Source organism: Eublepharis macularius, chromosome 12 (assembly GCF_028583425.1).
Source record: "Eublepharis macularius isolate TG4126 chromosome 12, MPM_Emac_v1.0, whole genome shotgun sequence".
Lineage (NCBI taxonomy): Eukaryota > Metazoa > Chordata > Lepidosauria > Squamata > Eublepharidae > Eublepharis > Eublepharis macularius.
In genome coordinates this window covers 49,856,116-49,927,530 of record NC_072801.1, presented here as the reverse complement: position 1 = coordinate 49,927,530, position 71,415 = coordinate 49,856,116, and the positions used below count along the sequence as shown (strand labels likewise).

General features: G+C 42.4%; 6 protein-coding genes across 6 annotated transcripts in view; 2 read left to right on the top strand and 4 right to left on the bottom strand.

Moving 5' to 3' along the window:
- Window positions 1–7,532, bottom strand: part of LOC129339161 (vomeronasal type-2 receptor 26-like) — a 12,101-nt gene extending 4,569 nt beyond the window's left edge. Inside the window, exons 1-4 of the mRNA XM_054993764.1 lie at window positions 7,321–7,532; window positions 5,771–6,062; window positions 3,900–4,751; window positions 906–1,133 (exon numbers count right to left, since the gene is read on the bottom strand). Coding sequence (XP_054849739.1) covers window positions 906–1,133; window positions 3,900–4,751; window positions 5,771–6,062; window positions 7,321–7,532 — 1,584 coding nt within the window. The remainder of the gene's footprint in view (window positions 1–905; window positions 1,134–3,899; window positions 4,752–5,770; window positions 6,063–7,320) is intronic.
- Window positions 7,533–10,978: 3,446 nt separating this feature from the next.
- On the bottom strand, window positions 10,979–32,063 carry LOC129339159 (vomeronasal type-2 receptor 26-like). The gene is made up of 7 exons (XM_054993763.1): window positions 31,902–32,063; window positions 29,804–30,024; window positions 23,088–23,141; window positions 22,203–22,494; window positions 18,913–19,785; window positions 13,520–13,646; window positions 10,979–11,880 (listed from the first exon to the last, which is right to left on the bottom strand). Exons 1-7 carry the CDS (start codon window positions 32,061–32,063, stop codon window positions 10,979–10,981), a joined length of 2,631 nt encoding a protein of 876 aa, XP_054849738.1.
- Window positions 32,064–34,225: 2,162 nt separating this feature from the next.
- LOC129340299 (olfactory receptor 10C1-like) lies at window positions 34,226–35,164 on the bottom strand. The gene has a single exon (XM_054995018.1). The coding sequence runs from the start codon at window positions 35,159–35,161 to the stop codon at window positions 34,226–34,228; it is 936 nt and encodes a 311-aa protein (XP_054850993.1). The 5' UTR covers window positions 35,162–35,164.
- Window positions 35,165–38,635: 3,471 nt separating this feature from the next.
- On the bottom strand, window positions 38,636–39,571 carry LOC129339158 (olfactory receptor 10A7-like). The gene has a single exon (XM_054993762.1). The coding sequence runs from the start codon at window positions 39,569–39,571 to the stop codon at window positions 38,636–38,638; it is 936 nt and encodes a 311-aa protein (XP_054849737.1).
- Window positions 39,572–44,456: 4,885 nt separating this feature from the next.
- Window positions 44,457–49,863, top strand: LOC129338623 (olfactory receptor 10C1-like). Its single transcript, XM_054993002.1, has 2 exons — window positions 44,457–44,469; window positions 48,917–49,863. Exon 2 carries the CDS (start codon window positions 48,925–48,927, stop codon window positions 49,861–49,863), a length of 939 nt encoding a protein of 312 aa, XP_054848977.1. The 5' UTR covers window positions 44,457–44,469; window positions 48,917–48,924.
- A 16,815-nt stretch (window positions 49,864–66,678) lies between these two features.
- Window positions 66,679–67,617, top strand: LOC129338620 (olfactory receptor 10C1-like). Its single transcript, XM_054993000.1, has one exon. The coding sequence runs from the start codon at window positions 66,679–66,681 to the stop codon at window positions 67,615–67,617; it is 939 nt and encodes a 312-aa protein (XP_054848975.1).
- Window positions 67,618–71,415: the final 3,798 nt, after the last annotated feature.

Genomic DNA, 71,415 nt, shown 5'->3' with positions numbered 1-71,415 from the left:
GTGAGGATTGTGCTTCAGTTCATTAGCCCACATCCCCTCCAAAACTTCCTCCAGACACCATTTCATGGTCTCTAGAGCCTCCCCGTGATCAGCTTGGGCACAAGATAGAGCTAAGTGTACTCTGCATATTGGTGAAAAAACCCAGTCCAGATCTCTGGATGACTTCACTCAGAGGTTTCATGTAGATATTACAAAGCACAGGGGAAACTATGGAACCCTGCAGAACCCCACAGACCAAAGACCAAGAAGATGAGAAGCAGTTGCCCCCCTTCCCATATCTTCTGAAACCTACCCTCCAGGTAGGACCAGAACCACAGCAGAATGGTGCTTCCCAATCACAGCTCAGAAATGCAGTCCAGAAGAAGACCATGATCAATGGTATACAAAGCCACTGAGAGGTACAGGAGAAACAACAGAGTTGTATTACCCTTACAAATTCTTCTGTTGGCATCTAAATATGGAACAATCACAGAAAGCAGTGTATACTATGCCTCAATATTTTACAGACTGTAGATATTAGATGTGCAAAGATCCAGGGCTGTGAGGACAAATGTACCCTGTAACCCAAAAAAACTTGTTTGCTTTGTTTTCTACAAGTGTCCTTCTGTTGTTGCGACTGAATTGTGGGGAGGAAAGGAGAATGGCATGGGCTGTTTTGCTGATCTTAACTGCATATTGTCAAAGAATGAGCTCAGTGTATGGAAGCACAATCTGAAACAATATATAGTTGGTTTTTATGTTTATTTTTCAGCTTACTGTTGCTGGATCTCTCTGATCTAATAATGTTCAATGGACACTAGCCCCCAATAGCAATAACCAAACTATCTTGAAATAAAAAAATGATAGGACCCAACGCATGGATGGTTGTAAAAGAAGCAAAAGTTTAAATATTCTGGGGAACCCACCTGGTTGAATTTGCTGGGCCATATGACAGCATCACTGTTGATGGTAAACCTGTGGTCAGATGAAGCCCAAGGATTCACCATTCCGACTTTCACTGGCATGAAAGACTTATTGGGGAAATTGACCCAGTTTACAATGTCACATCCAATAGACCATTCCTGATTTTCATTGAAGTCTACCTCCTCCCCAATACTGTTGTTGAAACGGAGTTTTTGCAAAAATGGGTGTAGCTAGATGGGAAGACAAAACCTCAGAATCTACAAAACAAGGCTAACAGTTGCAAGCATGTAAGGACAGTCACACAGCAGTACAGATTTACAAAGTTTAACTTAGGGATATTCTTGAAATTTCATTGTCTCAAATGTAGTGATCAAATCTTCACTCCCTATAATTGAGCCTAATCAATGGAAAACCATGCCAGAGAATCTGTAAACATTCTCTGATGTGACTGTTGTAGAGAACCTCTCTAAATCCTTCTGTGGGCTTTACATACACAATTGTTTGAACAGTGGGAAAATGCATCCAAGAATCCTTTTTGAAATCCCTAGAACCCTGATTGTTGAAACACAAGGAAACAAATCCATCTCTGGCTGTGCTTTTCTATCTATCCATGAATCAATAAGTCTATGCCCTTAGCTTTCACTTTTCTCACACAGCTGGCCTTCTACCTGTAAATGACTGCTGCCTTCAGCAGCTGCAACAACAGCAACTGAGTTGAGTTGAAAAATGGAGCCCTGTGAACCCCAGGGTATTCCACAAGATATAATCTGGAATTCCACTCATTTCCATTCTTGAAATAGTCTGTCTTCAGTTCATACTAAAAGTACAGGTTTTTAAAGAGTTGGGTTTCCCGCAGCCACACAGCAGCTGTGGGGAATGGCTGTTAAAATAATAAAGGAGAGCCCAAACAGCCTCAAAACACCACCATTGGGAGAGGAGGAACTCCTGTTCCCCCCAAGCCATTTTGCATAATAGTGAATGGGAGGGGTCTCTGTGTTAGCTGCTCCATGTGGAGTAATCTGTGCACATGGAGCAGTAAAAATGAGAATATCTTCCCCCAGTGCTATTTGACATGGAAAAACAGTTTGAGGGGGAGGGAGGAACTCTTCCTTCCCCTGTGGTGGCATTCCAAGGACATTTTGGGCTCTCCTTTACTTTTAAAAGCCATTCCCCACAGTTGCTGAGTGGCTGTGGGGAACACAAGTTAGGTCTAAGTAACCCTGACACTAAAAACTGCCTAATTAGTTGACCCTTATTTATATATTTAACAGTATTAGAATGGTGTAGTGGTTAGAGTGCTGAAATAGGATCCGGAAAACCCTAGTCTGATTCCCACTCTGCCAGGAAAGTTTGCTTGGTGACCTTGGGCCAGTTGTTGACTCTTCGTCTAACTACCTCATAAAGTTTCTGTAACAATAAAGTAGCAGAGAGGAGAATCTTGTAAACCAGCTTAGTTCTCTCCTGTGGAAAAGTGAGGTATAAAAGTAAATAAAATAAACAAATAAATAGCTTGGTTTTTCTGAACCTCAGATAAGTCAAGGGGAAGAGGGCTAAACCTTCTTTAGTTGAATTGTTTTACCTTTCTAGTTGAATTTATTTTCTAGTTACTGCTTGTTTTTTAACTTGATACTGAAATTCAAGTGTGTTACCATCCTGTTTAGTTCTACATATTTAGTACATTTTATTCTGCCTTCGGACAATGCCCTTAGTTTTACCCTCCTCCATTACAATGGGGGATTCCGCATGATCAATTTTGATCGGACCTTCTGAGCAGTCATGCCGCGGTGGAGTCCTACGAATCCACTTCTCCCCGATTCCACATTAGGCTTTTGTTTCACACATTTCATTGGCTCAAAGTCCATCATGCGGAATTTTTGACAGGATAAAAATCGAGTCCTCATCGCTTTTTCCCGGGGAAGTGTCGAATGATGCACATCTTCATTTAAAAAAAAAAAATCCCCAAAAAAACGTTGCTACACATAAACGTTGCATCAAATAAACATATTGGATAGGCCAGAGCACTTCCCGCCGATATTGTGGAAGACATTTGGAGGGAAAATTGTTACCAATGACCCCGCGTCTATCTTTCCTGCTTTCTTCATGAGCGGTGTGGTTTAGTGATAGGTGTTGTGTTGAGGACGGTCTCTTTCTCCCTCCATGAAATGCCTAGACCACTAGTTGAACGCTGAAGTCCCTCCATCACACTTTCACTCTACCTCAGAAGCTGTCAGCTGTCAGCGAGCAACAAGTAACAAATTTGGCGTGTTGTAAAATGGTCCCATTATTGGTCAGCTGTTGTCATGTGACACAGGATATGTTTCTGCATAGATTTGTAGAAACGTTGCAACGTTTTTTTACATTTATTTTTTTTTAAAGAGGGGAAGGGAAAGCGTAGTGGGTGTAGCTTAGAAAACATGATTGGCCAATCAAATTAAGTTGATTTGAAGGGCGAGAGAAAAGAGCAAGGGTGGGGAGAACATCGGATAAAGAATTCTGCATGATTAAAATCCCTAATCTGCTGCTCATGGACAAATAAGTCGGGGGAAAGCAGGATGGAAACAAAACAGACAAAACGTGCAGTGACTTCGAATCTGCTGCTAGGATTGCCTTCCCACATGTGGAAACACAAGAAAAAATCGAGGTCATTTAGAAGCTGAAGCAGGGAAAACCATTCGTGCGGAATCACCCAATGTTTATCTTCACAAATGCCTCTGATTATGACTACTTGCTTTCCTCTACATACTTAGCACTATATAAATGGAGCGCACATTTTATTTTCTGAAACTCCGAAAGGATCTTTAAAAAACTCTAAAAATATTAGAGGAATTAATGTTAGTGTGTGCCAGAAAGAGACTCTCTGTTGGATGATAGCATGAAGTAAATAAATAAAAGTTAAAGTAAGCTATATAAAATATTCAGTAATTTCTTATCCTTTGCCAGCAGAGCTGTGACCCCTCTCATTGGTATAGTGCAGAGAAAAAAAAGTTTAACATTACCTTCCATGGCTGCTTTGTGTGAAGGTCCAGCTTGGGTTTTTTTACCATTGTTTGGTATCTGAACAAATAAATAGCATGCAGAGCATGTGCAAAGGTATAGACTGCATTGTAGATGCTGTAGCTCTGGCCAGACATGCGCATTTCAAATACCTCCCCTGCAAGACTCTCCAGCGTTTCCTCTCCTGTACATTTTTTAAAATTTAGTGTAGAATTATCAGAATTTGGGCTTCTACAAGGAAATACAGTATTCCAAAATTGACGCATTAAAATACTCGGGTGCTGATAAAGCTTAAACATCTGGAGGAAGCTTTGAAACCCTGGTACATCATTTCTGTAGTATGCTATAGCCAAGGAACCATGGAAAAACTTGACATTCCAATCTCCTTGAACAATTCGTGAAGATAAGTCCCACTGGGCTGTTGTGATCCAAATCTTCTTCTCTATATGTTGTTTTGTCATTACTTCATGAGTGTATAGCATCATCTGTAAACCATGCATGGAGTAAGTATTTCCATATGCAACAATCACATTGGCTTTTGTTGCAAGATATGTTGGTATAATGTCTGCCTTTAAAAGTATATTTTTCACATATTCATTAAAGGATTCAAGCAAGACTGTTGCGGCCTTCTCTGTGAAGGCAACACAGATGCCATACTGACTGAGCAATGGGATAAAGGTTTGCACAAACTTTTCTCCGCTATCATCATCTGAAACAACAAGGCCAATCCATGTCCATTTAAAATATCTTATCAGCTGTACCATTCCGTCAAACTGAACAGCTTCATTTGGAACCATTTGGTAAAAAAAAGGGAACTGAATTTTATCACTCAGTGATGGGTGAGCGTAACTGAACTGTGAGTGAGAAACAACATTGTGATATTTACTTACAAGCACAAAATTATTTCACAAACTCATGGTTATATGGGGGGAAAGTTTACAATTCCCTGAATTTATATGTGCCGAACCTTCGGCTATACAGAATCTTCAGACAGAGCAATTTAATTGCATTAGTGAAAGGTATCACAGCAAACTCCTGATATCAGACATATTTAATGATAGTGGCAATTTACTAGTAGTAGTAGTTCTACTACTATTACTACTACTTGTAAGGGGAAGAGTATAATAATTACTACTAATGCTGCTGCTTCTACTGCTGCTGAAAATGAATAATCTTTATAACAACAATGTAATCTTCAGCAATATTATTATTCCAATATTATTGATTGGGAAATATGACTATGCAGTAGTGGTTAAATTCATAGCAAACCTTGGCTTCATAAGTGGTTACAGTAGTTCCTAAACCATCAAGTGGGGCCTTTCTTTTACCATTAAACAACAGAAACATAAGAAAACCATTAGAAGTTAAGCAAGGCATTGCTTAGACCAGAGCTCTCCAGTGTGGTGCTCAAGATTGCCATAATGTTTGTCTCTGTCTTCCCTTGTACCTCCATGCCTTCACAGCAAAGCTTGGAAATGAAATCCAAATAGTCTTGAACAGGACAGATAAAAAAGCAAGTTTTGGTTTTCTACTTACTTGCTGAATGACCAGCAATGCACTGAACTTATCCCAGACAGGAGCATCTCAGTGACACCCCGCACCCCAAATTCTCATGCTAGTTATAAGAAAGAATGGAAGGTCTGAGAATTCCTACACCCCTCCCCCAATTCTTATATATAATGAATCCATATCATACTAGACCACTCAGTAAAGCTGAAAGTCTTCCTCCAGTCTAAGCCTTGATTCATGGCAATATGTTATAGTTCATTTACTACATCCCTGAAAAAATGAGATAATGTAACAAAGCTTCAGTGTGATACATAAGAGAGCAATTGTCCTTTTATGTAGGGAATGTGTACGTGTATATCCCTACCTGGGGGATCTTGTAGAGGTCTAAGATGGTAGCTATCTGGATGGAAGCTTCAGAACTGAGTCCTCCAACAACTCCTGACATCTTGTATTGCTTTCCACAATTGAAATTAGGGACATTTCCTTTTCGTGTGGACAGCAGGGACAGAGCGATATCATAATTTGATCTTCCTTGTAAGAGGCTGTCATAAATGCGGAAGCCCAGTGTGATATTAGGTAAGAGGTTTGGATCCTTGTTAATCTCATCAACAGTAAAAATGAAGGCTAGGGCATGCTGGTAGTTCTTCCTCACCAATCTATAATGGAAGTAATATTTTTATTCCTTTGTTTAAATTTACAGCCTCCACCCTACCCCCTTGTTCCATTCCCAGAACTTTGAATTATTAAAAAAAAAACGGTTAAAGATCAAACCCAAGAGCCAATTAGATAATTTGATGACAGGGTTGGATCCATCCAGCTTTTCTGCTGATGAATTAGGAACGAAGGATCCCCTTTGACCATCCAAAAAGTCTATACTGGGGATTATGGGACCTGCATGGACAAAAAAAAAATTGGAATGGGGACTGGAGGTAAGAGCAAAACTGGACGAGATTGAGTGAAAAAGCTGGCTGGATACAACCCTATGTTCCAAACATGTGTTGAGTTGCAAGCTGAGCATGTGGCAAAGCATTTATTCCATACCACGTCTGTGGTTGTATGAACCTTGCCCTAAAGTTACATCTGTTATGGGTGTAGCTCAGTCCAGCATCAACAACATTAATACTTACACTGAGCTATTCATGGCAATGAAGCTCAAAATCAGGATGTACTTTACTTAAGCTGCATACATCAAGTGCCGTCAAGTCATAGTTGACTTATGGCAACCCCTGCTGGGGTTTTCAAGGCAAGAAACTAACAGAAGTGGTTTGCCATCGCCTGTCTCTACAACTCTGGTCTTCCCTGGAGGTCTCCCATCCAATTATTAACCACAACCAGCCCTGCTTAGCTTCCAAGATCTGAAGAGATTGGGCTTGCCTGGGCTATCCAAGGTGGTTAGGGTTGTTATGGGGTGGTGGGATGGTGGCGGTGGATTGTCTTTTTCCAAAACTTTTCTTTTTTTAGTTATAGCAATTGGTTCCTCTTATTCCCTTTTCCTCTTTCAAAAGAGGAATTCTCTTCGATTTCTCATAAATTTATCTTTGGGTTTTTTATAACCATGTGATGATATAGATTTCCTCACCTGTGGATTTCTGCCTGTTGTTGCAACACTGTGATATGATACAAAGAGAAAAAACAGTCTGATGCATCCAACACAGGTTCAGACAAGCCCTGGTTTGTGTTATTTATTGGCTCACTGCGTTCATAATTTTTCAACTATGCTTGTAGTATATTAGTAATACATGCATTACTTCTTAAACATCTAAATCGAATCTTCCTCTTCATGAAAGAGGAATTGATTTGAAACTGACTCAAATTCCTAAAAAGAGAAGTAGAAATGGATTTCAGGAAGAAACTCTACAAAGAGGAATTAAGACGATTCTATTCAACTACCCTACCAGGCGGATCCATACTTACTGGTATATATATTCATTGATACTATAGGGGAAGGACTTGAAAGTCTCTTCTGGACTGATTGCAATACGCAGAGATAAAATTGCACCGATAACATGATTTCCTGGCTTTAAATAATCATCTTTATATCGTTGTGCGGTTCCTCTACAAAGTCCCTTCGAATTCTTGCCAGCAGCTTGAGGCAAGTACAGAAGCAAGAGCAGCAGGAGCAGCATCTCAGGACAACAAAATCTATTTAATCACTTGAGCCCTTCATTCGTGTCTGACAATTCTTGTAGTTCACAATATGTAACATATTCTGTTTCAGAAAACCAAGGAAAGATGCACATTCCAGACCCAGTCTTTGATTGGATTCATCGCCGTTCATCTAAACAGATCCCAATCACATTCTGACTCAGCACAGTATTTATAACAGACCTGATGGATTATGTGAGTCTTTGTCAATTTTTGCAAATTACTTGTTTTGCTTTGTATCATTATTGTGCAAATTGCTTCTGAATATCCCCAAGGTTTCTCTGTGGAGAAGCCTCTATCATAACTATGTTTGATAATTACAGGACACATAATGACCACTCTAAAGTCTTTGCCTCTTGATTTTCTCTGCCTTGTAAAAACTTGATAACACTTAGTGTGTAGAAAGACCCTTTATACTCCTTGGTGGGTCAATAGGCAACTACAAGTGACCCTTATCTGACATTTTGTAATACACTGAAACTATCTACCTCTTTCTTTTACAGTTCATATTCAGGCTTTTATTTGGTCAATTCACTCTTGCCATTATAACACTGAAAAAAGTCCCACACTCACAGCCTCCATGACAAAAACTCTGGTTCATGCTCTGGCCATCTTTTACTTCAATTATTAATAAATCTTCCTCTTGGGTCTTGCGTTGCCTTCAAGCCCCTTCACCCCTATCGAGCACTCAACTTTCTCATTATTCTTCCCCACAATACCCCTTCTTAAGTATCAAATTGATTTCCTGTCCACTCTTGCTTCCTGCACCTTTCTACTGGGACCTCTCTTGACCTGCCCTGCTTTGCCTGTTGATGTGGGCAACCTGTCGTGCTGCACCCTATGGAAATTGAATGACTAAGTATACTATCTGAGGAATTGTGTGACGTCTTTTGGGATGACTTGACTTTAAATAGTGTTATTGCAACTGCTTACATTTTATCTATATTTATTGTATGTTTTTAAGCTTTTATTTGTTTATTGCACTATAAACTTGTGTTGTTGTGACCCGCCTTGAGTCCACTTGCAGGAAGAGCAGGCTATAAGTCCAATAATCTCAACTCAACTCAATACCTTGCCCTTATTTTCAAAGCTATCCTTGGTCGTGCCTCTTCCCTTGTATCTTAATATGTCAGAATACATCCCTGACTGTGACATTCACTACTCTGGGTTCACCATACCTTTTGCTTAGAACTATTCTGAGAACATCTGCATGATGGCACTTCCCTTAATTTCTCAACAAATGTCTGTACAACTCATTCTTTAGTAAGCCTTATTATATGTTACATTTAATCTTACTTCCACATTCATCTCTTTCATAAATGGAAGGAAGACACCACAAAAAGAGCAACTGTGTGGAGCTAACTTGTTCTTTATTTCCTAACTAAAATAGGCCACTCATTGATTCCTTTCTTCACAGGAAGGGCATTCTAGATTATTTGTGCTCTTCCATAGCTTCTACCATGCAGTTTTACAATGTGCTTTTGAATAGAGAGAGCAACCAGAACAGCACTCAGGTTTGTACAACTGGATACACATGACTTAAAGTGCAGTACTTTATTTTCTGTCCATGACCCCCTCCCCCACATTCTTCTAAAAGGAGCAACACTTCAGTTTCTAGTGCAATTTTTGAATTACACAAGAAAAAGGAAAAGAAGTGAAAAATCACATTCACAAGTTATTTATGCTTATTGCAATTCACATTAACAAGGTCCACACTGTCTACCAATTCCCAACATGCAATAATAAAGTTCACAATATGTACAGTTTACAGTAATAAAGTTTACAACATGTACAGTTTCCAAAGTCCTGAAAGTCCTGAAAGGAATCGCTCGTATATTGCAATATCCAAAAATTCAGTCAATAACAAAGTACAATCCAGAGCAGCAAGGCACCATTTGCAGTGAAGCAAAACTCCGTTTGCTAAGGATGGCAAAGTACAATCCAGAGCAGCAAGGCACCATTTGCAGTGAAGCAAAACTCCGTTTGCTAAGAATGGCAACGAGTATGAGCCGGCAATGTCTCTCCGCTCGTTTCAGACCGAATCGTCTTTCCTCAGGCCAAAATGTCTGAAATTAACAATATACAATGATACTGCAAGCCTCGCGTCAAGACCTAATAATTATACATACAAATATCCCAGTATTTTACTTACTAAGAAATCCTATGCGGTTGGGTAACCGTTTCACATTGATTGCTCCGTAAATTTTCTGTGTGCGCTCCCAGTTCCTCCCTAACCTTTTAGCTAATCTAGGGGGACACGCCTTAGTTATTTTAAAGTCCCACCACACTTAGTCCCTACACAGTTAGCATAAGTTTAGTAGCATAGGGAGGGAAACTGGGTCTACCAGGTATAGTAAGGAGGAGGGAGAAGGAAAGGAACAAACAAAGAAGTACAGTTCCTAATTTAAAGAAAAGCCGAAAGATCAATATCATGATTAAGCCCGTGAGGAATCATGGTGTTTAGCCTGAAAATCCATCTAATTTCTGTCTGGAGGAGAAACTTCTGGTGGTGTCCTGGCTTAGTTATATTCTCTAGAACCGAAAATTTAAAGGTTCTATTAGAGGGATGCGCTGAATCAAAATGTTGATACAAAGGGGTGTCCAGCGGAGAGACATTGCCGGCTTCACTGCAAATGGTGCCTTGCTGCTCTGGATTGTACTTTGTTATTGACTGAATTTTTGGATATTGCAATATACGAGCGATTCCTTTCAGGACTTTCAGGACTTTGGAAACTGTACATGTTGTAAACTTTATTACTGTAAACTGTACATATTGTGAACTTTATTATTGCATGTTGGGAATTGGTAGACAGTGTGGACCTTGTTAATGTGAATTGCAATAAGCATAAATAACTTGTGAATGTGATTTTTCACTTCTTTTCCTTTTTCTTGTGTACTAGTTTGGAAGTGAAATCCCTCCTTTTGTTTTTTTGCAATTTTTGAATTACACAAAAGTCACCTATTTGCTTCATGTGGCCCAGCCAATTAGACATGAGCTCAGACAGCATTACAAATGCAAAAAAGCCCATGAACAGCCTGTTTGGCTGTTCGTGAACAAGCTGTTTATGAGGCCCCGTTCTAAATGAACAGGTGGTTTTTGCAAGCCTCATTCATTGCTGTTCATCAAGCCAGACAGTCTGGCACCTGCAATCAATTCCCATGGCAACTCAGGCAGGGATTGTCTGAACTCAGACCAAAAAAAAGTTAACAGTATTGTTAATATAATATATGCTACCATGTGATCAAATGTTTTATTTCACAGCTTATTCTCAGTTATATCCATCGGCTACTTGGAAATTGTAGAGTTGTGCAAATATACTAGATAATGGGACATCACACCTTGGATATCTACTGCTGATTTCACTTCAGTTAATTCACAGTAAGAAACTTGTATCCTTAAAAAGCACTTGTACAAAGTTATTCTGTCTCATCTTTTTTTCTTAAAGAACTGGTCTCTGGTGTTCATGCCTGGCCTCAGAAAAATAATGTACATTTTAGGGGCAAAAATACAACCCAGTAACCCAGCACTGGAAGCCAAGATAGAGAAGATCTCCACAGCCACCATGTGTTTCCCCTTGGTGCTCAGGTAGGTTGGAAGAAAGGAGACCCAGACACTGCAGAACACCAGCATGCTGAAGGTGATAAACTTGGCCTCATTGAAAGTGTCAGGCAGCTTCCTGGCTAGAAAGGCCGCCATGAAGCTGACACTGGCCTGAGAGCCCATGTAACCAAAGACAATGTAAAACATGGTACTTGAGCCCTCATTGCATTCAACTATGATTTGTTCTGGCTCTGCAAACTTGTTAAGGTCTGGGAATGGTGGGAAAGTACTGAGCCAGACAGTACAGATGCCAATTTGAATAAGAGAGCAGGCAAAGATAATGTAGCCGGAGAGAGTTTTCCCCAACCATTTCCTCATATTGTTCCCTGGATTTGTAGCCATGAATGCTAAAATCACAGTGATAGTTTTGGCCAAGACACAAGAAAGTGCAAAAGAAAAGACATTGCCAAAGGCAACTTGTCGAAGAAGGCAGGTCATCTTGTTGGGTTGCCCAATGAACAGGAAGGAACTAAGGAAGCAAAGCAAGAGGGAGTTTAGAAGAAGGAAGGTAAGATTCTGATTATTGGCTTTGACAATGGGTGTGTTTCGGTATTTAATAAAAGTTCCAAGCACCAGTGTTGTGATTAGACAAAAAGAAAACGCAGCAACTGACAAACTAATCCCTAACGGTTCATCATAGGCTAGAAAAGTTATTGCTTTAGGAATACATTGGCTTTGATTCTTGTTTGGATGTTCTTCTTCTGGGCACTTGTCACATTGATATGCATCTGCAAGAAGAAGAAAGGTTTTCAGTGTGATAAGTCTGCAGAACATGTAGGTCACTATGATACTTATGAAGATGCATTGGACTATGCTGGCTTACTAACTTTTGATAAATGCCTGATGTTTCCTATTTGTTTAGAACTGAAAAAATGGTGCTTTTTTCAGGTGCCGGGTAGGCCACAGTGTGCTGTTGGTGGATTTTATTCACCAGTGTTGGATTGTATGGCAGTGTACCAGGTAGGCTACAGTGTGCTGATGGTGGATTGTATTCACCAGTGGAGGATTGTATTGCAGTGTTGTCAATAGTTTTCTTATCCAAGTAACAGGGTGGGATCAAGCCAGCTCTTTTGCTCACTCTAGCTCAATTCTCCTACTTAGTACAGTCCCCATCCTACATGGAATTTATTCATGTAGCTCCCATTATTAGGGTTGCCAGCCCTTGGCATCTCAAGGGATGGATACTTCTGATATGTCATTTTCTGTTTTGGAACAGGAAGAGATATTATGAGGAATTTCAAAAATCTCAGTGGTTGTTACCCTGATGATGTTGCTTCCTGTTCCAAAACAAGAAGTGATGCACAGGCATTATTGATGCCCCCTTCCCCCTTCATTTCCTCTTGCTTCTCTACTAAGCAAGGACAGGGGACAAAGAATATCTCATGGAGCTCCCCTGCCCAAACCGGATAAATGGCAACTTTTTTGGATAGTTTTTGAGTAGTATCACAAGATTCCTCTGCTCTCTTTTCCACTACCCAGTGATAAGATTTGTTTGCAGAATGGAAGGCTACTGATAGAAACATTATTAGTTAAGAAACTGACATTTCAAAATCCACAGTAATTATCGGGGTTTTTTTTTGTGGTTAAGCAAGTTAAACTGAATAAGAGTAAAGCTCTTTTTAAATGTTCCTATATACTCCTATGCCTTGACCTGGATAGTCCAGGTGAGCCTGATCTCATCAGGGCCAGTTTGGTGTAGTGGTTAGCAGCACAGGACTATAATCTTGAAGCCAGCTGGGTGGCCTTGGGCTAGTCACAGCTCTCTGGAGTTCCTCAGCCCCACCCACCTCACAGTGTGTTTTGCTGTGAGGATAATAATAACATACTTTGTAAACTGTTCTGAGTGGGTATTAAGTTGTCCTGAAGGGTGGTATATAAATCTAATGTTGTTGTTGTTGTTGTTGTTGTTGTTGTCGTTGTCGTTGTCGTTGTCGTTGTCGTTGTCGTTGTCGTTGTCGTTGTCGTTGTCGTTGTCGTTGTCGTTGTCGTTGTCATTGTCATTGTCATTGTCATTGCCATTGTCATCATCTCAGAAGCTAAGCAGGATGGGAGACCTCCAATGAAGACCAGGGTTGCAGAGGTAGGCAATGGCAAACCATCTCTGTTAGTCTCTTGCCATGAAAACCTCACCAATGTTTGGCATAAGTCAGTTATGATGTGAGGGCACTCTCCATCACCATATAGCCCTGTACTGAACAGTCTGGGCAGCATCCCTTGATAATTTTAACTCCATTTTTAAACTAGTTTTTAATCACCATTTTTATCATTGTTCTCTGTTAACATTTTCATTTTATGTAATACTTTTTAGCCTAAGAGTATAATAACCTTTGGCCATTTGTAATAAACTTTACTTCTGCCCCTGCTTACCACTCTCATTTGAAATTGCTCCTTCTGGACATTGGAAACAATCATAGCAGCAGGATGGTTCTCCCTCGCGAACTTTTCTGTTGGATCCAGGGTAGCATCTCTCAGTGCATATTGAATCGGGCAATGTCTAGCCACGAATACAAAGGAATGTAGTTTATTTCACTTAGTTATTTTCATTTTACACACCCTATCTTGAAGCAGTATATTTAATTTTTGTAACATTTTATGAGCTTATATTGAAAAAAAAATAATGTTCAATGACAATTCTGGAAGAGAAAACAGCAGCTTGAGCTGTTCCTTAATTTTATACTGAAAAGACCACTCATCTTGATACATTTTCACAGATATGGCTAGAAATATAGGGAAACTGTTGCTGGATTTGACCAAGAAGATCATGGAAATTGTCTTTGCACACAGATATGGGGCTAGCCTGGTCCCATAGTTAGACAAGCCTCAAAGGGAGTGTAGAGGTCTAGAACAGAACAACTTCAGAGAGGGGCATGGAACAGAGGAGTAACACAGTTATATGGCCTGGTGTTGATTAGAAGAACTGTCTGATCCATATCAATAGATACAATACGTTGATGCTCAGCAGCAGAGAGTGTCCGAGAATTATAGGAATTCCCAGCTTCACAGAAGTTGATATAATTGAGTATATTGGTTGAGGGCCAAAAAAATGCATAAGTATGAGAAGCTTGTAATCACTTATTTTTCATAGACTTTTTAAAGGTAACAGGTAACAAGAATGAACGAACAAATTGTATATTCTTTGAGATGATGTTTCAAATATAGCGAAACTTGTCTGCTGTTTGAAGTTAGAAGATAAATAGTGAGCCAAGTATGTGAGCCCTTTGAAGCGTGTCAGTTAGTTATTATTAGAAAGATGGTTCTAAGACTTTATAAATATGAGAAGCTGAACTGCTCAGGAACTTCTTCCTAGAAGGGATTCTTTGCCTGTGACCTGCTTATCTTTGGGTAAGATGCTTACTGGACCCATGTAATTACTCTCCTTTAATTATCTACTTAGTTATAATGGATGGCATGATTTTCTATTGATTGAGCTAATAGTTTTAATAAAGGCATAGAATGCAAGCAGAGATTCTGTTATTGTATTACTTGCATACAATACATGGAATGAACCTAAAACATTATTTGTGGTCAATCTCTTGTCAGGAGTTACATAATTTCATATAGGAAAACTTATGAGATGTTTAGGGCTTTTAAAGTCCATGCCTGTATCTGAATCAGGCCTGACCAGAATCATCCAGAACAACATGCCTTGGCACTATGTTCAGATTAGACATCTGATTGTAATACAGAACTATGATGCTAGAAAGTCCTGAAATACTAGCTTCTTGAACAAGAATTTCAGTTGAACCAATGATAGTAGTAATCAGGCATTTTCCTTGGCATTACTGATGAATACAGCCCCCCCCCCCAAAGTTATGTAGACTTTTTATGCTTAAACTGCACTGCAAAAAGGACTGGGAACAGCAAGAATTCTGGTATGGGCAGTGTCTTGCTGTAGGACAAGAAGACTGCCATTTCCTGTTTCCTGTGACACAGAGATGAATCCATGGGTTTTCCTGGGAAGAAGAGAAGCTAGAAGCTTCAGGGTATGAAGAGGAGACTGGTAAGGTACTCCCTTCTGGGTGAGAGCCCACATGTTCTGTTGCCAAGTTGCAGACATGCACTGCAGACATGACCACAAGGTCAACACAAGAACGGTATCAGCTTTCTGACATTGCCTCCAGGCTGGGGTTGAAGCAGGACAGAATCTTATTAACCAACGGTTATCTTTGAAGGAGAGGACAGAGACTTTACCGACTCTATCATTTCAAATCCACTTGGACTCTAAAATTATCATACCACCCCTGTATTCTATAAATTAATCAATTCCTGCTTTTGATTCTTTAAATTTAATATGAGAATTTTAGATGTGGTTATTTTAGTGGCGATATAATATTTATTATTTTTTAAAACTCACTGTGTCTGTTTGCTTCTGTCTGTCTTGAATTTTTGAAGGAAAAATACTGTTTTTAGTGGTACAAAGGAACCTTTGTCAGAATAGGCATAACAGAAAGAAAACTTCATATTCTTCTACTTTCTCCAAGATAGAATATGCAAGGACTGCTGAGGCAACTGTTATCGGTGTACTAGTATCTTGAATACAGGCATGTTGCTATAACATTTAAGGGATTGTTTTGTTTTTGTTAGCTCTTTAAGTCTGGGGGAATATAGCTCATATAGTTTTCAAACATTGCCTAGCATTTTAAATCTGTGCCTATCATTGCAATTCTTAAACAATTGAGGTCACTGCTCCAGCAGAGAAGGTTGGATACTGCCTGATTTTCTGCTAGGGAAAGATGGAGGAGGACATCTGTTTTGATCATCAAGAAGGCTATGTCTGGGATCTTGTGGACATAAGCTACAGAGGTCAGGAGCTACAGTGAGAAGAGGGATTGGCCAAGAAAAAGTGGTAAAGCTGGGAGGATCCATCCCAGATAACTTTAAGAGAAACTTAAAAAAATACAAATGATAAATGACTTCCTATATTTTGGGTGACCCCACATTGGCTCAGCATTATTTCTGGTCCGGTTTTTCCTAGGCTGAAGAGCAGAGCTGTGACAAGAGCTGCCGAATTCCATCTTGCCCAACTGCCTGGCTTCAAGGCTGTAAAGGATTCAGCTGATGTAGTTCTGCGCTGCTCTTTCCAACCTCACTGGCCACAACAGGAGCTGGCTCAGCAAATTTCCCTTCATTACTTGATTCCCAAAGGAGTTTGCCAATTTTATTTTTACCTATGCAAAAGCCCTCTCTATCTATGCCATCCGTAACCCATCTTTCAGGATGGCTACTTAGTTTATGTATTATGACCTAAGACAATGTGAAATAGCACCTCTACCCCAGACCAAAAGGACCTCTCCCAAACCAATGTGAAGGAAATGGAACAAACTCTTGCTTGACATCAGTGGTAGCAAGCTAATCCTGCATTGGAATGGTTGAGTAGGCAGCCGTCACAGTAAAAACAGCAAAGAGGTTGGAGTCATCTTATATAGCTGATATCATTTAGCATCCAAATTGGCTGGTTTGTACAAGGTACCTCTCCTAGCCCCACCCAGATGTATCTTTGCTCTGCTTAATTCACATGGGACTGGGGCCAAAACTACCCTACACTCATATCAGGGCAGAGAACTATTCTTGCAAGTACTATGTCACCTGGGAGTCATGCTCTCATAGAACTGAGGTGGAGTAAGTCCCAGGGCTTTTTTTCTAGGAAAAGAAGCGGTGGAACTCAGTGGGTTGCCCGTGGAGAAAATGGTCACATGGCTGGTGGCCCCGCCCCCTGATCTCCAGACAGAAGGGAGTTTAGATAGCCCTCCGTGCCGCTCGGTGGCATGGAGGGCAATCTAAACTCCCCTCTGTCTGGAGATCAGTGGGCGGAGCCACCAGCCATGTGACCATTTTCAAGAGGTTCCGGAACTCCGTTCTACTGTGTTCCAGCTGAAAAAAAGCCCTGGTAAGTCCCAAAGTTAATGGAGTTACTCATGAGCAAATTTGCATAGTTGAGCCTCATAGAGAAAGGTAAAGCAGAGTTGGAGAACGATCTCCCAAACTGAAAAATCTTTATGGCACACACTAGACAGATCTTTTCATTGACTGTTTTTTCAAAGGGACTTTTAATGGTAATATGCCATAATTATGGACATTCCTTGCTAATGCAGCACAACCTCTTCTTCATTTTTTTCTTGAAGAATTTGGAAAATAGTAAGTGGTTTGTAAGTCAACCAGATTTGGGGAAATGCAGTTTAGTGTGAAGTTTCTCATTTTCAAATGCCATGGAAAGCACATAACTGTGGGGGACAATTTTGTTGTTCTTTGGCATCTTCCACCTCACAGAAGATGAATTTGGAGACCCCAGCATCTTCAGAACCAGACTTAAGGAATTTTTATTTTCATTCCTTCTGAGGTAAAAGGTGGCAAAAATGATGTGCTTACATGATTCCAAACCCCCACATATGATGCTTATGAAGATAAAGGCAGTGGTGGAATATGTCAGAGCTGTGCACAATCTTTCTTTAGAAGGATAATGAATATCACAACTTGCTGAGTCTCTCACAAGAAGCATGCAACTGTGGAAATTTAATTATGAGCAGTTTTACTGATGTCAGAAGAATGTACCTATTCCATTTTGGCTGTTTCAAACTTTCTCTTGCATGTGTTTAAGAACATAAGAACATAAGCAAAGCCATGTTGGATCAGGCCAGTGGCCCATCCAGTCCAACATTCTGTCACACACAGTGGCTAGAAATCCAGTGCCATCTAAAGGACTGTCAGTGAGGCCAGGACACCAGAAGCCCTCCCACTGCCTTCCTTCCAGCACCAAGACAACAGAGCACCACCTCCCCACAAAGAGAATACCATCTATCTCCTGTGGCTAATAGCCACTGATGGACCTCTGCTCCATATATTTGTCCAGTCCCCTCTTGAAGCTGGCAATGCTTGTAGCTGCCACCACCTCCTGTGGCAACGAATTCCACGTGTTTATCACCCTTTGTTAGTTTCCCTTTGTTGATAGTTTCCCCAACTATCATATGAAATAACTTCCTCCAGCAAAAATTTTTGCTGTAAATGTGGGCGTTTTAAAAAAAGAGCATCACAGCATTATAATTTGGAGTACCCACCTCATTGAAAGCTCTAGGCCATGTTACAGCATTATTCTGAATTATAAATCTTTTTTCTGAAGAAGCTTGAGTACGCATCATTCCAATTTTCACCCTAATGAAGGATTTATTTGGGAAGGTGACCCAGTTAATGATGTCATATCCAGTGGACCATTCCATGTTGTCATTGAAAAATATCTCATCTCCAGCACTGTTGTTGAAATGGACTTTTCTCAAAAATGAGTGAAGCTAGATGGGAAATGAGAACTTCAGGAATTACAAAACTGAATGAAGTGATGCAGAACATTCAGATTTTCACTCAACAAAAAATAAATCCCAGCACTGATGATATCAGTGTTTTGTTTGCATTCTAGAACCTCAAATATCAGTTGATTGGACTAAAGTTACTGATTAATTGAATGTTAATATATAAATACAATCATTGCAATATATGAAAATTGAGAGAAGACTGTTTTCTATTTGCATTGCTTTCTACGTATGCATTCCTAGCCCTAGTGCATCGTTTATCATCTTATGCTGTCTGATTGAATTGAATTAATATATATTTTGTAATTGCCTTGAGGTTTAGTGAAGAAGACAGGTAATAAATGAAGTAAATAAATAAATGAAGTTCAATGAAGACAAAGTACATTCGATAATTTCCAGGAATAGTGTGAAATAGTAACCACGCTTAATGTTACTGTACTTAGAATAAAATTCTAATATTACCTCCCTTGGCAGCGACATCTGAGGGTCATCATCACCAGATTTAAGTATTTCTATCCTCACAGTTTTCCTCAGTGAGTGAAGATAATGCAAAGCATGTGCCAAGGAGTAGACTGCATTATAGATACTGTAGCTCTGGCTAGACATGCTCCTTTCAAACACAGTCTCTGGAAGACTCTCCAGTTTTTCTTCCCCGGTACAATATGTGTCTTTGAATTCGGTGCCATAGCGATTTGGAATTGTACACCCAAATGCATCATGCCAAAATATTTTGAAAAAAAGTGTATCTTGATACTGAAAAGGATTTAGGGTCTCAATAAAACGCTGAAATCCAGGCACGTTGTTTTTGTGGATTGCTATAGACAAAGAACCATGGAAGTATTTGACATCCCAGTCCTTCAGAAAAATGCTTGTGGTAAAATCCCACTGGGAAGTTGTGATCCACACCTTGTCTATGTTGGTTTTCATAGATCTTTCATGAATCATTAGCTGAGCTTGTATACCATATAAGGAATAAGTGTCTCCGTATGCAACAATCACATTGGCTTTTGTTGTAGTGAGCCCTGCCAGAGCATCTTGAAGGAAAATTAAACTCTGTGTAGATTTTGATTTATCAAATCCCGGGAAAAGGATTGAAGGAACCTTGTTTGTGAATGCAACACAGATGCCGTTCCTACTGAGTACTGATTTAAAGCTTTGCTCAAACTCTTCTCCGTTTTCATCATCTGCAACTATGAGGCCAATCCACATCCACCTGAAATACTGTATTAAGTGCACAAACCCTTCCAATTGAGCAGTTTTGTGGAGTACCATTTGGTATAAAAAAGGAAACTGGGTTTTATCACTCAGCACTGGGTGACTTGAGCCATAATTGAGCTAAAGGGGAAGAATATAATTGTTGATCTGTGAAAGGTACCAGAAAACTCACACATTCAAAATGATTCCATAGGACAGGGATCCACTTCATGGTGTCCACTGTTTCCTGGTGCCAACTTTTTGAGTGCTAGAGATAAAATCTAAAGGATCTTTTGTGAAACAGAACAAACCAGAGAGCTGTGAGTCTCTCTCTACCAGCTGACTAACGTGAAATGCACACAGCTCATCCCAGTCAGGTTCATCGTATCTGTGGGCCCTCAACTTTGCTATAAATACAGAGCATTTTATGATCTCTGCTTGCTAATCTCTCCATGATTACACAGGGACACACCCTCCCCATTCCTTGGAAACTCAAACCAAACCATGTGTGGGATCCAACAAAATTTTCTACTGATGAAAGGGAGGGGGCATTTCCACACTACTCACCTTCATCCGGAACACTGCAGAACATCACAAAAAACCACAGAAGATAGTGTCTTCTCATGCGAGTTTTGCACAACATCATGCAAAACTCGTGCGAGAACATGCTATCTTCCACATTTTTTTTGCAATGTTCCGCAGTGTTCCAGATGAAGGTAAGTAGTGTGGAAATGGCCGGGGTCTCTTTGACCATCCAAAAGGCTATGTTGGGGATCATGGGCAAAACCAACATGGTTTAAGGAGGGGAATTGGATGAGATAGAATGAAAAAGTTGACTGGATCCAAACCTGTCTCTTCCATAAGCAAAGAGTCTCCTTTGAGCAGGCGGTGCTTCAGAAGAGTTGAGGAGGTATCAATTTTGTGTCTGCAAGGAGCATTGATATGGTAGGTTGCTGCTTCCATTGTAGGAGGATGCTTGCCTTGAAACCTCACAAGTCTCATCCTCCTTGCAGACATTTTGTGTTGGTACCCGGTAACCTTACTCAAAATTCCCTAAGTTCCTCCCCTAGAATATATAGCTAAAATAGAGAATTCATTATGAACCACTGATAGTCTGGGATTGATGAAAATTATGAGAAGGTATAATAAAAACAACTTCAGTTCCTTCCACAACAAATCAGAATACTTAAAATATATTATTTCAACAATCTTTTCAGCAATCCTGTAATGTAGGCCACTACTTTTGTAGAGGAAAAGTGTGACTAAAAACTAGTGGCTTAGCTGCCATCACAGCTGTGCTGAAATTTGAACCAAGAATTTTGTGTCTCACAGCTCAGACACTTTGCCTTTGCTGCATTACCAATACCATTTTAGAGAACTATGGAACATCCTAAATAAAGGCTGCTTTTGTGTGAAAGGGAACCTTTATTTAATGTTTACACACAGTGAGCTGGCTCCAGAATCACTATTTTGCTCAGTTCCCCTCCATATTTCAATCTTCCTCCCATGCACCTTTGGGCCAGGCATGTCCCATGATACCCTACAGAATTTTTGTGGTCAAAGGGGGCACTGCCTTCCCTCTTCACCAGTGGAAAAGCTGATTGGACCCACCTTAGTCTTCACATCAATCAGTGTCTGAGCACAAATTAACAGTTTACTATTTTGGAGGCTGAAACCTGAAGACCAAAAACTCACTTGGATAGTTCTTGCCATTGTTATGATTCAAAAGGAAAAGGAAGCAGAAGAAAGAATCTGAAAGTATTTTCTGTTTTTTAAAGCAGTGAACTTCATGAGGTAGCATGGTAGTACAACCTTCTCTGACAATCAGAAAGCAATGACATAGAAAGAGTGTGTTTTGCAGCTTGAGATTCCTGACTTAATTAGTCATACAACTCAACTATCATGTGACACACTTTTGGGGAGCTAATCTCAAGCAACAATGCAGACTGGCAGAGAAGAACATGATTTTGATCAAATAACTTTTCTGGAGCCATCCATAGCACATACATTGTATTGAAGTAGCCCAGCAAAAAAGATCTGTTACTCATTCCAAGACAATTGAATCACCAGTAGGTAGGAACCACTCACATTTTTCACTCAGTCTCACCTCACTATACCTCCGCCCCCCCCCCCCCCCGCCCAGGTTTTTCCATGTAGGACCTTCTTTTTTGTGTGGTCTCTCTTTTTCATCAGCACAAAAGCTGGCTAGATTCCATCCATTATCTTCTCAGTATTCTACAGGTCTTATGCCCAGTTTTGTAGTCTATTGACTCCTCATGTAGAATGATGACAAGATACTGTTGATATATGGATTAAACAAATTGTTATTGATGGCTGACATGAATAATGTTAAGCCATATTATTTTAGTACAGTTTACAACTAAAAGCGGTATTAGTATTTGGGTCAACTCTATCCTGGCTCGTAACTTGAGATATATGAGTAGAAAGTTCCTCATACCTAAGAAAAATGCCACTATTGATAGAATAGAAATGTTGCATCCCACCCTTCAGCCTTCTGTGCATTGAACTTGTAATCATCCTCCTATTTCCATCCCTACCTGTGGGATTTTGTAGAAGTCTAAGATGGAGGCTACCTGGATGGAAGCTTCAGAGCTGAGCCCTCCAATGACAGCTGACTTCTTGTGTTGTCTTCCACATTTGAAATTAGGGATGCTTTCTTTTTGTGTAGACAGCAAGGACAAAGTGATACCATAGTTTAATTTATTTTGGTAGATGTTATCATAGATCTGGAACCCCAGAGTAATATTGGGTAAAAGTTTGGGATCCTTATTGATCTCATCAACAGCAAAAATGAAGGCCAAGAAATGCTGATAGTTCTTTCTCACTGGCCTACAATAAAAATAATTTATTTTCAAGGACATGGGACATTTAGAAAACTTGATAGCACATAGTAAAGATTTAAAAATCTAGCTATTTGGAACAACTCATCATTTCCCAGTTAAATCTTGCCAGCCAGAAGAGACATAAGCTGCTTCCACACACAGGGTTTTCTCTGTTTTTGCTTCCAAACTGGAACACTTTTTTTTTTTCCTTTTTAGTATCTACATGATATTAGGCTCTAATTATTCACCAGTCATCCATTCCCTGTTTTCAATATGCTATTTCTAGAAATTTATTTTCTTCAATATTTTTGAGAAGAATGCAGGCCAAGTACTTTATCATGCTACCTGGACTGGGAGCTGTGCATTTTTCAAGGTGCCAACTCCACTGGTATCATCTTCCTTCCATCAGCCCCTCATGGCCACTGTGTGTCATCATGTGCACCACTAGAGAGCTTTTTTCAACTCTAAAAAAAATAATAGCTATAATACTATTGCAATTACCAATTTTTAAAAGCTTTCAAAAAGTCCTGTGGTACAGCAGTCATGCTCAGACTTCTTATAACTGCCCTTTATTCAAACACATTATATACTATTACTTACGCGTATGGATAGCGACTGAAATTTTGGGGGATTGTCTTGAAGTTCTCATGTGGGCTAAAACCAAAATTTAGAGACAAAACTGCACCAATAATATGGTTCTCTGGCTCAAAATAATCGTTGTATCTGTAAACTACATGGCTGCAGAATCCCATCCAAGTCTTGCTGATATTTTGAGGCAGGAACATAAACAAAAGGAACAGTTGAAGCATACCAAGTCACTGTAACCTATTTAAAACCATGAAACATTTACTTATGGCAAGCAACAACTATGGAAGCATAGTCCATTATTACAAAGATGGTAGATATGATATTTAATAATAACTGTGTGCTGTCAAGTTGCAACCAACTCAGGACTATGGGGTTTTCAAGGCAAGAGACAAGCAGAGGTGGTTTGCTAGTGCCTTTCTCTGCATAGCAACCCCAGTCTTCCTTTCTGGTCTCCCATCCAAGTGCTAACCATAACTGCCCTTGCTTAGCTTCTAAACTCTGATGAGAACAGGCTAATCTGACCTATTAGGCTGCTGTTTTTATGACTTGATTGTTTGGTGTTGGAAGTTATTCGTCTTTGTGTTGACAGATCTCTGTTGTCTCCTGTCTCCACAGTTTTTTTGTGATATATGAAGCTTCTATGGCAGGTGGATTTTCATGTTTTTTAAAGTTTGCTTCTGAAAATCCCCTGAGTTTTCAGATAAAACTCATAGTACTTTGCATTAATTACAGAGAAGATAATCACCACTCTACAGTCTTTGGCTCTCTCTGTGGTTATCTGTGTACAACAGTGGAAGAAAACTTGAGTAAAAAACCCAGAAATACTTTTCTCATCCTCCTTGGTTCCATTTGATATTCAGAGTGACACGTGATTCTTTATAGAGCAAGCAAATAAAAGGATTTCCTACAATGTGGCTTCTCAAACTTTGTGTGATACAACCACCAGTTCAGACAGTACCCTGTGGCCCCCATTTGCCCTACACTAAACAGTGGCGAAACAGTGGCCTTGGGTGAACTGACCCCCCCAGGGTACTCGGTCCTCTATTAGTCCCAAATTGGGGGTCAGGGGGAGGGGTGGCAATCCTTATTTGAGAGGCTTTCTCTTTCAGGCCACTCCCTGTCCCCAAAATTTCTGGCATTGATTGTGTAGGCCTAGTGTGGAATGCCAAGGAAAGTCTGGCTATCTGTCTGGTGCACTGACCACCTAGTGCACCAGCAGATACCCTGTCATGCCTGCGGGAGGTGGTGGCGGGGTGGGGATTGGAGTACCCCAGGCTTATTGTCCTGGGGGATTTCAATGTCCATGTCGATGATGCCACCTCTACGCAAGTAGTGGACCTGGTGGCAGCCATGGCAGCACTGGGACTTTCCCAGTTTGTATCGGCTCCTACACATAAAGCAGGCTACACACTAGATTTGATTTTTGAAAGAGGGACAAATGTGGTTCTGGATACAATAGAGGCAGTGCCATGGTCAGACCATGCGGTCCTGAAAGCCCGGATGGATATGCTGCCACCTCCTGCAAGGGCGGAAAGCTAATTTATGCTCACCCACGGAGACTTATGGATCCAATTGGGTTCTAGAATGCTCTGCAGGAACCAATGCTCCATGACGGCTCATTAGATGAGCTGATGGAGGATTGGCAGGTCCAACTCTCCAAAGCCATCGATGAGATTGCACCCCATCACCCTCTTTGCATCTGTATCTGCCAAACCCCCTGTTATACAGAGGAGCTTCGGCAGAAGAAGTGGGAGCTAAGACAGCTTTAGCGTGTGTGGTGGCAAACTCAGGATGAAGAGGCAAGAACATCTTATAGATTGCTTATGAAATCTTATGAGGTGACAGTGAAGGCTGTGAAAAAGGAATTTTATGAAGCCTCTATTGCATCAGATAGCTCATGCCCAGCAAACTATTTAATGTAGTTCAGTCATTGGTCTTCCTATCAGGGGGAGACCATTCAAATCTGAATTCTAATATTAGCTGCAAGGCTTTTGCAAGCTTTTTTGCTGATAAAATCCTGTCTCTCCATGACCTATCGGCCACAATTGACACAGTACACGAACTAGAGGCCCCTTGGCCATCTTCAGGGCTTACTTTCGAGCAATTCAGCCCACTCTCGGGAGATAAAGTTAATAGGATCCTGCAGGCAGTGAGGCCTACCACATGCCACCTGGACCCGTGTCCATCATGGCTGGTCAAAGCCAGTGCCAATAAACTATGGGGTACCCTGAAGGCTATTATTAATCTGTCCTTGAGCTCTGGGATCTTTCCCGGGGTGTTGAAGGAGGCTGTGGTATGGCCCCTGCTGAAGAAACCTTCACTGGATCCCACCGACCCAGTCAGTTACTGCCTGGTTTTGAACCTCCTGTTTCTGGGTAAGGTGATTGAGCAGGCAGCGGAGAAACAGCTGCAGAGTTTCCTAAAGGATACCTTGGCCCTGGACCTCTTCCAGTCTGGTTTTTGCACAGGACATGGAACGGAGACATTGCTGATCACCCTCATGGACAATCTTTACAGACAGCTGGATTGAGGCGAATTGGCACTGCTGATATTACTAGATCTCTCAGCAGCATTCAATATGGTCAATTATGATCTTCTGACCCACCACCGTGCTGATGTGGGGATACTAGGGACAGCATTACAATGGCTTGTCTCCTTTATCCATGGTCAGGGACAGAGGGTGACACAGGGGAAGAAGTTGTCATCCTGCCATCCACTGATGTGTGGAGTACCATAGGGAGAAATACTCTCCCCACTGCTGTTTAATATCTACATGCATCCCCTCGCTCAGCTGGTGCGAAGTTTCAGACTTGGGTGTCACCAGTATGCAGATGACACCCAGTTATACCTGATGATGGACGGCCAGACTGGCTCGGCCCTGGATGTCCTAGAGCATGCTTTTAATGCCATGGCTGGACAGCTGAGACAGAGTCAGCTGAAATTAAATCCCACGAAGATGGAGGTCTCTGTACTTGAGTCACGGGTGCATGGATTTGGGGCTCTGGCTCCCAGCCCTCTATGGGGCGCCACTTACACCAGCTTCAAGAGTCAGGAGCCTGGGGGTGGTCCTGGATGCCTCCTTGAACATGGTGGTCCAGGTTTTTTTTTATATATATATATATGTGTGTGTGTGTGTGTGTGTGTGTGTGTGTTTTATTGTATTGATGTCTTTGTTTACATAGTCATACATAGTCACTTCGATTACATTAACATAATCCTACATCAATACAACCTTTTCCCCTTTATGTTACCCTCCCCCCCTTCCCGTGAGCGACCAATTGGAAAATAATACTTTATACTTGCAACCATAAGCACACCCTTTGGATTTTGTCAAATATATCTTTGTTGCCCCCCCTTCCCTTACCCAATTTATATACCCAAGCCATTTCTTCCTTATCTCTAATATATTATCCTCCCATGTCTTTTCTTGTTTTAATATGAACAGAATGTCTGATTGAATCATTTGATATAAATACAGGTTCCATCTACCGATAGTCCACTTTGCCCCATTCTTCCAGCCATAAGCTATGACTGCATGTGCAGCAATGATCATTGTTTTAAACAACTCCTGTTCAGAGTTATCTACTTTATTATTCCCCAGAACTCCCATAAACAATACCTTCCCTGTTGATTCTAACTTTACATAAATCCTCCATCTTTTCCAGTACCATTTGCCAAAATTCAGTTACTTTAGGACATTCCCACCAAAGATGAACATAATATCCCTTTATCTTCTTGCAATGCCAACAATTTGAATTCATTCCCTTAATCATATAGGACAATTGGGAAGGTGTCCTATACCATTTCAATATTAATTTCATCTCCAATTCTTTAAATGTTTCTATTTTTATTTCCAATATTCCTTTCCTTAGTCTATCTCCTGTACTGTCAAATTCACCTCTCTTTCCCACTTAGTTTGTATTATCCCAGTCATGTAATCTTTGTCTTTATTCATTAAGTTGTATATCTTCCTTGCAATACCCTTCTTATTACCCTCTTTAATACAATATATCTTTTCGAGCGGAGTATCCTCCTTATTTAGTATTCTACAGTGCCTTCTCTGTTTCAAAATATTATATAAAGCCATGATCCTTAGCCAATATTGTTCTCTCACTTTCCCTCATACTTCTTTTACTGGTATCAATATCCCCTGAGTGTTATATAAATCCTTCTCTCTCTAAAATAACCCTTTTCCTTTAACTTCTTCCAGAATGTTTTCTCAACATTTTTAAATTCCTCACTTAAGGATTTTAGTGGGGTCCATTTGGAAAGTCTTGGCATCCAATTAGTTTGCAGTTTCTCCCAGACATTTAATGGTGTTTGTCTTGGGCCTATTGTATTTTTAATTTCATTCTTCACCTTCTGTGTAAATATTCCAAATTTGCCTGCTCCTCTATTTAGTGTCCTCCCATCTCACCCATTTATCCAAGCCTTTTCCATCAATTTCCATCAACATCTTTATTTGGAACGCTTCATAATAGCTTTCCAATTGTGGCATACCCCATCCTAAATCTTCTTGTGGTGAGTATATCACCTTTCTCAAAATTCTAGCTTTTTTCTTCCCAAACACCCAATTTTTTATTTCTTGATCCCATGTAACTAATTGCTTTTTGGGGATCCACTCTGATAGTACCTGAAACAGGTATAACATTTTAGGAATTATAATCATTTTAATTGCCCTTATCTTTCCTAAAATATTTAAATATCTTTTGCTCCAGTGGTTTAAATTTCTTTGTATCTTTCTCCATATTATTTCATAATTTGTCCCCACCATTTTTTTAATATTCTTTGTCATTATTATTCACAAATATTTTAATCTCTTAATTCCTAATTTCATACCTGTTAATTTTGCTATTTCTTTTTGTTCCTTCGAATCTATCTTTCTAAACATTATTTATGATTTCTTAATGTTTATCCCTAAACCTGAATATGCTTTAAAATCCTCTAAAATTATCATTAATTCTCTCAAAGCTTCCCTCCCCTCAGTATCCTGTTAAACAGGCTCTGCAGTTCTGGAGGTATTAACGTCCCAACCATTTTATAAAATTCTGCTGTAAATCCGTCTAAACCTGGTGACTTCCCATTTTTTAAATTCTTTATAACACTCAAAATTTCTTGTTGTGTAATATCCTCATTTAAAGCTGCCAAATCCTCATTCTTAATTTTGTTAATTATAACTTCATCAGATTGTTTCCCTTCCTCAGCTTTAAATAACTTACTATAAAACTTTTCAAAAATTTCTCTTATCTGTTTGTCCTTAAAAAACTTATTTCCCATTTCATTTTTCATGCACACTATCTTTTGCGTTTCCCTTCTTTTCTTCAGATAGTTTGCCAATCTCTTCATTGAATTTATATTTCTTCTTTGATACTCATTTTTCACTAATATATCCTTTTTCCACAAGGTAAGATTGTCTAATTCCTGCAATTCATCTTTCAATTTATTCAACTGTTCCTGAGTTTGCCTTTCCATCTTCCTGTGTAATCTTCTCTGTAATTCTATTATCTCCTTTATTTTTTGCTTTCTTTTAATATTCATTTTCCTCCTAAAATGAATTTCTTTAGTAATACATATTCCTCTGATAACTGCCTTTGCAGCATCCCAAATTAAATCTTCCTCTGCAGATCATTTATTTTCCTTAAAATACGGTTGCACCCCTTTTATTAATTCTTCCCTGTCCTTCTGTTGTGAAAATATTTTGGGATTAAACCTCCACCTTTTAACCTTCTGTTCTTCCTTCAAACCAATCTCTATACTAAGTGGTGCATGATCTGAAATCCATATTGCCCCTGTTTCCACTCTGTTAACTTCCATATCATTCGTTGCTTTCACTAAAATATGATCAATACAAGAGAATATTTTATACCTTTTTGAGAAAAAAGTGGGTTGCCTTTCTTCCTGCAAGAAACTAAATACCTCTTTAAGTTTCCATTTGTTTAACTTTAACTTCTTATTCTTCATAATATCAGTGTTAAAGTCCCCTGCAATTAACAAATCACCTTCATAAAATGATTGCAGCCTTTGAAAAACATTGTTAAAAAAAAAAGGTTTGGCCTTTGTTAGGTGCATATATATTTACCAAAGTATACTTCTTCCCATTCATACTAAATTTGAAAAAAATAAATCTTCCCTCCCTAGCTTTATATTACTCCAAAATATTTATATTCAATCTAGAGTATAAAAGAATAGCCACTCCCCTTGCTTTTTTTGTTCCACATGATTCTATCTGCAAACTCCAATTAGGGGAATTCAGCACTGGTCTTAAATCTCTATTACTTTTGTGAGTTTCTTGAATGCACAAAATATCAATCCCCAGGTCCTTTGCCATTTTATTTATTCTGTGACGTTTAAGATCCGAGGCCAATCCATTTACATTCAAGGAGAGTAGTTTAATCACCCTCCCCAGTTTTTATTTGTATCCAACCCCCCTGGTGTGCTTTCTGGTCTATCATTTACTATCTTTTGCTGGTCGTTCCCCCCCCCATCCCCATAGCCCAAAAAAAGAAACCCCTTCTCAAGGGGTTGGGTAAGGATTCTTGATTCCCCCCCCCTTTTCCATCCCTAGAAAAGAAATCCTGCGTCACCACTTAGCTCACCCCCTCCTTATTCCATTTCTTTCAACCAACACAAACAAACAAACAAAAAATACTTTAACACAAGGTATACATTATAGTCCTGAAGAAAGCTTCATCATTATTCCTTATTCAGCCACTGATACAGTTTCTCACTCCATTTCTTGCTCTTCTTCTTCTTGCTCTTCCTCTTCATCATCCTCTTGAGCTGTATATTCTATTTTAAGTCTTTGAAGTAGTTTCTCAGCTTTTGGTGGATTCCTGGCTCTCAGAAGTTTGCCATCTCTGTAGATCAGAATAGTAGTTGGATATCCCCAGGAAAAGAGAATGCCATTCTCGTGTAATTTCTGGGCAAATGGCCTCATTAATCTTCTTCCCTGTAAAATCAAAAAGAGTCCAGTAGCACCTTTAAGACTAACCAATTTTATTGTAGCATAAGCTTTCGAGAATCAAGTTCTCTTCGTCAGATGCCTGATCAAAACTGGGCAGATACAGAAGAGGAGGGGAGGAGAGAGGAAAGAAGGGGACATATATCACAAGGGGACAGAATGCAATTAGCATGGAGGCAATCAAAACATTCCTTTGCTTGGAAATGTAAACATCTCCTTTTGGTGTGCAGTCAGTTTGCCGTATGAGTTTGTAGCAGTGAAAGTATCAAATTCCTATGTAGTATAAGCCTTCGATACTACATAGGAATTGGATACTTTCACTGCTACAAACTAATACGGCAAACTGACTGCACACCAAAAGGAGATGTTTACATTTCCAAGCAAAGGAATGTTTTGATTGCCTCCACGCTAATTGCATTCTGTCCCCTTGTGATATATGTCCCCTTCTTTCCTCTCTCCTCCCCTCCTCTTCTGTATCTGCCCAGTTTTGATCAGGCATCTGACGAAGAGAACTTGATTCTCGAAAGCTTATGCTACAATAAAATTGGTTAGTCTTAAAGGTGCTACTGGACTCTTTTTGATTTTGCTACTACAGACTAACACGGCTAACTCCTCTGGATCTTTCCTGTAAAGTCTATGTTGATAAGTCAGGTCGAACAATTACCCTTTGACCCTGAAACTGTAAATCTTTTTCTTTCCTGAGCTTTTTAAAAACAAAGTCCTGTATTTTTTCTTTTTAAAAGGCTATTATAATGTCTCTTGGCTTGAAGCCAATCTTGGGCTTTGGCTGTAAGGTTCTGTGAGCGCGTTCCAGGTCTTCTGCTCTTATAGAGATTCCATTCTGCCGAAAGAATTTGATTAAAGTTTTTTCAAGGTCTTTAGCTGTAATATCTTCTGTTATTCCCGATAATCTCAAATTCCTTCACCTTTGATGGTCTGATAATGAAGCAAATCTTTTTTTTAATTGTATTTCTTTTTGATTGTTTTCCGATCTTTTAACTGCTTTATCTGCAGCTGCCTGAGCTGTTTTAATATCGTCCGAAAGTTGTTCAAACTTATTTTGTAACTCTTTAATGTCCTGCCTAATATTTTTTCCTTATTGGTTATCAATTCAGCCAGTTCTTTCATCTCACGCTTTGTCGCCATTTTGCTTCCAATTATTTGTTGTCATGAGAGGAAGCTTTAAATAACGTAATAGGCAGAGCACTCGCCAAGCTTAGAAAATAACAGCTGCTTCTTCAGACTTTATCTTCTCTGGATTAGTTGCTTTCAAGCTTATCTTCCAATTTTCTCGGTTGTAGTTTAATTTTATCTAAATTATCTCCAGGAGGGCAGCGTGAAGGTGTCTAGCCTTGTTGACGCAAGCGCAGAACTCCAAATATGGTGGTCCAGGTTGCAGCTGCAGCCAGGTCCTCATTTTTCTATCTTTGGTAGACCAGACAGTTTGTCCCTTATTTTTCGACCCACGATTTAACTACAGTGGTCCAAGCAATTGTCACCTCTAGGTTAGACTACTGTAATATGCTCAACGCAGGGCTTCCCCTGAGTCTGATCCAGCGGTTACAACTGATCAAAAATGCAGTGGTGTGTGTCATCACCGGAGTGTCTGGTGGTGCACATATAACATCGGTATTACGCCAGTTGCATTGGTTACTAGTGGAATACCGAATCATATTCAAGGTCTTGGTACTTACCTATAAAGCTCTACATGGACTGGGACCTGCATATCTGTGGGACCACCTCTCCCCATATGTGCACCAGAGGATGCTCCAATCAGAAGATAAGCAACTACTAGTGGTCCCTGGTCCCAGGGAGGTCTGCTTGGCCTCGACCAGAGACAGGGACTTTTTGGTCCTGGCTCCAACCTGGTGGAACGCTCTGTCAAATGAGACCAGGGCTCGACAAGATCTGCTATCCTTCCGCCGGGCCTGTAAGATGGAGCTATTCCGCCAGGCGTACGGTCGGGGCTGAGTCAGGCCCCCATCGGCCAAATAGAGGACATTGAGTCCCTCCCTGTATAGAACCATGCACCACCTAGTGGCTGCTTAGCTGAATGTGAACTACTGATTGATGGGTAACAGCGATTGATTGTTTTGGTGCTGCCTTATACAGATTTTTAAAATACTTAAATATTGTATTATTGTTTTAAGTGATTTTAAATGTATCCAATGTAAATTATTATTGCGTCTTTTAGATGTATGTGATCCACCCTGAGCCTGCAGGCTGTGGCAAGGGTGAAATACAAATTGAATTAAATAAATAAATAAAATAAACTACATGCCCCTAGCTGCCTGAGCATCCTTCAAACTCTCACAAACCCTTTCACCTCTCGTGCTCATTTATCTGTACCACTTTTATACCCTTTCTACAGCAGCACTGGCTGGTGCTATTACCTAGATGAGTCTCCTTGCAAGTAGGGGGAATTAGCAAACAAAAAGTAAGCTGAGAGAGGCAGTAACAAGGGAGACCCTCCACCAGTGTATACCAGGTCCCTTCCCCAAGGAAATTGACTAGATTGGTGTTTTCCAAAGCAAAGAATATTTTATTTAATAGGGGAAATTCATATATACAGCAAGAGGCAAATATATAAAAATTACAGGCACACAAGCGTCCTAGGAAAAGTAGTAAGAGAATGGGGAATAGTTGTAGGATTTGGGCAATGGTTACCTATCAGAGGAATAGAGAGGTCTGCACACACTTTGGCTGGGGCAAAGCCTGAGCAATTACAGGGCAAAATGGGGCCTGGGGCCATAAGGTGACTTCAGTCCAACAAACAATGACCTTAATGGTTGTCTCCAGGTAAAGACAAAGGGGTTGAGAAGCCTTGATTGGCATTCTAGGGTGTGATAATGAGAGCTGGGGAGGCTTAGATTATTAATTCCCAGTGCTGGACAATGAAACTGTAGTTTTAATTAAGTGTCTCTGGGACTGGATAATAAACTTAAAGTTTAGATTAACTTTTCCCAGGAAGAGTTTAAACTTATCAGAGATGATTGATGGCCCCTGATTGCTGGATAGGATTTTAGCCACGGTTCTGGTCAATGGGAGAAAGGAGGATAGAATGTCTGAAAGGATTTTCAAAGGAAAATAACTCAAGCACCTTTCTTGTCAGGAAAACTGCACATCCCAAGGCAGAGAGGGCAGCAACCAATCACACCTAATCACTTGGTGTTCCATTCACATCCCATCCATGTGTCAGTCTCCCAGGCGAGAGCTGGCAATATTTTGTTCAACCAGGCGGCTTACTACAGCAGCTTGCCGTACATTAGTTAGAGGCCTCATGATTTTGCTAATCATAAGCACATATTAAACAACAGAGAGCTAGGTGGACAGCTCACAGTGCATACAGCTGGGAGTACTGCTGCCATCGTCACCAGGAATGCTGCCACTGGGCATGACCCCCATTTCCTTCCTTGATGTTGAGCAGTCAAGATCATAGGTGGTGGAGCACTTGAAGGAAACAGATGGGGAACAGCATGCAGACAGGGAGCAGGGGCAGTGTGAAGGTGGGGGTAAGTGGCAGTGGAACACACCCAAAGCCAGAAGTATTTGTTAAACTCCATAAAGTTCTGCCAAAACCCAGAGCATCCCAGCATCCCCCAGAGGCATGCTGATCTCAGCTCTGAATGCACAGGGAATAACATCAACTCACTGGGATGCTGCCCATCCCCCTCAACAGTATCTTGCCCTTTTTTTAGTCCCCAGCAAGCTGAGTGCTGGAGGGAAACATCAGCTGGTGGCTCCCCTGCCAGTGCCAGAGAAATTGGAAGCCTACCCTAAACTGTCAGATGGATTATATGGAATTCATACACAAAAGAGATTTTTTTCCCTCTTCCATCTACTTTCCATAAATTGAACTTCTGATTTCTGGATTTCTTAGGGTCCTCCTATCTGGTAGTTCTTGGGGTCTTACTCCTGACAAGGAACATATCAGTGTTCTTGGTGCTTGGACACCTGAGGGCTGTTCATTATCTGGCAACAGTTTTCCCATGGGTTTGAAAGGGCTTTGACAGTTTTCTCTCATGTTTGAGAAGAGGATGAGCTGGAGAAAAGTTAGCAAATTAAATATAAAAATTTAATTAAAAATTCATATAGTGCATCTGATCTTTAGAATGCAGTGTAATGATTAATAATTAATGTCACACAATAACAGCCTGTTCTCTGCTTTGCATGACGAGTACAAAAAATTCTATATTTTTGTACAGTTGATTTTCATACTTATTCTCTTTAAGGCCCCTTTCACTTCTTTGTTTCGGAAACTGTATATAAATGGATTCAGTATTGGAGTGATGACAGAATAGAACAATGAGATCCATTTGTCTGTATCCAAAGAGTAACTAGATTTAGGTCTTATATACATGAAGAGTGCAGTTCCAAAGAACACTGTGACTACTGTGATGTGAGAAGAGCAGGTGGAGACAGCCTTTTTTTGGCTTGTGGTTGAAGGCATTTTCAGAATTGTGGAAACAATATAGATATAAGACACCAGGATGAGCGCAAAAGGTAATATGAGCACCAAAGTGGCAGCCAAGATGACTTGGACTTCATTCCAGTATGTGTCTCCACAAACAAGTGTGAGCAATGGCTGAATCTCACAGAAGAAATAATGAATGACATTGGACCTGCAGAAGGGCAAAGTGAATATGAAGGTGGTGTGTCCAAGAGAAACACAGATTCCCGTTACCCATGACAGAGTAGACAGCTTGATGCAGATCTTCCTATTCATGATAGTGGAGTATCGTAGTGGGGCACATATGGCTATGTAGCAGTCATAAGCCATGATGCAAAGGATAAAACGCTCTGTGACAGCAAAGAGAAGAAAGAAATACAGCTGTGTTGCACATCCAACAAAAGAGACTTTACTTTCTTCTAAGCAGAGGTTCACCAGCATGTTGGGAATAGTTACAGATGTGTAACATATTTCCAGGAAGGACAAGTTCCTTAGGAAGAAATACATGGGTGTGTCAAGGGCAGAATCAAAAGTGACAATGATGATAATGGTGATGTTTCCTAGTATTGTGAAGAAATAAAGGCACAAAAATATCATGAAAAGAAATAACTTCATTTCTGGGAGTTCCGAGAAGCCTAGAACAATGAATTCAGTCACAGAAGTTTTGTTTTCCATAGTTTAGTTTTCAGCAATTTTTCTCTAGAATATTAAAAGGAGAAAAACATTGACATGCCACAATCGTCAAGACAAAGAGATTGATTTCTCTCCAGTTAGTCTGTTTTCTTAAACTTAGTTTGGGTTCCTTAGTTAATAAAAGGAATGAGGACAGAGGTAATCTGTTTTATTTTATAAAATAAGATATTTTGTACTTATAGGGCCCATAGGCACCATACATACCAAAGCATAGCTGGATCAAACCAAAGGTGCATGTACTCCAGGATTTTTTTCCCAACCATTTTAAAAATGTATTATTTTATTTTATACCGAGAGGGAAAAGAATTATGATATATAATATTTACAAAACATGAATACAAACTCAGATCTGCATCTTTTTCATACAGTCCTTTTCAAATATAAATACCAGACTATGGCAGTTCTGTTTCCAAACATCATATCAATGGTGATTAACCATCATCAATAAAAGCTATGCAGCACAGTTCTCTGGTATGGCAGTGAGTTGGTATGGGTGGGCATCCATGTCTCAACTCATGTCACATGTTATGTCCAGTTTGGACCTTAGCATCTGCAGAGAGGGGGCAAGGTCTTGATCTCATCATACCTCACTGAAAAAAACAATGTCGGTCTCAGAGGGATTCAGATCCATCATTCACTAGAGGTTTTATACCATTAATCATCATGACTTGGTAATATATCAGGGTGTATTCTCACACAAAACCTTTGATTTCATTAACGTTCCTTCTAACAAAAAGCATCAGCCACATTGCATCTCTATGTTAAAAGTGTTCCCCTTCATATCACACAATGCTGCACATTCTGCATTTCAATGAAACAGCCAAGGCTACTTTGAATATATATCCTCCTCACTCTTTCCTCTTTGGAAAAGTTCTCAGGACTTGTATCCCTCTTTGCTATACATCTTACCAATCAGGGAGGTCCAGTTGATGTCAGTACGGAATCAGGTCCAGAAAAATCCTACAGCTGTGTTTTGGCTTAGTCAGATGCCTACCTTTGATCCACTGGATAGACTATCATAAATATAGATCCTAGTGACATGTGATCATACCCAAAGAAAATTTTGGGTCCTTCCTGATGAGAAATGTTCCAGTTTTCTTGACATCCACAGAATTTTTATGGGAAGCCTAGCAAAACTTCTTCATTACAGATGATTGTGAATTTCTCATTTGAAGACAATGTCTGATGAAGTGGGGTTAGGTTCATAAAAATCTTCAAGGTACTACAAGACACTTCTTGATTTTTCTGCAGCAGACCCTTCTGAAAAGAACTCCGTTGCTACCATCTATGTTAGCACAGGGATTCTGTACAGTTTCTTCAACAAGGCACTCAAATCCTGCTGTATTGGTTCAATTAACCTTCTGCAACTTCACAGCTCTTGACATCATTTTTAGAGCTCCTATTATTCCTTCCATTAACCCATTATTTCTGTATGGAATATTATTATTTTCTGTCCTTTGTCATTACAAAAGAGTGAATAAAATCTTCCAAGATGTTTATGTATGGTCTATCATTAATTCATCTTTATTATAACATTGACACAAACCAACAAAGAAACCCCAAATGACACTGTAGCTAAGGCATACTTGTTCATTACTGAACAGCAATTGCCAACGAAACCCAAGGGGGGGGGAGCAGCAATTATTTTTTGTAGGTTAGCTGAGTGCTCCAAAGCAGCATTACACCCTTTAAAGTCCACATTAGAAGGGTGGAACAGTTTAGGATTGCACTGTGAACCACTCACAAACATGAAATGTGTGTTTCCAAGTTGTCCAAGTTACAGACCCCCAAAGTGGCCACCCCAGGAAACTTCCAGTACATAGAACAGGAGCTGCAAATGCCAATTAACTTGCATTAGCTTGCAGCAATTGGCAGAACCCTAGGCTAGCTCAACACCCTACAATTAAATAAGAATTGAAAGGGGGAGGGAAATAAGACAGAAGAGTGAGCCCTCAAAGAGACCAATAAGCATGCACCCAGAGCCTGACTGAATGAGCCCTCAGCCAAGGAAACCCAATAAGCTTGTGTCCTGCTGATTTATTATGGTGAAACAAACTCATAGTTATAGATTATTCATGAATAGAGATGGGCATGAACAGCAAAAAAATGAACATGATGTTCATTGTTTGTTGCCATCCATGAACAGGGACTCACAAACCACCATGAACATGGCCCTGTTCACGAACATGTTCATGGTTGGCTGTTCGTGGGGGCCAGCAGGCTCTCCTCCAGCCATCAGCCAAGTCAAGATCCCTACTGCACCATTCCCAGAAACCTGACCTGAGCAAGCACCAGGAAAGGTACCAATAATAGCTTGGCCCCGGAAGCTGGCAGCAGCCCTGGAACTTGAAGGGGTAAATCCCTACCGCACCATTCCCAGAAACCTTACCTGAGCAGGCAGCAGGAAAGATACCAATAATAAATAATAGCTTGGCCCCAGAACCTGGCAGCAGCCCTGGAAATTGAAGTAGATCCCTATCCCACCACACACAAAAAAATTCAAGCTCCAATGCACTCTCTCTATCAAAATGCCAACAACAACTCTCTTCCTCTCCACTACCTGCAAACTCCCCCCTGCTCTTTGCTCCTTTGTAACACATTTGGAGCTCCACACTTGAAAGGAAGACCTATCTATCAAGCTAAATTGGGCTTAGATTGGGGTTTCCAGGGTAACAGCAGGAGTTCAGACAGAGTTCAGACAATCCCTGCCTAAGTTGCCAAGGGAATTGATTGCAGGTGCCAGACTGTCTGGCTTGATGAACAGCAATGAACAGCAATGAACGAGGCTTGCAACGACCACCTGTTCGTTTAGAATGGGGCCTCACGAACAGCTTGTTCGCAAACTGCAGATTGGACTGTATTTTGTTCGTATTACTGTTCATGCCCATCTCTATTCATGAATCTCAAAAGCATACCGTTGCCAAGCAGCAACAAATATTCTTTCAGTAAATAATTTGGTACTAAATAGAAATAACTCAGTGAAATCAGCTTCCTAATTCACTATCATTTACTCATTTTCTTATCAGAATCAACAAGATTTTCTATTCCTTGGCTCAATCATCAACCAAATGAAGACTGCAACCAAGGAAATCAGAAGACGTTTGAGACTTGGATGAGCAGCCATGAGGAAATTAGACATTATCCTTCAAGATAAGGACCAAGATCAAGATAATCCAAACAATGATATTCCCCATTACTATGTATGATATTAGTAGAAGGCAGTAAGAAAAGAGAAAGACCTAAAACAAGATGACTTGACTCAATAAAAGAAGCTACTTCCTTCAGTTTGCAAGATCTGAGAAGTCTGTTAACAATAGGATAATATGGATGTTGTTCATTCATAGGGTCAAAATAGGTTGGCAGCAACTTAACATTACATAACACACAAATTTAAACAAAGAATCTGAGGTATTTTCAAATTTATTTTAAAATATAATTTCCTTTATTCATCAATCTTTAGAGCAAAATCCTCTTACTCCATAGCTTTCTCAAGGATTCCTTGATTTCTTTGTTTCTTATACTATAGATGATTGGATTTAACAGTGGAGTTACTACAGTATAAGAAAATGATAATATGTTGTCCATTACTGGAGAGTAGTTAGACTTTGGTTTTAAGTATGTGGAACACACTGTGCCATAGAACAGAATTACAACTATTAAATGTGAGGAACATGTAGAAAAGGCTTTATATTTGTTCTCTCTGGATGACATCCCAACAATAGTGAAGATAATTCCAGTATAAGATAGGAGGATCAGCAGGAATGGTACCATGACAGCTAGCATAGCCACTCCAATTACTTGGACTTCATTTAGAAAAGTATCTCCACAGAGTAGTTCTAACAATGGTTGTATTTCACAGAAGAAATGATTGATGACCACACCACAAAATGACCGAGAAAAAGTGACTGTGGTGTGGACCAATCCAACTACAGTCCCACATATATATGGACCAGTCACCATCATCACACAGACATTCCTGTTCATTATAACAGAGTAGTGCAAAGGATGACATATTGCAATATACCGGTCAAATGACATTGCAGCCAGGAGGAAGCATTCAGCAACTCCAAAGAACAGGAAGAAGAACATCTGCATGGCACATCCAATAAAGGAAATGACTGTAGGCTCCACCAACAAGTTCTCCAATAATTTGGGGATGATAACTGTCACATAGCAGGCTTCAATATATGCCAAGTGCATAAGAAAAAAGTACATTGGAGAGTTAAAGATAGAATCAGATTTTATGATGAGGATAATCAGCATATTTGTTATTAAGGTGAATATGTAGAGACATAGCAAGACTGCAAAGATTAAAGGATAAAATGTATGAGCCTCTACAAATCCTAGCAAGATGAACCCAGACCAAACTGTGGCATTTTCCTGACTATTCATATTTTAAAATACACTGTCTTCTATGCTTCTGCTTGTACCTGTATCTAGATTTCTACCTGTATGTGTATTCACTTACTGTAAACATATTTTTATTTTGCTTTGTATTAAATCAAAGGTGGTTGACTGATAATTACATCACTTTTAAACAGTATCCTGAAAAACAATTTATGTTGCTGATGAAGCTGGGGAAATGTTGGATTTTCTTGCTTTTATTTCATCTCATACTCCTTCAGGAAGACAATATTGCCACCATTACTGCTGCCAATTCAAGCCTTCATTCTGTAAGATAATGTTGACAACATGAGAAGAGAAGCAACTAGTGGTTAGAGTCTGATACTTGTCTCTGGGTCCATTTAGATATGAAGTTAACTAGATGACCAACTGCTATATCTCAGCCTAACTTAACTGTACTTGAGGATAATATGGTGTAGGAAAATAAGAGAGAGAGAGAGAGAGAGAGAGAGAGAGAGAGAGAAATTTCATCCTAATTCTTAGGAAGATTGTCGGACAAAAAAGTGCTGTTGGTTTTTTTGCATTGCTACAACAATAACAGAAGAGAACTGGCTTATTTGTCCATGGTCAATGGATAGCTTATTCTATCGTTACTTTTATCATCTCTTATATTTGTAATATCACTCCATCTGATTTTTCCATTCTTGTTTCCACATTTCTTCTAGTTTCCTCCTTCTGCTTTGTATAGGGAGGAAAACCAAAACAATAGACCATAATGTCAGCCAATTCCCAATTCTAGATTTTTTAAATATAGTATTTTACATCTTTAAAAAGAGAGAGATAAGACTAGTATAAGCTTAGCATACTACCATAGAAGAATGACCTGTACAGCAGGGTTTTTTTGAACCATAACTCAGTGATAATTTCCTTGAGTCCCATGGTGCAGAGTGGTAAGCTGCAGTACTGCAGCCCAAGCTCTGCTCACGACCTGAGTTCGATCCTGGTAGAAGCTTGTTTCAAGTAGCTGGTTCAAGGTTGACTGAGGGCCAAGCTACAAGTGACGAATGACACTGGAACGGCAAGTGGATTGAGTGGAGGGCAAGTGAACAGGGAGAAGTACACTTGCCGTTCAAGTGTCATTCGTCACTTGTAGCTTGGCCCTGAGAGCCAAGCTACAAGTGACGCCTGACACAAGTTGGACATTTGTCAGCTTCCCTCAAGTTTTTATGGGAAATGTAGGTGTCCTGGTCTTACAGCGTGGCTCTTCATTTAACTGAATTTTACAGAACCCCCCCCCTCCCCTACACACACACCCAGTGGAGGGGAAGAGGGGCTCCTGGTGAGAGCACGATGCCTGTACTCCCCTTCCAACTGCATGTTCTCCCTCCCATAGACTGCTGCTCTGTAAATTTCAATTAAATGGAGAGCCAAGCTCCATCAAAACTTGAGGGAAGCTGACAAGTGTCCAACCTGTGTCAGACATCAGTTCTAATTTAGCTCTCTTCCTTCTATCCTTCCAAGGCCAGTCTCCTGGTGGTAAAGTATAGACTACTGGGGAAGGCAATGGCAAACTACCCTGTAACAAAAGTCTGCCAAGAAAACATCATGATGTGACATCCCCCCATGGGCCAGTAATGACTCTGTGCTTGCACAGGGAACTACCTTTATATTTACCTTAGCCATGTCTGCAATACAAGCGTAAGACTTGGGTCAAGCAGCAACTTAAAAACCAACTAGATTTCCAGGGTATGAGCTTTCAAGAGTCAAAACTCCATTGTCTCTTGAAAGCTCATATCTTGGAAATCTAGTTGGTCTTTAAGGTGCTATATAACACAGGAAGGAGTCGTCAGAAATCAGCCATATGCAAGTCCATGCATCCTTATCCTGAATTACTACACTATTCTAAATTTCAGCATCATATATGAGCATGCCCATACGCACACAGAATTTTTTTTTTCCTTTTCACAAACATTTATGTGTAAGGCCAAATCTATATATCTATTTTTTTAAATCCTATTGTTCTACCAAGGAGTTCAGGTTGAGATACCATTTTCTCTCCTAGTTCTCATGACCAGCCTATGAGGTAAATAAAGCAGAGTGAGACTGACAGGCCCAAGGGCACGTAGTGATCTTAATGGCTGAGATGAAGTTTGAATTCAAAGCAATCCTAAATAGAGATGGGCACGAACAACAATATGAACTAAAAAAACCCATGAACAGCCCAATCTGCCCCATTCTAAATGAACAGGTGGTCATTGCAAGCCTCATTCATTGATGTTCATTGCTGTTCGTCAAGCCAGACAGTCTGGCACCTGTAATCAGTTCCCTTGGCAACTTAGGCAGGCATTGTCTGAACTCTGTCTGAACTCTTGCTGTTGCCTGGAAACTCCAATCTAAGCCCAATTTAGCTTGATAGGCAGGTCTTCCTTCCAAGTGTGGACTGGAGCTACAAATTTGTTACAAGAGGAAAAGACCAGGGTTAGGGGGGCTCCCAGCTCTGGCTTTCAGGGAGAGAGAGCTGCTGTTAGAGAGATAGGGTGAGTGCATTAGAGCTTGAATTGTCTTTGTGTGTGGTGGGATAGAGATCTACCCCTTCAGGTTCCAGGGCTGCTGCCAGGCTCTGGGGCCAAGCTATTATTTATTATTGGTACATTTCCTGCTGTCTGCTCATGTAGGGTTTCTGGGAGTGGTGTGGTAGGGATCTTGATGGCTGGAGGAGAGCCTGCTGGCCCCCATGAACAACGAACAATGAACATGTACATGCACAGGATCATGTTTGTCAATGTTTTTTGTTCGTTGTTTGTGGATGGCAACGAACAATGAACACCATGTTCGGTTTTTTTTCTGTCCGTGCCCGTGTCTAATCCTAAACTAGTCAACTCATAAGTAAATCACGTTTAGTCAGTGGGGCTTCATAACAGGAAAGTGTTTTTAGGCTTGGAGCCTAAATCAGCCAAACCAACATTTATCAGTTAAGAACTTCAAGAAAACACAGTAGCATCCTCCAGAAACCTCAAGGGAGCAAAACAGTATAGTATGCTGATTTGAAAGGCACTAACAGTCAACAATTTGCTATGAAGGTTTGTTGATAGAAATGTAGTTTGCTAGACGCATCATGCTGGATCGAACAGGGTTAAACTATGATTTCTTTCCCATTGTTCTCATTCCTTTCAGGATTTTTTACTCAGTTTTGTTTTGTCTATTGAAGTGTTTGCTACCAAGAGATATATTTTAAGAACCCTGTCCATAATATCTGTTTGTTTGTTTATAAAAGCTCTTTCTATGCTACTGACCTGTGTGTCACATGAAGCTCTTCTGAATTATACGTTCTTTTGTAAGGACTCAATTTTCTGGGCTTTTCCTGTTTAAAAGCCTACTGCAAAAAGACAAATCATTCATGACTGAACATTTGTTCTGACATAGCTTGAACAAATAAGCAGAAATATTTGTTAAGTTGCTTTTTTAAAAGTTTGTTTTCAAGAAATGCATTTTAAAAATATTTCCAAAAAACAGGAAAGCATATATGTACAAATCAGCAAATGTTCTCTCCTAGTCTGTTCTTTCTGTCTAATAGTCCATGATTGTACCTCTCTCTTCCACTGTTTAGATTCCATTTCTGTGGACTCCTTCCTGAGTTATACAGCACCTTAAATACCACTGTTTAAATTCTGTTTACTTGAACGTATCTCTGCCCCCCGCCCCCCCCGCTACCAGCAGTATCCCATAACAACTTGGCCATCAAGATAGAATTGACAGTAAAAGTAAAAACACAACAGTTTCTTAGTTCCACCAAAGAATGAAAATAAAGACTTGAAAGTCATTATAAGGCAAAGACGATTAGAGCCAAACATCAGCCAGTCAAAGGTGGCTGGATTGGCATGTGCGTATCACATGGGAAAGCTGTGATGGGAGGGGGTGATGTATGGGAGAATATGAATTGAATCCAGCCAATCAGGACTTTTCACTCAGTCTCACTCAATTTTCTTCCATACCACATCCCCTAAAACCGATGGCTTTTGCCCATGCAGGTTCAAGATCCCCAGCATGGCACTTATGGTGGTCAAATGTGATCCCTTCCTTCCTTTTTCACCAGTAGAAAAAAAATGCTGGACCCCACCCTAAAAAAAGGAATTCATTGTTAGGAAATTTATTATTCACACAAACTGCCCATGATGGAGAGAAAGAAGAAAATGTACCTTAATAGTTTCATCAGTGACTTGATAACCAAAAATTCTTCTCTCGCTGTTTTTTTTAAATTGTCATTGCTCTGCTCTTGGAACTTTCCCAATTCCACTCATCACTGAAGCTCCCATCCTGCATGACTTCTTTCCAGGTGGTTTTCATGACCTTTGTGGTAGAGAGTTGTCCATATTCCTGACAGCATCAACCCTGTGTCTAGATAGATATTAAGCCTATTTGCTCAGTGATACTCGAGATATTGGTTTTAAATGTTGCAGTTTCAAAATTTTCTCATGAAGTTTTATGGGTATCAGACGTTGTGATACCCTGCATAGTTGTGTCTCTTCTAGAGGTGGAATGAAACCATGACTTGCCTCCTATTCCACATGCAATCTTTAGGCTTGAATGGGCTAGCAGTCATACATTTGGAGATGTTTCCTCTGAATTAGTTATAAAAGGAACACTTTATGAACATGACCAATTAATGTCAAGTGCTTCAGCTTTGCATGAACAGCAAGCCACAACCTGTGGGATTTGTGTATGCTCAGACATAATTTATGTCAGCTCAACAGCAATTCCCTGTGCATGCCATATTAGGAATGCTGAGTGAAGATTGTATGGTGGGGACAGCAGTGTAATCATCTGCACTCCTTCCACAACCTACATTAATTAGATTCTCTAAATTCTCTAAATGTTATGGCTGCCAACCTCCAGTGGGGTCTGGAAATATCCCAGAAATACAGCTGATCTTCAGACAACAAAGATCAGTTTCCCTGGAGGAAATAGCTTGTTTAGAGGGAGACAACTCTATGGAATTGTACCCTGCTGAGGTCCCTCCCCTGCCCCAAACCCCACCTTCCCCCACTCCCCATCCTCAAATCTCTAGGAATTTCCCAATTTGGAATGGACAAATCTATCTCTGAGTGTAAGACCATTACAGAAGTCCAGTCCTCATTATCTTTACACTTCAAAAAAATTGGAAAGTGTTGTTGTGTACTGCTTCTTTAAAAGGTTAACCCAGGTTTCAGTGCAAGCAGGAGAGTAGGAGGGATACAATTTCACTTTCATGGTAGGAATTTGTAGGAGCATTAGGCCTAAACAAACATTTCAGAAGCAGGCCAGGACAATCCTGGGCTAGTGGACAAGAAGCAGTTTTTAATCAAGTATTGTTGTATTTCTTTTTGTCAGGCCAAGTTTTCTGCCCTGAAATTTCAGTATGAAAAAGTAAATCATTAAGTTAAGGAAACTTGGTGTTATTTGTAGCTCCACTATGCAATAGGATGAACACATGAGTTGGCCTGCCACACAATAAGTCGCTCTCACATAGAGCTGGTATACACTGCAATTTGTATCTGCTTAGTGGATAAATCATCAATGCCAACCGCATAAAGGAGGCTTCACCCTATTATCATATGTTACGCTGGAGTGGCATTGTTACTGTATCTGTCCTTCGTATCAAATAAATGTCTGCCAAGTGCAGCAGTATTATCTTTCTTTATTGCCTCGTCATGGAAAAAGTAATAAAACGATTGAAGAAATAAACAGTCAGCCATGGCCAGGGGCTACTCAGCAGAACAGAGACATTACCTATGTTAACAAATGATACAAGCAAGAGAATAGTCCTTCTGTATGGGTAAAAAATGATTGTGGAAAAGATCATTTCTGCACAAGGAAAATATTACCAAAGTGTGCTATTATTGTCAGCCTTTTGGTTCATAGATAGATGAGGCAATTCCATTACCTTCTCTTGTCATCTTTGGGTTTGATGAATATTTTTACCAAGGAAACAAGGCAAATACACATGTATGGCCTTTAAATATACACATCTCAGTTTAGGTTTTGGAATCTCATGCTATATTAGGGTTGCCAGGTCCCTAAACCCTCCCACTGGGGGCGGGACCTGGCATTTACCTCGTGCCGGAAGTAACGTCATGCCAGCCACGGGAGCATTCTCACACTCCATGTGAGGCTGACTCAGCCCATTTGGTCCCCAAATCACCCCCAAATGAAATGGTGCAAGTGACATTGCAGGTGGTGCAATGACATCACTTCTGGGGGGTGACATCGTCATGCCTCTCAGGACCCCATTTGGGCCCCAAATCACCCCAAACTAAGTGCAGGAACACTTTTGCGGCTGGCGCAATGATGCCACTTCTGGGGATGATGTCATCATGCTCCCTGGGAGCACACATGCGGCATGCGTTCCTGGGTTGCCTGCTGGTGGTGGGCAACCTCCAGGAGTTTGCTACCTCCTGCTGACGACGGGTGGGTTGGCAGGCAAGGAGGCAAACCCCTGGGAGTTTGCCTGCCACTGGAGGGCACCAGGGAACTCTATGCTATATATATACACACAGATATGGGCTGGAATGATATTCCCCATAAATGAATGGCAACATTGGTAGGCTGGTCTTACTGATTAAGAAAGCTAGAAAGAGAGAAATGCTCTTGATTCTTCTTTACGCAGTTTCCTCCTGAAATCCAACAATGCTTTTCTTTCCCTCTTTTTGGGAATTTGGAGTCATTTTTTAATCAATTGCATTTTTTTAATCAAAGAGAAATTTAAATAGAGGGGCAGGATGGGAAGTTCTGCAAATTTCAGAAGTTGCCTCTTATTCTCTTTTTTTCTTTTTGAAGAGAAATCAGGGCACCCTTTTCTAACTTTAGCCCTTGAAGTTGTTTTATGTTTTACATCCTGGGAAGATGCTCTAGCAGGAAAAGAGGAAGGCTTTGGAAGACAGACATTGTCTGCCTCTGAGCATCAGCAGAGTGAAATTCTGACATTTACCAAAAACTTCTTCCTGTCTCTCCTTTATTTGAATTTATCTTTGATCAAAAAGGAATTGATTAGAAAATGATTCCAAAAGGATTGTTGGATTTCAGGGAGAAACTAGATGAAGAAGAATTAAGAGAATTTCACTTAACAACCCTATTCCTCTTTGAATTTCTCTTTGAAACAGACTCCAAATTGCATAGAACAGAGGAAAGGAAATGGATTGGTGGATTTCAGTAAGAAATTAGATAAAGAAAAATGAAGAGATTTCTGTTGACAGTGCTACAATACAATAAACATGGAGAAACATCATTTATTTTCAGCTTATTCCATTGGGCCATATGTGATACTTAATTATTAATGTTAATCATGAATTCCCTTGAGCTATTAATAATGCCAACAAGTACATCACATATTACTTCAGTTCCAGTTCTGCTTTGAAATTCAAGATGTGTGTGTATGGGAATGGCATGACCAAATCACATTGTCCTCTTATTTGCTGGTAACTGACAGAGCTGGCCAATACTGGTACTTCATTCTCCTTTTTGTATTGGTAGATTTTCTTTAAGAAGAGGAACAGATACCAATGTTAACTTTCTGAAGAATGTCATTAAAAGTATATAACATCTGTAGGACTTGGGGATTGAACTTGTAACACCAAAAATGTCTATCCTTTGGAATATCTACTGATCACCTAACATTTTCATGGAAGATACTCCATCACACCTACGTGAGTTTCACACTGTCCCTACTCATCACAATGATTCATTTGAGTTTATGTTTGTTTCAAGTGACATAAAAACTAACAGCAAAGTAAGGTGAAATATGTATGAACCATCAATATGGTTAAATTTGCTTCATTTACAGCAAAGGGTGTGAGATCAACAGGATGTTTCTTCTTAATGTTCTGAATATTATGACTGTATTTCTGCTTGAAAGTCAATACATTCACATTTTTGGTAAGGAGTGTGATGTTGATACTAGACAATGAGATGGCTGAATGAAGGGGATGCCCATTGAAATACTAAGCAGAGACATACCCTTCAAAGCCCACCGACTTCAATGGACAGGAGAGTATGAGGCTTACCTGCCAATGAGAAACATACAGAAAAGCCCAGAAGCAATTTCCAGGAAGTTAATAGTATCTGCCAGTATTTAGTGGTCAGATTTCTGTGATAATTGGGAGCACATCTTTGAAAATTATCAAGGAAACATCACCAATTCTGCATAACATTGAAAGATTCACAGAAAGACTTGAATTCAGGCAAAATGGTTAATACTCTTGGATTCCAGAGCAATCTTAATGTAAGTTACATCATTCCAAGTCTGTTGAAGTCAATGGAATTAGAAGGGTATACAACTGCTTAGTATAGCACTAAAGATTGCCTAAAATCTGTGGGTTGGATCCAAAGAATTTTGTACCCAAAATAGTCTCTATGAACCAATAGAATAGAGGCTTTGGACCTTTAAAAAATCTTTCCAAGGGATATGTGAAGTTTGTATGTTGGCTGAAAAAAATGGAGTTGGTTTTTCTTTCCAGCACCCTCCTTTAGAGCACTACATGTTTGCTGTTGAAACACTATCAGTTACATTTCATGGCACTGCATAACTAGGTGGCCTTTTGGAAGATGTGCAGCCCTAGATTAAATTGCTCTAATCAAAATGTCTCAAGTAGTTCTTCATAGGAATAAGTCTCAAATTTCATCTTGCACATGGTAAGGTGAAATCCAGGACTGTACAGAACCTACATATGTGCACACAAACACACACTCTGTAAAAGAGAAATGTAGTTAATCTTTATGCTGCTCTGGTTTTCCTTGAAAATCCTTAGGTATATCATCCTGGGAGGAACATTCAAATTCACTCTGAATTTGACATCAAGCAAATTTCTGTGATGGCAATTCAAGACAGCAAATTCAGTGCAAGTGATGGGTTAGTTCCTACAGTAACCTTGGATGAGTGACATCTCTTACTCCATCCTATCTCACAAGGGAGCTGTGAAAATAAAATGGCATGTTGAGCTTTTTCAACGATGGGCAAGAAACAAGTGTAACAATATCCATACCTGTGTATAATTTTTTTCTCTGTGATGTTTGACAAGATGTGTATGTAATGGGTTGCATTTTCTATCCATCATGTTTTGCTATATGTCAACGTGTGTGTGTGTGTGTGTGTGTGTGTGTGTGTGAAGTGCTGTCAATTCACAGCTGACTCATGGTGATCCTGTAGGGTTTTCAAGGCAAGAGATGAACAGAGGCGGTTTGCCATTGCCTGCCTCTGTGTAGCGACCCTAGTCTTCCTTGGGGCCCTCCCATCCAATACTAAGGCGTGGTAACTCTGCTTAGCTAGAAGGGTTAAACTGGGAAAAATATAATTTGGGTTGATTTTAAGATGCAATAACTACAAAAATTTCTCTTTTCAGTTCTCAGGGGAATATGATAAAGGATACGCCATGGAAAATGAAACATCTGTGACTGAGTTCATTATACTGGGCTTCTCAAAACTCCCAGAAATGAAGTTTTTATTGTTTCTGGTGTTTTTTTGTCTGTATTTCTTTACAATACTTGGTAACATTATTATTGTTGTCACCATCAGTTTTGATTCTAGCCTAGAGACTCCCATGTATTTTTTTCTAAGGAATTTGTCTTTCTTGGAGTTATGCTTCACCTCGGTCACCATACCCAACATGCTTGTAAATCTCCGTTTGGCAGAAAGCAAAATCTCTTTTGTTGGGTGTGCAACACAGCTCTATTTCTTTTTACTGTTTGGTGTCACTGAATGCTTTCTTCTTTCTGTCATGTCATACGACCGCTATGTGGCCATCTGTATCCCATTGCGATACACAGCCATCATGGACAAGAAAACTTGTCTCCAGCTGTCTGTGGTGTCTTGGGTTGCTGGATTCTTGGTGGCAGCAGGACACACCACCTTCATTTTTAATCTCCCATTTTGTGGACCCAACATAATTAATCATTTCTTCTGTGAGATTCAGCCATTGCTTGTGCTGATTTGCGGAAACACTTACTGGAATGAAGTCCAAGTCATTGCAGTGGCTGGTGTTGTACTGATGCTGCCCTTCATTTTTATCCTGGTGTCTTACTTCCATATCATCACAACCATCTTGAAGATGAGATCGGCCAAAAGTAGGCACAAGACCTTCTCCACTTGTTCTTCTCACCTCATTGTAGTCACCCTGTTTTATGGCACAGCCCTCTTCATGTACACACGGCCTAAGTCCAGTTATTCTTTGGGCACTGACAAGTGGTTGTCTCTGTTCTATTCCGTCATCACACCAATACTGAACCCCATAATATATAGTCTCAGGAACAAAGAGGTAAAAGGGGCAATGTGGAAACTGTGTTCTAAAATCTTTCTTACGCCAAAGGTTTAACAGCAATCCAATTTATAAGGAGAGTCTCTTTTGCCTGCACAACTCCTCTGCTCTGACATTTCTGCATATACTTTAGGAATGAGTGCAATCTTGGGCTGTGAAATGGGAGGAATTCATAGTGGTTCCTACCATTATAGTGAACAGGGAAGTGGTGGTATACACAATTATTATGTGCATATTCAAATACATTTATGGCTCTGCTGCATCAGGGTAAATGGTATCTTCATTTCTAATCATATTATTTAATTCTCCGTTAATATTTTACTGCTGGCTTTACCCGCGTATACTGTTTTGCTATGATTGGAATTGTGAGATGTTACTAACAGAAGCCCTAAGCTGCATCTGCGCCAGGGCCTGTAAACATAGGAGATCATTTCCATTTATTGGCAACTATATTCATGAATAATGTTCCCCATCTAAAAAATAAGATGTCAAAATACCTTGGTATTAATTCTGCTATAGTGTACATTAGAGACATGAAGAGGAGTGAATGGTTCCTACCCATCTTTCCAATCAATCACACCTAATTCCCCTCCTCACTTCAGCCCTTGATTATACATGGCTTTGGACCATTGCACACATAGCCTTTTTAGTGCCACCCCAGATTTCCATCAGCAGAAAATTTGCTTGAACCCAGCCTGGAATTTTTTCCTTTGATTTTTGATCTCTGCTTTTAATCTCACAAAAAGGATTAATAAAACTTTCATATCATATTTCCAACTATGCTGGTTTTGATTTCTGTATTTCAAAATGGGGGAGGATACCAAGCAAAATATGCATGATGAAAATGATGAAGTACTCATGAAAGCATGCATGTCTTTTCAGTTCTCCCCTCTTCCATGGGATCCTCCATCCCAGACCTCAGGCAGGTCGATCCCTGACCTACAGACATACACAGTTATCACTTGCAGAACACAACAGACACAGGATGGTATGGATTTGGGGTGTTTTTCCTTTCTTTCCCAAAATCCTAAAGTTGGGTCTATTTGTTAAGGCTTTTCTTTTTCCAGAAATGAAGCACAGAGATGAAAAGTGCTAATCCTATTCCTATCCCCCTCTGTGCCTTACCTTGATGTATTCTGCCCCTCCCCGCCCCCTCCCCCAGCAATATTCTTCTGTTATGGCTGGTTTCTTGTATTGTAGGCTGGTTTGGGAAAAGTAGGCTTCTAAAAGCTAGGTTAGGGGATAAGATTCCTGTCAGTCTCTCTCTCCCCACATTGTCCCGCATACCTCCCACCATTCCTGGTACTGAAAACACACAACAAGGCACCAGAGTAAGTTGTATCAGAAGGTTTCTGAACACTTTTAGGTGTTCAGAATCAGACTGTTTCCCGCATTTACAAATTTTTGTTTTACTTATTTGTATTTACTTCATTTATACCCCAACTTTCTCCCCAATGGGGACCCACAGTGGCTTCTCCTTCATTTACCCTCCCAACTATCACATGAGGTAGATTAGTCTGAGAGTGTGTGACTGGCTCAAGGTCACCCATCAAGCTTCCATGGCAGAATGAGGATTTAAACTTGGTTCTCCCAAATTCTAGTCTGAGGGCCAAGCTACACATGATGAATGACACTTGAACGGCAAGTGTATTTCTCCCTGTTCACTTGCCCTCCACTCAATCCACTTGCCGTTCAAGTGTCATTCGTCATGTGTAGCTTGGCCCTGACACTCCAACCACTGTAACACACTGGTTCTCCTTAGGATAGTTTGTGTTGGATCTTGAGTAGAAGAAGTTTGGCAACAAATCCTGGTTATGTGTTTATTACTATTGCAAAAGTAAATGGACAAGGACCAATTATGCTAAAACATGTTTAAGCCTCTGTCATCCATTTCTACACATTTAATTTGGTACAATTAATACAAAATCCCAGATTTTCAAACCATTCAGAATGATTTGCTATTCTATTTCCCCTCCCCCCAAATTCACATAGAAAATAAGCAGTCCACTTTCTATACTGTTCTTGCATGGCATATGACTTAAATTTGTTAACAAAAATAATAAAAGGCAATTATTCAATTTCACATCTCAAAATTAAGCTCATTTATGCTAAGGTATCATCAGCCAGATATATTTATACCATGGTCCAAGAGTGTCATCAATGTTAAAAAGTAACCAGTTTGGACTCCATGATAGCTCTAAAGTCATGGAAATCTCTTCCCTAGGAGGCTCACCGGTGCTAGATTTCTGTGGTCCTTTCTTATATGCCCAGGGTAATGTCCATCATGGGGTCAGAAAGGAATTTTCTTCCAGGCCAGATTTGCCAGGGATCATGATGGTTTTTGTCTTCCTCTAGGCATACAGAAGGGGTCACTGGGGGAGGGGAGGGGAGGAAGGGAGATAGCTGTGAAGTTCCTGTATTGTGCAGGGATTGGGACCAGATGACCCTTGGGGTCCCTTCCAGCTCTATGTTACTATGTTCCAACTATGTTAGTCTTGGTAGATTGCCAAGACTGCTTTTAGGAATCCTAAGCAGCTTAGCTCAGAATCCTACTCACATCTATTCAATGGAACTTAAACCCAGGACAGTGTTTGTAGGATTGTACTGTTAATTAGCTTCTGACACCTGTTTAACTGAAAATATTTTGGGTTGGCTCCAGAGACAGCTTTTTTGCTTTCTCTTTTCTCATTTCTCTTAACTACAGCTCTCATCTCATATTATTTTTGTTCATACAGGACCTATGCAACATAGCCCTTTTGAGTAGAGAAAGGGGACACCTCCCTTTTTCAGCAGCAGAAAAGTTGCTTGAATGCAACCTTTTGTTTATTTTATTACTGGTTCTCCTACACTGAGCAAAGGTTTTTAGATGCAAATGAGGAGGGATTTTAGTTGTTTTTTTACCTTTGATGACAATAATTAATTTTAGGACGGAAACCACTCCGATGGTCCCTCAAGAGCAAAAAAAAAAAAAAAAAGGAGGGGGTTGTAAATGAATTTATAAACTTAATGTGCAGAAAGTCCACAGTCTACATAAATATATAAGAAGAGAGCCAGTTTGGTATAGGGGTTAGGAGCAGCAGGACTCTAATTTAGAGAACCGGGTTTGATTCCCCACTCCTCTACTTGAAGCCAGCTGGATGACCTTAACCACAGGCTTCTCAGAGCTCTCTCAGCCCCACCCACCTCACAGGGTGATTGTTGTAGGGATAATAATGACATACTTTGTGTTTTTTTAAAAATATATATTTTTATTGTTTTTCACATATACCTAAGAAGAACATGAGACAATTATCATTATGCTTGCCTATATTCATTATTTAGTTCTTCACCTCCTATGTTTCATCCTACTACATCTTTGACTGTGAATTCTATTGTATCATATACTATTACCCTTAATATTACTTTACATTTAGTCATTATACTTATTTGTCATCCATTTGTAGAAGGAATCCTATGGTGCAGAAAAGTCTTCTTCCATTTGTCCTTTCATTAACGAAGTTATTTTTTTCCATTTCCACAGTTTACATTACTTTCACTAACTCTTCTTGTTGTGGAATTCCTTGTTGTTTCCAGTACGTCACTAATAAAATTCTAGCCGCCGTTACTATGTGAATTATCAAATGTTTTTGTTCCTTGCTCATATCTGGCATACAATTTAATTAAAAAGTTTCTGGTTTGAGAGGAATTGATATCTGCAAAATAGTTTGTATTAGTTTGTGAACCATTATCCAGTATCTATGCACCTCTTTACAGGACCACCACATATGAAAAAACATCCCTGTACATTTTTTACATTTCCAACACTTATTTGACATATTTTTAAACATTTTAGCCAATCTATCTGGTGTTAGATACCATCTGTGAAACATCTTATATAAGTTTTCTTCAAATGTAGCAGATTTCATTATTTTAATATTCACTTTCCATATCTTATTCCACTGTGCAAGGTCAATATTATTCCCTAGATTCTGTACCTGTTTTACATTTCTCCACCCCTTCATTTTCTTTCATTTGCATTAGGAAGATATACATTCTCTTAATCAATTTTTCATCTGAATCACATAGCAGTTTTTCAAAGTCTTTTTGTTCTAGATAGAATTCGGCCCACCTGGATGGCAGCACTGCAGCTTGGACAGGGGCCGTGTTTGCAGCCCTGGAAGAAGGAAAGGCAGTTGGGCATTTCTTAGGCATCCAAGGGCTTTGCTAGATGGGCGGAGCCAAAGACATATTTGCCTGCTCTGCCCTTCTCCAGCACACAGTTGTCTTTGTTGCTCGGCCTGAGCAGAGCATACTTCAAGCTGAGTTCCTCTGAAGCTGGTTGTATCAAAGGCCCTCAGGGCTAGGCAGCAGTAGCTGCATTGGAGAAGCTGTGCTATTCCCCGGCTTGCTACCTTCAACTCCAGGAGGAGAGCCAGGGCCCAGCGCCGGGCTCAGGGGTTTGGCAAAGATGTTTTATTTTATTTTATTTTTCTCTTTCTTATTTTCATTTGGGGCTTGTTGTCTATCAGTCAGGAGGGCTAAAGCAGGGTTAGGCCCAGCCCCTGTAGGCCTTCGGCCTACTAGCCCCCCCTTCCCCCCCCCCACTCTGTTGGCAGGGAGTTCTTCCAGTAGCAGCAGCAATAGGCTTTGCTGCAGGCCACAGGGGTGAATTGCAGCTATCTGAGAGGGGGGGGGATTGCTTCATATACTGTTGCCATGGGCTTAACAGGGTAGATGCTGGTGGCCTCCCCTCCCGGTCTGGGGTTTTTCCCTCCCCACCACCCAGTTTACACCTTGGGGGCTTGGGGTAGGGTCATGCAGATAGGATGGCAGGCCTTCCGGCCTTAGCAGGCCTTGTTACTTGAGGGAGGCTAGAACTGGTAGTTTGGGCTGGTAGCCATCTTTTATTAGGGCTACTACAGAGGTGTGGTTATCAGTGTCCATTATGTGATGCTGCAGCAGCCATCTTTGTTTAGGGCATCTTATTGAGCAGCAGCCATTTTGTGGGTCACCCCATAGGTGGCCATTTCACTTTACCGGGTTTAACCATGCCACCTAAGAAAGGCCAAAGAAAGACCAAAAGCACACGGCCAGCAAAGAGGTAAGCCCCTGAAAGTACTGTGCCAGTGCTGTCCTCCTCTGATAGGAGGAGTCCTTTAGTAGTAGAGTTGCCAACTCCAGGTGGTGGCTGGAGATCTCCCGGAATTGTAACTGATCTCCCAGCTGCTGTGCTCACTTTCCCTGGGGAGAATGGCTGCTTTGGAGGGTGAACTCTGTGGCATCGTTCCCTGCTGAGGTCTCTCCCCACCTAGGGCCACACCCTCTCCCCCCTCCCCCCCAAAGTTTCCAGGAATTGCATAATTTGAAGCTGGCAACCCTATCTAGTAGACATGATATACTGGATTGCATTGCAGCCCATGTACAGTCCAAAAGGGTCTCGAGGCCAGGATCAGGTCTGTCCAAGAGGCTGGAATCAGCTCTGTCTTCTGTGGGAAGTGTTAACAAGATTTTCTGCTCTAGCAGGACCTTCTGCCATAGGCGAGCATGAGGAGACGGTCATGCCAAAGGTGGAATGTGCAGTGATTGACCCAGATGCTTGCTGTGGAGCCAGCAGAAGGAGGATGTATGCTGGATGAATTTCAGAAGTGAAAGTGGTGAGGTCATAGCCCTGGTGGCAGATGGTACTGACGCGTATGTGGCTTCAGATCATCCATGCTGGCCTGTAGAGGCCTGCCCTAGAGTGTGATGATAAACACACTCAAAGAGTGGGCATATGCATGGCTGTGGGCCCCTGGGTTCAGCCTCTGTTCCTACACCTTTGGTGCTTTACAGTCAGGCAGATCCCAGGCTAGCATGTCTCAGGGCCTGAGCTAGTCAGGACAGTGGTCTTCATGGCCACAGCCATGAAGCAGGCAAGTTGCTGGTCCACACACATGGTCGGCTTTAGTCACTGTGACAATGAGTCAAGGGATTGGCATTAATGGGCTCAATGGTTTCCTTGCTGCCCTCCCCTTTTTGTTCGGTGGTGCTGGCTGCAAATTCCAGGCACCAGGATCCCCTTTATTTGCTAGTGGGTTTCACATGGATGTTGGATTCCTGTTCAGGGTCCTGGTACAAAATAGCAAGGGAGTGTGCTGAGAGCAGGGCGCTGCCCCCCCCTTTGTTTTTTGGATGCCCCTATTTTTCCGCATATAGGTCCTTTGGCCAGCAGTCAAAGTGGCTTGGTGATGTGGGGTCTGCAATTAAATGGCGAAATGTGATATTGGGCCTGCCGTTCACTCACCATCTCAAAGATTTTATGTTATTGGGTTTCCCTTAGGGCAATATCATACGGGTAATCTTACAGTCAAGGCTCTTCTAAGGGAGTGCTCTGTCTTTTAGTGGCCTTTGAGCACTCCAGCTCTGCAGGTTCTGGCCATTGCGAGGGTTAATTTTGCCTATAGAGTTATGGCACCTGCTAGAGAGTTTCTTGGGACCCTTACTTGAGGCCATAGGTTCTTTATCACATGCTTAAGTTTTGTAGGGGTATCAGGGAAGATTTGGCAGTGTCGGATGAGTTAAGTTGTCCAACTGCTTTAATGGGATTGCTTTTTTGAAGGGGGACCTGCTCTTAGAGGCAGAATTTTCAGGTTAGCTCTGATGTTTCTTGGTCTCTAAATCTTAGTGATGGTGTTTTGTGGTGAGGGAGTTTGTCTGCCACGCTGTCACTTTTGGTGTGACAATTCAAGGGGCAGTCCATGTTCTCATGTCACCCCCCCCAAAGAGTTATGGAGACCATTTATGCTTCAGTGCTGCAGTTTAGGTGGCAAGGGGGGGGGGGTCACCTGGGTGACCTCAGGGTCATGGCATGCCCATTTACTATTGGCTTACACAGACTTGCTGCTCTCCAGCCGGTAGTGAGTTTAATGACTCATGGGGAGCTGTGGTCCTTCACCTAACATCGTCTCAGAGGGCATGCCCCCTTTCCCTACAGGCTCATGCAGGCTTGCACCACCCAGGCACGTAGTGGCCTGATGCCTAGAGGGTAGGTGCGGTCCTTCGCCTCACATCCTGGTCATTCACCTGGGGTGATGACCGTGGCTCACTTACATTACAGACTCATGGAGGCTTGCACCACCCAGGAAAGTAGTGGCTTGATGTTCCAAGAGGAGGTGTGGACCTCTGCCTCACATCCCTGTCATTCACCGGGGGGGGGGGATGATCTAGGCTCACAGAGCATAGCCCTCTCCTTGCCTCACATCCTGGTTATTCCCCAGGGGGATGATGACTTCGGCTCACAGGACATGGCCCTTTCCTTTTAGGTCATACCGGCTTGCACTCCCCAGGCAAGTAGTGGCCTAATGCTTTGAGGAGAGGTGCGGTCTTCGGCCTCACGTACTGGTCATTCGCCTGGAGGGTGTTGACCTTGACTTTCAGGGCATGGCTCTTTCCTTACAGGCTCACACAGGCTTGCACCGCCCAGGCAAGTAGTGGCCTGATGCTTTGAGGGGAGGTGCGGACTTCCGCCTCACGTACTGGTCATTCGCCTGGAGGGTGTTGACCTTGAATTACAGGGCTCGGCTCTTTCCTTACAGGCTCACACAGGCTTGCACCGCCCAGGCAAGTAGTGGCCTGATGCTTTGAGGGGAGGTGCGGCCTTCCGCCTCACGTACTGGTCATTCGCCTGGAGGGTGTTGACCTTGACTTTCAGGGCATGGCTCTTTCCTTACAGGCTCACACAGGCTTGCACCGCCCAGGCAAGTAGTGGCCTGATGCTTTGAGGGGAGGTGCGGACTTCCGCCTCATGTACTGGTCATTCGCCTGAAGGGTGTTGACCTTGAATTACAGGGCATGGCTCTTTCCTTACAGGCTCACACAGGCTTGCACCGCCCAGGCAAGTAGTGGCCTGATGCTTTGAGGGGAGGTGCGGACTTCCGCCTCACGTACTGGTCATTCGCCTGGAGGGTGTTGACCTTGAATTACAGGGCATGGCTCTTTCCTTACAGGCTCACAGGCTTGCACTGCCCAGGCAAGTAGTGGCCTGATGACTGGAGGGGAGGTGCGGACCTCCGCCTCACATGTTGGTCATTCGCCGCGTGGTGTTGACCTTGTCTCGCAGGGCATGGCCCTTTCCTTACAGGCTCACACAGGCTTGCAGCGCCCAGGCAAGTAGTGGCCTGATGACTGGAGGGGAGGTGCGGACCTCTGTCTCACATGTTGGTCATTCGCCGCGTGGTGTTGACCTTGTCTTGCAGGGCATGGCCCTTTCCTTACAGGCTCACACAGGCTTGCAGCGCCCAGGCAAGTAGTGGCCTGATGACTGGAGGGGAGGTGCGGACCTCTGCCTCACATGTTGGTCATTCGCCGCGTGGTGTTGACCTTGTCTCGCAGGGCATGGCCCTTTCCTTACAGGCTCACACAGGCTTGCAGCGCCCAGGCAAGTAGTGGCCTGATGCTTTGAGGGGAGGTGCGGACTTCCGCCTCACGTACTGGTCATTCTCCTGGAGGGTGTTGACCTTGAATTACAGGGCACGGTCCTTTCCTTACAGGCTCACACAGGCTTGCACCGCCCAGGCAAGTAGTGGCCTGATGCTTTGAGGGGAGGTGCAGACTTCTGCCTCACGTACTGGTCATTAACCTGGAGGGTGTTGACCTTGAATTACAGGGCTTGGCCCTTTCCTTACAGGCTCACACAGGCTTGCACCGCCCGGGCAAGTAGTGGCCTGATGCTTTGAGGGGAGGTGCAATCCTCCGCCTCCTGTTATGATCATTCACCTGGATGGGAATGACTTTGGCTCAAGGGTGCGGGCCGGTGACCCCCTTTGGCACATTCCCACTAGGTGGGAATTGGGGTCTGTCTTGAGCAGTTGGTGAGGCTGTACGGCTGCCAGCTGTGAGGGCAGACTGCCTGGTGGGGACCCTGGACAAGGCCACCCCCAGGCTCCACGGCTGTGGGGGTTGGAGCTTTTCAGGGAGAACCACTTGCCTGGCTGCCGGGTCCCAGCCATCCATAGGATGGAACACCCCCGGGGCAGTGGGGGTTCGCCCAGACAGGTCAAGGCGGAGGTCCTGTGGGACCCCAGGGCTTGACCTGTACCGCAGTTAGAACCCTTGCCGCAATTACAGGTTTATTGTTAAGGTTGAGTTAATAAAGTGGCCCTTATTTATACCCACTGAATTCACCAACCTCTATGAGGTGATGGGGTCTACCTATCGGTTACTGGCTGTGACATATTCCTGGATGATTTACGGCAAGGGCTCAGGTTGGCCATAAGCCACCTGTGGGGTGCAAGGGCCTAAGCAGAGGCTTGGCCCTAGCGGTGGCAGGTTAGGATGGGAAAATGAGCGGGCCGGTGACCCCCTTGGCACATCCCCATTGGTGGGGAATTGGGGTCTGTCAGGAGCGACTGGTGTGGCTCCACGGCAGCCAGTTGCGAGGGCAGACTGCCACGTGGCTCCCCTGTACAAGTAAGGCCCTTCTGCTGTATGGCAAGGTGCTGCAGGCTTGGAGGGGAAACATTTGCCTGGCCGGTCGGGTCACAGCCATGCGTTGTATGGCTCACCCCCGCGGCAGTGGGGGCTCGCCCAGACAGGTCAAGGCGGAGGTCATGGGTGACCCCAGGGCTTGACCTGTACCGCTAGTTAGTTAGATCCCTTGCCGTATTGACAGCTTATGTTAAAATAAATAAAGTGGCCCAATTTTATACCCAAGCTTTGTGTCTGCCTTTTATTTCGACTAGGGGGGCAATTCGGCCCACCTGGATGGCAGCACTGCAGCTTGGACAGGGGCCGTGTTTGCAGCCCTGGAAGAAGGAAAGGCAGTTGGGCATTTCTTAGGCATCCAAGGGCTTTGCTAGATGGGCGGAGCCAAAGACATATTTGCCTGCTCTGCCCTTCTCCAGCACACAGTTGTCTTTGTTGCTCGACCCACCCACCCTCCCTATAGCAGTGCAGGATTAGCCGGTTGCTGTTTATCAGGGCCAGGTAGGAATTTTTTCTCCTCTTCCAATTGGCATAAGGAGAGGTGTTTTTTGCCTACCTTGTACTGCAGGATGGAGTCCTAGTAATTGGTTTGGTGGAGCTGTAAATATTTTGGCCACTGGCAGGTTAGGATGGGAAAATGAGCGGGCCGGTGACCCCCTTGGCACATCCCCATTGGTGGGGAATTGGGGTCTGTCAGGAGCGACTGGTGTGGCTCCACGGCAGCCAGTTGCGAGGGCAGACTGCCACGTGGCTCCCCTGTACAAGTAAGGCCCTTCTGCTGTATGGCAAGGTGCTGCAGGCTTGGAGGGGAAACATTTGCCTGGCCGGTCGGGTCACAGCCATGCGTTGTATGGCTCACCCCCGCGGCAGTGGGGGCTCGCCCAGACAGGTCAAGGCGGAGGTCATGGGTGACCCCAGGGCTTGACCTGTACCGCTAGTTAGTTAGATCCCTTGCCGTATTGACAGCTTATGTTAAAATAAATAAAGTGGCCCAATTTTATACCCAAGCTTTGTGTCTGCCTTTTATTTCGACTAGGGGGGCAAACCTCCCATTTTTTTGTCTTTATTATATCTGGACTCAATCTGTACTCTTGACCACCAGTACAAATTAATATCTTGATTTTGCAATTCCTATTTCATTTTTAATATTCCTTTATCATCTAACAATTCTTTATATCTAATAATGTTATTTGCAGAACATACATTTGGTTGTGTGAATGCCTCTAATGGGGAGACCCATTGTGGGGTCTTCACATATATTTGCGGTAAAATTCTTTCCCATATTGTTATGAGGGATTTCCTTATCAGGTGATTTTTAAAGTATTTATGCCCCGCTGCCTTCCCATACCACATAAATACAAATAATAACATACTTTGTAAACTGCTGTGAGTGGGCGTTAAGTTGTCCTGAAGGGAGGTTTATAAATTGAATGTTATTGTTTTATATACATCTTTTATTTTGTTTTACTTCATTTATATCCCTCCTTTCCCCCCATGGAGAATCCAAAGTGGCTTACATCATTCTCCTCTCCATTTCTTCCTCACAAAAACCATGTGAGTTAGATTAGGCTGAGAATATGTGACTAGCCCGCAGAGCAGGGAATAGAACCTGAGATACTCAGATTCTAGTCCATCATTCTAGCAAATATACCACACTGGCTTGCTAAAACAGTGCAGGGCTCAGGAATGGAACTTTCCTGCCTTATTGCCAAGTCTACAACTCACTGAGCCGTCACCTATGGAAAATCTGATTGGATTCAACCCATTATGTATTTTTTTTTTGTGAACTTGTAAAGCTCAGATGACAGCTTTTACTGTCATGATTAATAATATGTTTCATACATATGTGTTTTGTGGATGAAATTTTTGCATAGTGCTGTCTACCATTTCCCCTTTGGTGTCTTTATATTTTAATAGTTAATGTTGTGTGACTAGAGATGGACACGAACAGCAATACGAATGGAAAAAAGCCACGAACATCCTGATTGGCTGTTCGCGGGCAAGCTGTTCATGAGGTGCCAGTTTAAACAAACAAGTGGTCGTTTCAAGTCCTGTTCGTTGTGTTCGTCCTCTGTTCGTGAAACCAGACAGTCAGGTGCCTTTAATCAATTCCCTTGGCAACAGAGGCAGGGACTGTCTAAACTCTGTCTGCACTCCTTCTTTTGCCCTGGAAAACCCAATCTAAGACCAACTTAGCTTGATAGGCAGGTCTTCCTTCCAAGTGTGGAGCTCCAAATTGTTTACATGGGAGCAAAGACCAGAGGGGAGGGGAGATCTTCTGTAGCCATGGGAACACCAATCTCAGTTTCAGTGGACTAGGAGAGAGCAGTTGCTAGCATTTTCAGAGAGAGACAGGGAGAGTGCAGTGGAGCTTGATTTTTTTTGTGTGTGTGGTGGGATAGGGATCTATCCCCTCAGGTTCCAGGGCTGCTGCCAGGCTTTGGGGCCAAGCTCTGTGGGCACCTCGGCTGAGGGCTCACACTGATTATTGTCAGTGCCTGATCTGGTCAGGTTTCTGGGAGTGATGGGCTAGGGCTGTAGCCCCTCCTTCTAGTTCTAGGGCTGCTGCCAGGCCCTGGGACCAAGCTCAGTGAGCACCTCAGCTGAGGGCTCACACAAATTCTAATCTGCTGCCAGGCCCTGGGGCCAAGCTCAGTGGGCACCACAGCTGAGGGCTCACACTGATTATTGATCATGTAAATCTGCCATATGGCCGGACCTGTCCATTGTGGCCATGAATATCCTGCCCTGCCCTCCCACCAGTGTGCAGAGTAAGCGGGTGTTCTCCCGCCTGGGAGGCCTCCATCCCCGCTGTGCACGTCTGCACCCAGACTTGGTGGACATGTTGACCTTTATTAAAGTCAGCCTCCAGCTGCTTGGATATCCCTCCCTAGACCTGGACCTTCTGGGCTCTGAGCCACTCCAGTCAGCCAAAGTTTTCGGCCAAGCTCCGCTGCTGCAGGCTCAAGATCCCATGGCCACTGCAAGGTTCTGGTGCCAAGCTATTAATCATTATTATTACATGTCCTGATGCCTGCTCAGGTCAGGTTTCTGTGAGTGGCGGGGTATTGCTGAAGCCCTCCTCAGTTCTCAGGGCTGCTTCCAAGGTCCAGGGCCAAGCTCAGTGGGTACCTCAGATGAGGCCTCACAAATGTTATGATCTTCCTGGTCCTGCTCCGCACCACGGCAGGTAACCCTTCATCCTCCTCTCCATGAAAAGTTCCCAGTCCATTTTTCAATCTCTCTCTCTCTCTCTGAAAGCACTCTGACCCTTCCCAATGACCTTTCCCATCCAGTCATTTCTGCGAAGGCAGGAAGGTAGGCGATGTCTGCGGCCACTGCGTTTGAGCAAGAGACAGCTCAGGAGTTGTTGCACATGTAGTTGTGTAGCACGGTGCCCCCTATACATGGCCCCTGCTGTCCCTTTTCACCAGGGGGAATGGTTCAATAATCCCGTCATTTTTGCGAAGGCAGGAAGGTGGGTGATGTTTGCAGCTGCAACGTTTGGGCATGAGACAGCTCAGCTGCTGTTGCACATTTAGTTGTGCATCATGGTGCCCCCTATACATGGCCCCTGCTGTCCCCTCTGAGCAATGGGGAATGGGTCCCATCCTTTCCATGAAAGCAGAAAGGTGGGTGATGTTGGCAGCAGCCTCCACTTGGACACACAAGCGGTGGACTAGGTTCTCCTGCAGCAGTCTTTACATTCCTTCCAGGTGGATCCCATGATATCACCTGTGAGTCTCAGTTTGGCCTAACTGTCCTCCCGGCTCCACCATGTCTGGCTGGAGGGTCCCTCAGTGGCATCAGCCTCTGCTGCAATGCCGTCTTGTCTAGGGTGCTGAATTGCCTGCCACATTTGCAAAAGCAGGCAGATGGGTGATGCTGGTGGCAGCCCACACCTCTCCACGCAGGCACCTATCTGTCTGCCCACTATCCTGTTTCCTTGGGGAATCAATGCCCCACCCTCACTGCGGGGAGGGCATCCTCCACTGCCTCGACAGCCGGCACATGAGCCTCCATTTCTCCACGTTAGGAGCGGGCCACACTTTCACCTTTGGTTATTCCATTCCAACTGTCTAATGACGAGACAAAAATTATATTGATGCAACACACTTGTCTCCCCAATATCCCTGTCCACTATATCTGTCTCAGGTGTCCATACAATACAGGTATCCAATGTATCCCTCTATGTTATACACTTATCTCATACAGCTATGCACCTGTCTATCAAGAAACTTATCTAGCCCATGTACCTAACCATCCAATGCACCACGTCCAGCCTGTGTGTTTGGGCGGCAACAGCCTCCGCATCATGCGAAGTGTGGACATCAGCATCTGCCACGATGCCATGCTGTCCCCATCTGGTGGACATATTTTGTGGTCTCTGACCCACCAGTGTGTGTGTGTGTGTGTGTGTGTGTGTGTGTGTGTGTGCGTGCGCGCGCGCGCGTGCGCGCAAGGCCTCCTTGTATGCCACAATGTCTTGTTAGAGGGTGTTCTTAGCAGATTGTTTCAGGGATATTTGGTTATCTGGTGGCAGCCAAGTCCATCAACTGCCTCCCTGAGCCCACCAGGTGGGGCAGCCATGGTCATCACCCATCTCCCTGATGTGGTGACACCGGCCTCTCCTAGACCTGGTGGGTAGACACATGGGGGGTGCTGCCAGTATGTGGTCAAGCCCCCTACTCCCTACAATGGAGGCAGCCCAACAGCACCTCCCCGAGCCCACCAGGCAGGGTGGCCACCGACATCACCCATCTCCCTGACTTGGTGACACTGGCCTCTCCTAGGCTCGGCGGGCAGGTTTTGCTGTCAATGCACAACCAAGCCCCCCACCCCCTACATGGGAGGTGGCCCGACACCACCTCCCCAAGCCCACCAGGTGGGGTGGCCACCAACATCGCCCATCTCCCTGACGTGGTGACACCAGCCTCACCTAGGCCTGTATAACTCCAAGATCCGTATTGCAATCTTGACCAAACTTGGATGATGGCTGGAGGAGAACTGAACACTCCCTGCGAATATGGGCTCTCTAACTCTCGAGAGGGCATTCTGGCCCCAACGAACATTTGAACATGAACATGTTCGTGAAAGGGTCATGTTTGTTTATGTTTGTTAATCCCTGTTCATGGGTGGCAATGAACAACAAACACCCTGTTTGGGTGTTTTTTTTTTCTTGTTCATGCTCATGTCTAGTTGTAACATAGCAAGAGTGACATTGCCTGAGGTACTGAAGGGGTTAAGGTGTACAGCTTCATCTCTGCTGGTAAATCCTACATGATAAAAGACAGACATAGCAGGGGACTGATTACAGATCTCTCTACTGTTATGAACAATTAGATGTTTTTTTTATTTCCTGGCAGCATGAGACATTTAAGATGATGAGGCATTATATTGGTTTACTCTGCAAACAATTTACAACACACTTCATATACTCAAAAGAATGTCGTAAAAGGCACATTAGCCTTTCCATCTTAAATTTTGCTTGGGGGGCTCCATTTGGAACAAAGGTGGCACCTTTCTTAGAAATATCTATTGATTAAATACAGTTTTTTCATGCAAGTTTTTCTGTCACAGCACTATGAGTGTAGTGCTGTCCCGACCGATAGCAGGATTGTGTTTTTTCCAAATGACAGAAGAATTAACAGTAAAGGTAAATGTTTTTGAATAATTAATTTACATATTTAGTTTGAAGAGTTCCTACCTTATTTGCCTTTGTTGAATTCTAAAATATATAATCTGGAGCATTTTTGCTTGACCATAAGCATGACAATGAATACATAGTTTTCTATCAAGGAGTTGGATCACACTAGCTTTTCTGCTGGTAAGGAAGGGAGGAGGAGGCCGTCTTTGACCACTGAAAAAGGCTATGTTAGGGATTGAGACCAGCATAGAAAAAAAATATATGTGGTAGGGAGGGCTATAATAAGGAAGATAATTGTGCTAGATCGGGTTAATACATTGGTCAGATTCAACCCAATGAGTGTAGTTCTTAAGGTGTTGCTGATCTGTTAAAATCTTCAGTAAGACCAAGCCAGATTTTTTTCCTCAGTATTCCCATTTTACTTCTTATTACAGCCCTACCCCAGACAGTTTCACCTATTTAGGTCCTATGATCCCCAGCGTAGCCTTTTCGGATGGACGAAGGGGAACTCTCCTACTTTTTTCCATTGAAATGCTGGTTGGATCCCACTCAAAGAAGTTGTTTCATGCAACACATGGAAAAAGCTAAAAATAAACTCTACAATGAGTGTCTGGTTAACATTTAGTGTGTGGAGGTGCCCCCCACGGCCCCCAAAATTAAAAGCACATCTTTAAAATTATCCAGAGTTGTAAAGTAAGCAGCACACTTAAATATTTAGGAGACTTAATGGATGGCATTCATTTAGGCAAAATTGTTAATACCTCTACGGTTAGACCAAATTGGTTAAAAGTTTAGTTTTGATTTGTTTTTTTCCTAGACACGTGGCTTGCCTTTTTAGATTGAGTTGCTTTCTCCTCCATTTTTAAACAATATCTAATGCACTGTAATCTACATTGTTTTACACTGATTTTAAGATTAGGTTTAGTCCAGGTTTAGTGGCAACTTTATAGGACCTAACACCAAGGGAAAGAAAATTGGGGGCAGAGATTCTCTTAAAATGCTGTGGATAACTTAGCCTGGAATGAACCCCCTCCATATAACATTTTTATGGCAACCCTATGATGTAAGGATGGATAGATGCATCACAGTTCCTCATGTTTGGTGTTGGGATTTAGGAATTCTGGGATGAAATTCTTACTCTGTAATGCTTAGCCATGGGTAAATTACTTACCTATCAGATTATCTGACTTGCCCATTCACTGTGAGGATCAAATGACACTTGAGCTTATTTGAAAATAGGCAGGATAAATGTAGAGACGGGAATCCATCCAGCTTTTCTGCTTCTGAAAAAGGAAGGAGGGATCCCCTTTGACCACCAAAAAGTCTCTGCTGGGGATAGCCCTGTATGGAGAAAAGTCATGTGAGATGGGGGCCATAGTAAGGAGAAGAATTGGGCAAGATTTAGTGAAAAGGCTAGCTGAAGGGAACCCATAGGTAGCAGAATAAAACCTTTGAAAACTGATCTAGGAAAGGTGCCTTACTCTGCAACAAGGTAACTTCCACTACTGAACATGTTTTGCACTAAAACAAAGGAATTGGAGGAAGGTTCCACCATTAGTGGAACAGAAGCCTTAGGCCTGACCAATGATCCTTTTCACGCTAATGTTTTGTAGCTTCTATAAATTATGGGTTCTGTTTCTGGTTGTATGTATATGAGCAAATAAACCAATAGAAAATGAAATGGATAAATAACTACACATGTGCTTTGAAGACTCAGTATTTTTTTAATTAATTTTTTTAACAAATTTTTTTATCTCCCAGGAAGAGATGCTGACAGATAGGCCATGGAAAATAAAACATCTGTGAGCGAATTCATTATATTGGGTTTCTTGTCAATCCCAGAAATGAAATATTTACTGTTTGTGTTGTTTTTTTGCCTGTACGTCCTCACAGTACTCAGCAATGTCCTCATTGTTGTCATCATCAGTGTTGATGATGCCCTCCAGAGCCCCATGTATTTTTTCCTAAGGAATTTGTCTTTCTTGGAATTATGCTTCACCTCAGTCACCATACCCAACATGCTTGTAAATCTCATCTTGGAAGGAAGCAAAATCTCTTTCGTTGGGTGTGCAACACAGCTCTATTTCTTTTTACTGCTTGGTGTCACAGAGTGCCTTCTTCTCACTGTCATGTCATATGACCGCTATGTGGCCATTTGCATCCCCCTGAGATACACAGCCATCATGAGCAAGAGGATATGTATCCAGTGCTCTGCCGCATGTTGGGCTGTTGGATTCGTGGTAGCAGCAGGACACACAGCTGTCATCTTCAGTCTCCCCTATTGTGGGCCCAATATTATCAACCATTTCTTTTGTGATATTCAGCCACTGCTTATGCTTGTTTGTGGGGACACTTACTGGAATGAAATCCAAGTAATTGTGGTTGCTGGTGTTGTGCTGATGCTGCCCTTCATCCTTGTTCTTGTGTCTTATGTCCATATTATCACTAGCATCCTGAACATGAGCTCAGCAAGAAACAGGAGGAAGGCTTTCTCTACTTGTTCATCTCACCTCACTGTAGTATGCCTTTACTATGGCACTGCTGTCTTCATGTACACACGGCCTAAGTCTAGTTACTCTTTGGATAAAGACAAGTGGTTCACTTTGTTCTATTGTGTTCTTACTCCACTACTGAACCCTATCATATATAGTCTGAGGAACAAAGAGGTTAAAGGAGCACTATGGAAACTGGCTAGTAGGATATTTTGGATGCAAGGAAGATAATTGGAGTGCTGATTTGAGTGTTGAGCTATATATCTCCATGTTTGGATTTGCCAGCAAGTCAAATAATATGATTATCAGAAAGCTGGTGGTGTAATATGTTCACAGATGGAAATATAAAGAAACACCAACACATGTAGGACTCGGATGGGGGTGAAATGGTGTTTTCCTTTCAAATTACATTATTTACCCCTCTATTAACAGTTAGTGGATTATTAGAAGGTATTTCTGCTAACCTGTTATATTATTAAACATTATTAAACACTGTGACACTGAGAGATTTCTGTCTTTTGGTGCTACACCTCTGAAGATGCCAGCCACAGCTGCTGGCGAAACGTCAGGAACTACAATGCCAAGACCACAGCTATACAGCCCGGAAAACCCACAACAACCAAACATGGGGTTGTATCTCACCAGCATTTGTGCTGCTGAAGAGGAGGAGGAGGGTTTAGAAACACACAGGTCCCAAAATTCACAGAACAGAAGCTACAAGCAGGACAAAAATCAGACAAGAGCAACTGGAAAAGCAGAGAGAAATCCAATCTGTGATATTTGCAATACTGTATATTCAAATCAATATTTTTAAAAATCTTGTGATCCCCCTTGGAATCACCTTTGTCTTTCAAAAAACAATTACTTCGTATGATTTTCCTGTGATATTTCCAACTATGCAGAAATTGATTTGCCTGCAATGAATATTTCATACATTAAGAAAAATAAAAAAATGGAAAATTGTGCCCCGCAAAGGCCTCAAGAAAATTATCAGCTGGTGAAAATATTATTTATTTAGTGCTTTTGTTTACCATTTTTCAGTGCCTTGAGGAACACCAAGGATTTATGAAACAGAATGCACAATATTAAATCCATAAACATGTTACTGTAATAGAATATGCCACTCAGTTGTTTTAAGAACTATGAGTCACTTTGGACAGTATCCAATAATTCTCATCCATGGGCAGTGCAATCCTAAGGGGTGCAGGGAAAGTGAATAGGAACCGAACTAAGGCTTGCGACAGCAGAACTGGCTCCTACGTGAGCGTAAATGCCCTACCGTCGGCAGTGGCACAAGGCGCAGCACCGCTGGCGGGATGACGCCACCGCAAGCGAGAGGCGGCCGGGTGGAGGCGGAGAAGTGCCATAGAGCCCCATGTTGGTGTAGGAGGGAGCGGGGAGGAGGGCGGGGCCAGAGTTAGTTTGCTCCCTAAGTCCTTCCAGAAGCAGGAACACCCACAGTGGTGCAAAAGAGCTACGCCATGAAAGAATAAGGCATAGCCCATATGCACTCATTGAATGGCGATAACTCAACCCCCTCTCCGAGCACCCACCCCCACCCCCGTGGCATGAAGGAGCATAGGATGGGAACTTTCATGGCGACCAATCTGCGTGCACTCCCGGTATGGATGAGCCCTCCTCCCCGCACCCAATCACCCACAAATGCACCCTATAAAACATCCGGCCAGCCCTGCCCGCGCTCTCAGGTAAGTGAGCATATGGCTGGAAGCTCTTCCCATTTGCTGTGTGTTGTGGGCACTTTGAACATGAGGTGGGAGAGAGGGTGCCCACAGTGGCAGGCACTGGGTGCACTTTGGGGACTTTGTGAGAAAAGTGGGAGAACTGTGCACTCACTGAAGGGAAGAAGGGCAAAGTCCAGAATGTCTGGCTAACTAACAATAGCCACTCCTGTTTCCTTGCAGGTGTCCTGATTCTGAAGTTCCAGCTCAGTAAGGAGCGAGAAAGCACTGACAGGTAAGGAGGAGATGGGGCACTGGCTAACCCATCTCTCTGATTAGTGCTAACTACCCCATCACCTGAACTCACTTGACCACTAGCCTCTTCAGGGGAGGTTCAGCAGGGGAGGGGGCGATGCCGGCAGCCCCTGCCTGCCCCAGAGGCAGTTGCCCAGAAAACTATCCTTGACCAGGTGTTTGTAACTACCTGCCCATTTCCTCCCTTAAAGGTAAAAGCACCCCAAGGCAGAGTGCATCCTTGCCGGATGGTATTGCATCAGCTGGTCACTGCCGCCGCCGCTGTCTACTTTGTGCATCTTCTCAGATGTTGGAGTGCGGGCTTTGCCTCGGCCATGGACTAGGCAAAGCCCAAGTGTGTCTTTCTCTCGCAGGCACATCGTGACCCATCTGGGAGATGACCGACCAGGCATGTCTGCTTACTCCCCCTCACCCCTGTAATCCTCTGCGAGTGACATTCGTATCCAGCCCAGGAAGCAATATCTCACAGCAGTCCACATCTCAGCCTCGCCCCTGGGAGCGCAGAAGGAAGGCTGCGTGAAATACCTTGGCTCCCTTCCCAGCCTAGAAACAATGGCACTTTTCCCAGTTTAATAAAACGAGCTGAAAAACAACTAACTTCTCTGTTTGCATGTATAACTGACATTGTCATTAGCCACTCCCTAAACACCCTGTCACATATTTCCACTCGCACATCGCCACAAATATATCAAGCAGTACCCCGTTCAGCCTCCCTGCCCCCTTCCTCCCCCCAATGTAACGTCAGGCAGAGGGGTGGGAATTGAACTGTGGCCCATGAATGTCTGTGGGGAGGGGGGGGAGGCACTGAGGACTTTCATTCTCTGATAGGCTGAGCGGCTGGCATCTGATAAGCCAGGAAGACGGGGTGCAGGTGGAAAGCTGCTGCCAGGGAGTGGGGGTTGTGTTTGTGGAAGCAGAGACAGGCTCGGCATGGGGACGGTCTCTCAGTTCACTCTAGGGAGCATCTCCCCAGTACTGGGACATGGCTGTCAAGGTCCGGCCCCCGCTCTCACTTTGTAGAGATGCAGTGATGTGTTCACGTTGTGTGGCAGCAAGTCTGAGAACACTTTTCATTCCCCTCGTTTCCAAACAGCCTCCCAGCCTCCCATGTGGTTCCCAATGGGCCACTCATTGCTGGCCCCGCCTCCCCCTCACCTGCTTCTCTGGAACCTGGGGACTAATTAGGGTTGCGGGTCTCCAGGTGGTAGCTGGAGATCTCCTGAAATTACAACTGCTCTCCAGGCAACAGAGATCAGCTCCCTACTGTCTGCCCCTACTTTTCGGGTGTGTGTGTGTGTGAAACCTTTTTCTTTTTGGGGGTGGCGATGGAAGCAGGTATGTGCAGAGGCACCAAGCTGCAGCCACCACCAGCCTGGCCCTCATCAGAAATGGGGGCTGGACGGGCGAGGGGGGGTGTTCGATCTGGACCTTCACTGTCACCTCTGCCTTCCTCCCTGGCAGGGATGCTTGCCCTCTGATGGGGGCCTATTGGAGGCAGCAGTGGTGGGGATCGCGACCTCCCCATTGGCTGCACCACTGCTGTTCCCTCGCCTGTCAGGTGAGGGGAGGGGTGTGGCCATTGGCTGGTGTGCGTGGGGTTGTCAGGGGAATGGTGGGTGGGACCTCCCAGGGGCCGCTGCATTTTGCCTTGCCACGCTCAGGCGCTGGTGGGACTATCCTGCAAAAATCAATAGGGTGCCGTCCAGCACCGCTCCATTTATACCGGCTCATGAGCGACGGTGCTGCCTGGGGGGTTAGGATTGCACTGTAAAAAAAGCAAAGCAACATTTGAGAAAGGACTCTATGCTCTAATAGAAGGTGTCTTCCTCCAATGAAAACCAAATAATATCATTGAGTTGGATCCAGCAAACCTTTTAACTCAATCTCACACAGTTCCTCCCATATCACAGTCCCCATTCTATATGGCTTTTATACATGCAGATCCCATGATTCTCAACATAGCTATTCTGTATGGTTGCCTCCTTATTTTTCACCAGCAGAATATGCTGATATGGTCATCATCATTCCCTCCAAG

Coding starts and splice junctions, on each gene's coding strand:
- LOC129339159 (XM_054993763.1), bottom strand. CDS start 32,063: ATGGTTCTATACAGGGAGGGACTCAATGTCCTCTATTTGGCCGATGGG. Junction 30,025..31,901: donor TTGACAGAGCGTTCCACCAG/GTTGGAGCCAGG, acceptor TTGATTTTACAG/GGAAGAAGATTAATGAGGCC. Junction 23,142..29,803: donor GAAGAAGAGCAAGAAATGGA/GTGAGAAACTGT, acceptor TTTTGGTTTTAG/CCCACATGAGAACTTCAAGA.
- LOC129338620 (XM_054993000.1), top strand. CDS start 66,679: ATGGAAAATAAAACATCTGTGAGCGAATTCATTATATTGGGTTTCTTG.
- LOC129339158 (XM_054993762.1), bottom strand. CDS start 39,571: ATGAATAGTCAGGAAAATGCCACAGTTTGGTCTGGGTTCATCTTGCTA.
- LOC129338623 (XM_054993002.1), top strand. CDS start 48,925: ATGGAAAATGAAACATCTGTGACTGAGTTCATTATACTGGGCTTCTCA.
- LOC129340299 (XM_054995018.1), bottom strand. CDS start 35,161: ATGGAAAACAAAACTTCTGTGACTGAATTCATTGTTCTAGGCTTCTCG.